General features: G+C 42.6%; 3 protein-coding genes across 4 annotated transcripts; 1 reads left to right on the forward strand and 2 right to left on the reverse strand.

The window, feature by feature from the left end:
• Positions 1 to 3,400: 3,400 nt before the first annotated feature.
• LOC121953103 (transcription factor 19-like) lies at positions 3,401 to 7,801 on the forward strand. 2 transcript variants are annotated; one of them, XM_042500052.1, is made up of 4 exons: positions 3,401 to 3,462; positions 7,253 to 7,370; positions 7,453 to 7,529; positions 7,665 to 7,801. In XM_042500052.1, the coding sequence occupies exons 2-4, from the start codon at positions 7,253 to 7,255 to the stop codon at positions 7,764 to 7,766; spliced, it is 297 nt and encodes a 98-aa protein (XP_042355986.1). In that variant the 5' UTR covers positions 3,401 to 3,462; the 3' UTR covers positions 7,767 to 7,801. The 2 variants fall into 2 exon arrangements, with proteins under 2 accessions (XP_042355986.1, XP_042355987.1); XM_042500053.1 differs by lacking the exon at positions 3,401 to 3,462 and adding an exon at positions 3,910 to 4,268.
• Positions 7,802 to 19,667: 11,866 nt separating this feature from the next.
• On the reverse strand, positions 19,668 to 22,535 carry LOC121952849 (collagenase 3-like). Its single transcript, XM_042499699.1, has 10 exons — positions 22,400 to 22,535; positions 22,030 to 22,277; positions 21,794 to 21,942; positions 21,419 to 21,547; positions 21,161 to 21,322; positions 20,893 to 21,022; positions 20,668 to 20,801; positions 20,418 to 20,577; positions 20,209 to 20,312; positions 19,668 to 20,135 (listed from the first exon to the last, which is right to left on the reverse strand). The coding sequence occupies exons 1-10, from the start codon at positions 22,496 to 22,498 to the stop codon at positions 20,026 to 20,028; spliced, it is 1,425 nt and encodes a 474-aa protein (XP_042355633.1). The 5' UTR covers positions 22,499 to 22,535; the 3' UTR covers positions 19,668 to 20,025.
• A 22,193-nt stretch (positions 22,536 to 44,728) lies between these two features.
• On the reverse strand, positions 44,729 to 58,806 carry acer3 (alkaline ceramidase 3). The gene is made up of 11 exons (XM_042500034.1): positions 58,668 to 58,806; positions 55,482 to 55,592; positions 55,221 to 55,273; positions 54,971 to 55,023; positions 52,202 to 52,283; positions 52,056 to 52,091; positions 50,002 to 50,060; positions 49,793 to 49,894; positions 48,064 to 48,168; positions 47,926 to 47,971; positions 44,729 to 46,996 (listed from the first exon to the last, which is right to left on the reverse strand). The coding sequence occupies exons 1-11, from the start codon at positions 58,768 to 58,770 to the stop codon at positions 46,943 to 46,945; spliced, it is 804 nt and encodes a 267-aa protein (XP_042355968.1). The 5' UTR covers positions 58,771 to 58,806; the 3' UTR covers positions 44,729 to 46,942.
• Between the last annotated feature and the right edge of the window lie 13,283 nt (positions 58,807 to 72,089).

The raw sequence follows: 72,089 nt of genomic DNA on the forward strand, positions 1-72,089 counted from the left end.
GGTCGTAATCTTGAGAATTTACCAGATTAACTTTAAATGTTATGGCTACCTTCCATAAGACCAGCAAAAGTTGTTCAAATGTTGTTTTCATCACACCGTGTGATCTGTATGAGGCATCTAATTTGCATGTTCTGCCATGAACCAGGAACTTTACAGGAGTGGTATGTAACTCTGCTGTTAATGGTCCAATATGACCCAAACTTCACATGTTTGATAGGAGTCCCACCCTGAACACATCTATATGACAACTTTAAGCGATAATGAGAGCGCCACCTATTGGCACAAGAAAGGCAAAGTTTTACAGTAGGATGTCCAGCTCCTAGCAGGTTGACTCAGCTGATCTCAAAATGGTCTCAAAAAATCTTTAAGACGTTGATGATGCTTGAAAATGAATATTGTGAGTTTTCGTTGAAAGGCGTTCCCGCAGTGGGGTGGACAATTTCGATGTTTCGACATGTGATAGGATGATATTCTGTGGTAGAATTGAGGAGCAGAGACAGCAGTTGAAGCTTCAATCAGGAAACGTTTATTACGAGCACTCGGGTAGACACAGGAATGAAGGAAACATGCAAGTGGCCGTTCGACAATGAACAGAGAAAAGTGATAGTGGTATTTATGCAGTTGTCATGATGTAGATGGTTGGGATCAAATTCTAACATGTCAGGAATTAAGGTTCTTCTGAGAAGTGAGGAATGTGTTTGTGTTAATAAATCTGCTGGCACTGGTCCAACTCAAGTATCTATGGTCAATTTACAGGCACTAAGGCTTCATTATATATGGGTAGCTCTTTACTTAAGGTAGACATTGAGTCTTAAACTAACTGTGGAGGATGCATAATCCTAAAATACATACTAACAGTTCCCCCTTTTTCTTTTTATCTTTTTTCCCTATCATGATACTCTATGCTTTTATAACACTTCACACAAACACACTATAATAACTAGCAAATTAAAACATCATGCATAATAACACTCCAAATAGGTAAATATCATCAGGTTTGTCCCATCCTCTCTTAAGGCGCAGTTGGATTTCTTTTCCTCTGCTAAGTTCTGAGGAACAGAGACCCAGTTTAATTTTAAAAAACCCAGACCTCCCTCTTTCACCTATACCTTCCTCAAACTAAAGATGAGGGAATGGGAATTGTTCCTTCAGATTCTTCATATATGGAGCAGCAACCTCCTAAGATAGTCAAAACATAAGATTAGCGATAATCAGACATCATCATGTACTATATGTATGTAACTGATGAATGTTGCTTAGTCCACATCATCAACAAAATTGTCAGAATCGTCAGAAGACAGGGATGTGAACAATCCGGCTCAGGTGGGGGGTATATGTTGATGTTTCTAACCGGATTTTGAATTATGGTCATGTATGTGAGAGAAGAAACAGATTTCAAAATTAGTGCATGGAGAACAGGAAAACAGCAACATACTACTACGGCAACTATTAGAACAATACTTAATATGGGAGCCATAATACTCAAAAGCCATGCGACTGTTGGGTTTCCACTAAAGAATTTAGTAACTGCATCCCATATCTGTGAATTGCTATGACCTGCTGTAGCTCGTGTGTCATTATTACTCCTAATAATTCCTTCCTGTATCTCCTGTAAATTTCTAATTGCAACAGTCAGATTACCTAGACCTTCTGACTCTGAGGGAATATACGTACAACATCCTTCACCTACAATTGCACAAACTCCACCTTAAGAGGCAGTCACAGCATCTAAAGCAATCCTGTTGTCAATAGCATATCTCCAAAGTAAAGATAATTCACTACCAACAGCATGGAAACCCATAAGAGTAGCATTAGTGACTAAAGCTACATCGTTTGTTGTCAACACTATAAAATAATGATTAGCATACTGTAATTCTGTGTTCCAAAAATATAGTTTTGAAAACTAATTGAGAATGGGTGTAAAGCTGATAATAATTTGTCAGTGCGTAATAATGAGTTGCCAACTCCACTGGGTCAGTATTTTTAAGATGTATGTATCCCATGACTTCAGACAGCTCTCTCTTTTATCGTGATGCGTTTTCATGACTGGGCAAAAATTCAACAGGTTCAACTATGTAGGTAATGTCATTTAGAAAACATAACCCACATCGTCCCTTAAATAGCGGAGGTAAGTAATTCCAGACATTCATTCCACAACACCAATAAAAAACTCTCACCAATAAAAAACCTGGTATTATAGCAGTACCTAATTTTTCTAATTGGGCGTAGTCTTCTAAAGAATCAACAGTGTGACGGCATTGAGTTGGCTCCAGGAATCCTAAATTTTGACCTTTTTTTTGCCTCTAATGGCAAACCATTTAAACAAACATCAAAAACAGCTGAGGACTGAAGTGTAGCTGAAGACAAAATATTATCAGTAGCTAGATCGGCTGGTACTTGAAAAATATGTTTCTTATAAAAACTTAGGCAATCCATTAAAAATGAGTAGTGTTCTGGAACCTTGAGTAGCAAAAATTCTATGGGTTTCATGACCATTTTCCTTGCTAATAGTAATATTAGAATAAATTACATATTGAATCATTTTATGCAAAACACCCCCTATTTTAGATACCATGGCCTTAGTTTTCCCAATATGAATATTGTTAGACCAAATTACAGGTCTAATGAAGGATGTATACTCATCAGGTGCTATTGAATCAGGATGAGTTTGAATCACATAGTGATAGGCCATTACACAGAATGAAAGTAATCCTTTTGGACCTTCAAGAGGTATAGCTACCTTTGGAAATAATTCCTGAGTTGATTGTGGGAGTAATGAGCAGGCATAACAAGATTTTTTTGGTCAGTCTTCGTACCTTTGTCATAAGTGAATTATACCATAAATTAGAAATAAAAGAATGATTAGCGTCTAAAGATAAATCAAATTCTTTGTAAACCAAGTCATCATCATTTTCTTTTATTGTCAATTTTGGATCATATCCATCTGGTAATTGAGAAGGCCATTTGATTGTCTGGGGAGGCTCTTCCCGTTCTGTTTGGTTCCCCACAGTTTCAGTTTTAGGATTAAACTCAACAGTCGTCGGATCCAGTATGGGGACCAAACCCCTTGCCAATTTGGTGGGATAAAGGTGTATACTTTGTTGCCACAAAGCCAAATAACATGCTCTAAGGCAGGGAAAGGGTAGTTATGTGATATGCCCAAAAATAGCACGGCCATTTTTGTGTTTATTTAATTTAGGCAGCTGGTAAATAATTTCCTTTGTTATGCAGGGATTAATATTGCCCTTGAAAAGCTTAATGATAGCTATATCATTTTATATTGATTGTTATTTTATAACGCAATAAATGTAAGCAGCATCCAGGTGGAACCTTTGTCACGGGAGCAGTGGCACCCCGGGTTGTTTCAGGTGGAAGCTTCCGCCCACACCTCAGACGCAATCTGGATGAAGAACTGAGTGCTCCGTGTTCTCATTGCTGCTGAAATTTATCTGTATTTTCCAGGTCAGTAGACGGCAAAAATAACCAGTCGTGACCTCTCAAAGCCTTACTGCATGTGGACAAATGTTATGAAGGTGTTTTTATGTCGATTTAAGTATTCGTGTGAACTTTAAAAACTTGTAAGTACCGCTACTTTTTAAGGCGCAGGAACACATGCAGCATCGCGGGTGTGTGGGTTATTTTTCCCTCCGTCAGGTCTCGCAGGCAGGTCGCTAATGTTTATGTACTTTACACAGATTATTACTTGGGCTATCACACATGTAATACCTTACAGCAAACAAGTAATTGGTTGAGTGTATTATATATATAAAATGTTAAGGAGTTAAACTAATTGCTAAGAGATGTTAAGGTGAAATATGAAGTAAGTTAAATGATGAAATGGTTTTTCGTTGAAATTCATATACAACTGAATGTTTTCACCTTTAAAGGGTTTTGTATTTCTCTGTCAGTGAAGGTTTTTGTTTTAAGTGCATTTGTCCAGAGTCGTCGCAGACAAGATGTTGCTGCTCTTCATACAGTTGTGAACTGTTGTAATTTGCATGTTATCATAGTAGCCCTGATTCACTTACATAAAGGTGATAACATGCACTACAAGGTTGCTTTAAAGAGTGCATTCTGTGAGATGAAATGGACTTGTAGGATTCAAGGACATTTATTGCACTTGTTACAGTTGATAAGGATTGAAACAGAGACTGACATTGAAGACATGCTTGTATGTGTTATTGTGGTTTTGAATAGAGACGCAATCTGGATGAAGAACTGAGTGCTCCGTGTCCTCATTGCTGCTGAAATTTATCTGTATTTTCCAGATCTGTATTTTGGTGCTGTGGTACCAATTTGGGACCCGTAACAGTTAGAAAGTATATACAAATCATACGAGCAACCACAAGTATAACCCGTTATGCTGTATAACTCCTGTTTTCAACCTGTAGCATGCACACATACTACAGGTTGCTTCTGTTGGGCAGCTTTAAGTATAACTGGCTAAAAATCTTTATAATCATCTGAATCTAAAAAACAAAAAATCCTAAACAAAAAATTTAGGGGTCAGGTTCCTCTACATGGAATTACAAAAATCGACAGACGGTCTTTCAGATACAGTGCTTAGTACTATAATTTGAGTTGTTAAAATTTCATCTTCTGTAGATTGATAATTTACTCTCACATTTCCATTTCCATTATCAGTCAATACTAATAGGAATACCAGATCTGGGAATCAAATGTTCCATTAAACATTTAACTACATTTTGTGCATTTTCTTTTCTGGTAGGAAAGGCTTCAGGGCATTTTGAAAACCTATCAACAATAACCAAAAGACAAGAAAAACCTTTACATTTTGGCATATGTGTAAAGTCAATCTGTAACGATTGAAAAGGGCCTGTGGGTTTTGGTAAACGGTCATGTTTTGGTGGATTTAAACATGGATTACATCTAGCACAAACTAGCCATCACTGGATAAATTCTTTAGCAACTTTTTCCAAACCTATAGTAAAGAAGATCTTAAAAACATAATTTGTTACTGCTTTATAATTTGCGTGACTCATCCCGTGAACATACGATATTATAGGATTAAAAGCTAATTTTGGCAAAACCACCCGATTATCTGTTGACTTCCATAAATCATCAACATCCTTATAACAACCCTTTGTTTGCCATAGATTTACTTTTTGATCATTTGCCTGTGTTTGAAATTTAGCTTATCCCTTCCAACATTTCTGAAATCTAGCAGCATACTCAGAAATTTGTTCTCCTGGTTTACGTTTACAGTTCAAGATCTGAGTCACATCTCTCTCTTGTGCTGCATTTTTTCTTAAAAACTCAGTAAGCTGTTCAGTGTGTGATTCCTTGTGTTTCCTATATAGCCATGGGAATTTACCATCTAAATATGTTTCCCCATCTACAGGACCATCATTATCATAGTGTAGTGTGTATCACATTCTTCAATCATGGTTTCAAGTTTTATATTAGGCATAAGTGTTGCCAAAATATATCGCACATCCTTACCAGACATCGAACTATACATTAAAGCTGTTGTCCACCAATTAATAAATCCCGTCGAATTAATCAGTGGCTGGGGAGCGTCTTGTGTTATTCGTGAAATCTCTACAAGTGTTAAAGATTTTTCAAGGACTCTATCATCAAATATCATGAATGGTGTCACAAGTTTAGCACTGTCTTCTTCTGTCACAGGGAACTCGTTCTTCCTCTTAAAATCACGCCTTAAGTTTTGAATCATATCATATAATTCCTGTGCATCGGCATCAGAAATACTAGATATAAGATCTGGTGAGTTGTATCGTAATGTTTGTTAAAATTTAAGGTTACATTTTTTTGCTGCTCATAATGTTTACTCACTCTTTTAAAAGTTTTAATCACAGTATCAGATATTATGTTTTTATCAACATCTTGTCCTTGTTGTACTACACGGAGTATTTTCTTGAATTTATTATTTAATTCATTATTATTTAATTCATTATATATTATTGAATTTATTATTTAATTCATTCTATAGTATACCTTATTTGTTCCGCAAAAACACAATCGTTATTATTTCCATATTTTGACGGTAAAGTCAAAAGCTTTCATGCATCTGTTCATCCATGCAAAAATACAATGTTCACGCCAAGTCTTAACTTTTGAGGATACAGCTTCAGCTGGAAATATAATGTTAGGAGTTACCTTCAAGTTGTCTGTAGTTGATTTAGATGTTGTATTTGCGGAAACAAATAGTAATTCATCATCCGAGTCATATGCCGGTGGAGCAATAAGTGTATTAAACCGTGGGTATAAAGATCTATTATTATCTATCTGTTATTATCGTGAGATCCGGGAGGGGCTCGGAGTAGAGCTGCTGCTCCTCCGCGTTGAGAAGAGCCAGATGAGGTGGCTTGGGCATCTGATTAGGATGCCTCCAGGACGCCTCCCTGGTGAGGTGTTCAGGGCACGTCCCACGGGTAGGAGGCCCCGGGGAAGACCCAGGACACGCTGGAGAGACTACGTCTCACAGCTGGCCTGGGAATGCCTCGGGATCCTCCGGGAAGAGCTGGACGAAATGGCCGGGGAGAGGGAAGTCTGGGCTTTCCCTGCTTAGGCTGCTGCCCCCCGCGAAAGAAGCGGAAGAAAATGGATGGATGGATGGATAGATTGTGCTGGTTTTTCTTTTACTCTTTCGGTCTTTGACCACAGTGAAGTTAGTTTTAAGTTGGATATTCGACAGACATTCGCCGCTCCAACACTTCAAGTGCACCCGTATTGCATGCTTGACAGTAAACACACGGAGCAGAGCAGACGGCTGCGGGTGTAGGCTATCTCATGCAGCCTGGGTAATACTGATTTTGAGTCCATTGGTCACATGACCTGGGAGCTATTGAGCTAAAATGCTAATATTTACATATAAAAAAGTAATAAAAATTACAAAAGGTGTAAAATGTAAAAACAAGAGGTGTATCTCATGCAGCCAGTGGAGTACTATCATCCCACACTGATTTTGAGTCCATTGGTCACATGACCTGGGAGCTATTGAGCTGAACTTCTAATGTATTTGGGGGGTGGGGGGGCATTATCCAGTGTTTATATAAATCATCATGCAGCTGTGGTGTCATTGTTGCAAAGGTAAGCCAAAAACATTGGTAGGAATTTTTCTTGTGAGAGATGAATTGATTTGAACCAATATCAGCAAATGAAGCATGAATAGAGTAGATAACATTTTAGCGACAATAGCGCTCATGAGTGTATGTAATTTATTATATGCCCCCCATTATTGTTGTAAGTACCTGCAATATATGTTGTTTAGATGGCAAAAGCCCCCATAAAGGCTTTCCCAGCCATCCCTGACATGAACTTCAGCACATCTAAGAAGGAAATGGCGAAGGAGAGGAGAGATCTGGTGCTCGACATCCTGGAGGCCTCTGGTAAAGGCAAATTAAGCATAATCAAAAATGAGATAGATAGGGATATGGTTAAATAAATGTTTTTGTTTTGTTTTGTTTTTAGTCTTTGATGATCAGGATTGCTGTGCTATGTGTGACACCTTCAAGCCACCAGGACAGGGAACTGCCATTGTACAGTGGGTGAGTGATTGAAAACAGTTAGACACACTGAATTGTTATATAGCCATAAAAACCCATAATAATGTTTAAGTTTCAAATAATAGTAAATAGAAAATTAAAATTAATAAAATATATATTTTATTTTTACCTAAACAGATCCAATGTGATAACTGCGACCGGTGGTTCCATGGCTCATGTCTCTCCATGGACATAGAGGATGCCAAGGACAAAACTTGGAAATGTCCCTTATGCCAATAAAAACAAGGGGCATATGATACAATAAAATAATTGTAGCCCTACTAGTGTTGCATCATGTTATTCAACTGTCTTCATGAGATACACCTCTTGTTTTAACATTTTACACCTTTTATAATTTTTATTAATTTTTTTATATGTAAATATTAGCATTTTAGCTCAATAGCTCCCAGGTCATGTGACCAATGGACTCAAAATCAGTGTGGGATGATAGTACTCCACTGGCTGCATGAGATACACCTCTTGTTTTTACATTTTACACCTTTTGTAATTTTTATTATTTTTTTATATGTAAATATTAGCATTTTAGCTCAATAGCTCCTGTCATGTGACCAATGGACTCAAAATCAGTATTACCTAGGTTGCATGAGATAGCCTACACCCGCAGCCGTCTGCTCTGCTCCGTGTGTTTACTGTCAAGCATGCAATACGGGTGCACTTGAAGTGTTGGAGCGGCGAATGTCTGTCGAATATCCAACTTAAAACTAACTTCACTGCGGTTACTCTTTGTACTTTTTCTGACATTTTTTAAAAAATATTTCCAGGCCACTGTTTGCTCATTAATTACCAGGTTTTAAATACATCAGTCATGTAATCTTTATCCCAATTTGGGTTAGGGACTGCAGTATTATCGATTATATATCCGCGAATAAAATCCAGTTTAGATTTATCAGAACTGCCATCCCTAGGGAATCGTTGATCAGTCCATTCAGAAATGTCTGTTAAAAAAGATTCAACGTCATAAAAACCTAGTTTACTTTGAATCCATTCTCTAGGTGTCATTTGACTCACTGATTTAACAGTGGTATTTTTCACACGAGGGTTCGTTTTGAGCATTTTTTTCATAGCTTTACGTTCTTTTCTAGGTAAATCATGTTCTGATTTATTTTTAATAGTAATTAGCCTTGCAATATCTTACTGGGTTGTGACCCCATGGTTTAACACAACATATTTAGTTTAAAATGTTGTCATGCATAAACAAGATTACAAAACATTGCAAATAAACATATACTTACGAGTCCCGAGAGAAGCTCAATGGGGTGTCTCTTTTTAATTGTTTATTTATTTGTTTATTTCTTAAATTGTTAACTAATTTAATAATGGACTGAATTTACTATGGTTTACTATCTATCAACGCAGTCTGATCAGGACGTAAGCTTAGTTGCCCAAAGTTATTAATGCCTAATCTGTCCGCAACAGGCACTACATCTACAGCAACAAACAACAAAATCAACAACAATTAAAGCGTAGTAACAGAACAGGGGCCGCTCTGCGGTCGACCTTTTCAACGAAGCAGCCCCCGCGGAACGTTTAACCTAGAGCTACGAAACTTGGGTGACATGTGTAACATACCTACAAAGACCTATAAAAAAAATCTCTTGGAGCCATGCCCTAAACCCAACAAATTTTTGCCATTTCTAGTAGAGCCCGACTAATTTTTTAATTCGCTGATATTATCAGCCGATACGAGCCTTTTACAGACATAATGGAGGATTTTGTCATCAGCAACCAAATAATGCAGAAAATGATGGCTGGTGGTTTAGAAATTGTGTCTACAGTTTGTCCAGCAGAGTTCGCTCTTACTCCATTTTTAAACTACTCTCAGCACTCAAGCACCTTGTGACAGAGAGAGTTGCAGAACAGTGGAAGGTGGTGCACTATTAACGTGCCGACATTATGCCTATTTAGCGATTTTTGGGACCCTTTATCTGCGTTGTATTTAAAAAGCATCACGACTTATTTATTTTGTTTATAAGACTTATCTAGATCATCAGAGGACAGGGGGGAAATATACTGTCATTTACTTACTCCATTGTTGAACTACTCTCAGCACAGAGTGCACAGCAGAGCGAAGTGAAGCAGCGTGTTTTCACGCGATACCCACACACACACACACACACACACACACACACACACACACATATATATATACATATATATATATATATATATATATATATTTATTCTGTTCCAAATAAAAAATGTATTTGACTGTACAGGATCATGTTTTATAAAATTATCTCTTTATATATTCTCTCTTATTATTCTCTATTATACAACAGTTAGTTCCAACCAAGCAATTGGATTGGTCGACAAGCATCCCATTAGCGCTGATACAGGAGTACAACATCACTGGGACTGTTAACTTTTAACTCTGCATGTATCACTCCGCTTCACAGTTGTTAAAAATCTGTTAATTAGTGTAAGAGTGAAAGAGGGATATGTTTTGAAAGTTAGACATCTTTATAGTATGGTGTAGACACAGGTTCAAACAGCTAGTCAGCGCTGTTCACTTAGCTGTCACTTGCTCAGGTTGAGGGAGGAGAGAAGAAGAGAGGAGAGAGAGTGGAGTGGGAGGCGAGAAAGCACGGGAATTTTGAAGTGTGTCTTGAGCTGACTTGACATGCATTGGAGTTACTAAAAGTGATGAGGAAGCTGGCAGGCAGCAGGCAGCTGTGACAGAGGAGTTTCGGTAAACTGCCGTTCACTGGGGGTAAACCAGCTGTTACAGATGTTACAAGGATGTGCAGTGAGACAGGGACACATTCGCCTTACGCTAACCACAGCCTGAGAGACACCGACATACACGCATGTGCTGTCTGATAGGGGACTTGAGGTGACGGAGATCACGGCATGGAGCAACAAACTGTCCGATCAGACTTATCTGAATCACTCAGGCCGCCAAAGTGTCTGTTAAAAGACTCTTATTTCACTGAAAACACAAATAAATGTTCATGATACAAAGCAGCTGGTCTGTGAATGACATGTAGGATTGACGATGATTGATTCTTTATTTATGTGTCATGCACACAATGTGGCCAACCCTCATGGGTTTGTAAGACACCAAAAGAAAAACTCCATTGCAGCAGTCCCCAACAATTTATCACATTTCAATTCATTACATTTCATTTCATCATCACAGGGATTTAAGACCTTTTGTCTCACAGCTCAGTCTTAAACAAAATATTCTGCCTTCTTTCCCAAGCTTGAAAAGAAAATTTGCAACAAAAGGTTCCTTTCTTGAAGCATAGCTCAAGTTTTTCATAATCATCCAACCAAATGAAGTCAGCATAAAATGACGACATTTTAGTGAAAAGTATATTTCTTAAGTCATCAGACACGGGGCAACAAAACAAAGAGTGACCCTCATTCTCAATATAGCCCACATCGCTCAACAAACAGTCTGTTCTCCTCAGAGTGGCATTCAATCTGCCGGTCTTCAGAGCTAAGGTCTTTGTCTTTTACTTAAATTTTACTTTACATATAGAGTACTTCACATACTATAACCATTTTTTAAAAGACAATAACTTCTTAATTTTGGCTTATACCATATATCAACGGACCATTTTTCTATGTACATACAAAACATCTTGTTCCTTACCTCCTGAATATCACAGAGTAAACTGTTCTAAAAAATCTAAGACAAATCATTCAAAAAAAAATCAAGATTTCAACTCTTTTGCCCAGGGGTGACAATGTGAAATGTCCCAAATGAATACCTTTGATCAGACATCTTCACAAGTCTGTACCAAAGCTGAAATAATTGACACTGATGTCTGATGTTTTGAGGTTCTCATCCCATATCCCCATTAATGGCTAAAACTGAAGTGAATTTATGAACTCCCAAAAAGACACGGATTGCTCTATAATGCACAATGTTTGAACTTGTATATTCACGGAAACCCCAAACACCAGATGCAGTCATACACTGGACACACACGAGTTGTAGGGTTGTGAATAAGTATGGTAACCTAAACTGTCACAACTCTTAACCTTGTTAAGTACAGATCCCAGTGCTCTACCCGCAGACTGAGCAAGAAAATTAACACCATCTTTAAATGTCATGTGCTCATCCAATGTTAAGCCAAGATATTTGTTCTGATCAGTATAAGACAACACAGTTGAGCCCAAATTGAGACCAACAGAGCTTCTCTCCTGGAATTTTTGTCTAAAATGAGCAATTTGTGTTTTCTCTTGATTTACCACTAGTCTCCATTTCAAGCACCAATCTGTAACAATGTCCAACATAAAAAATCTTTTTTGCAATCAGCAAGTAAAACCACATCGTCAGCATACAATAAAATTTTTACAATTTGATCATCAGTTTTAATTCCAATGGAAGAGGCTTTAACCTGAAGAGCTAAATCATTAACATAAATGGAAAACAAAGTTGGAGACTTTACATTTTTCTATTACATTTTTAACCTCTTCTATAGTAAAGTTTGCATTCAAAAACAAATTCCCACTACTGACCTCAGTTTTCATTTCAGATTCCAGTACTTTTTTTTTTTAAATGAATAGTTTCCTTTTGAAAGACCTCATCAAATGAACTCCTACAGCCAGAAAATAAATCTGCAAAGTCGTCACCCCATTTTTGCAGTACAACCCCCAAATCAGAGAGAAAAGTCATCATTTTCTGGCTCTACCGCCATTGGAATATCTTTAGACCTTCTGGGGCCCAACCTGTTGATTTCATTCCAGAACTGCTGAGGACTGTGAGTTTGTAAGTAATCAATATGTAGTGAAAGACCTCTATTAAAGTTGTGTTTCACAGTACGTAACTTACGTAACAGAACGTAAATTGTTTTTCTGCTGATCTTAAACTATCCCATAAGCTCTGCAGATCTTGATTCCAATATGGTTTATATGATTTTCTTACAGCTTTATGACATTTCAATTCCAAATTAACATGCATGTTCAATGCTGAGTATATACATTTGCACAAATTATCATACCATGTGTCCAACTCCTTTTGGCTATTTTTTATATGCCCTAGTTTAACAATAAAGTTGGACAACATGACATTACATTGACTAGAGGACATAAATGAATCATGGAGTTGCCTGGGCACCACAGATTTTTTAATGCATGGTAGCTGTAAATGCTCTTTAGCAAAAGAGGGTCTTATTTGAACCTTTAGCAGAAGTAAAGAATAATCAGGTAATTTACACCTGCTTCCTAATAATAGGAAACCTTCTTCACCTAATCAATCAATTAACTTTTAATTTAGAGTAAAAACACAGAACCTGACACAATTATTCAAACCCTCATTAGGGACAATGATGTAATCTACTACAGATTTTCCTTTTACTGACACTGAGGTAAAGTTATCTTTGCCCAAAGGTATTCTACCATTAATAACACAACATTTTACATTTCTTAAAAACCCAATTAACATTTCCCCGTAAGTGTTGATAATGCAATCTAAATTTATTCTATCACGAATATTATCCACATCACCTATACAATCTCTATTCTAGATTACCGATCCGACTGTGGGGACTGTATATCCCCGCACACACAGATAGCATCAGACAGGCTAAACATCTGAGCTGTTAAATGTCCAAAGAATACAGACAGCACATCAAGTGTCCCACCAGGGACACAAACATTCTGGACCACTGTTACACAGTTATAAAGGACGCTTATCGCGCTGTCCCCTGTGCAGCTTTAGGTCTCTCTGATCACTGTCTGCTTCATCTCATCCCCACATACAGGCAGAAATTAAAAACTTCCAAGCCTGTGGTGAGGACAGTGAAGAAATGGACAACAGAGTCAAAGCTGGAGTTACAGGCCTGCTTTGACTGCACTGATTGGGGGGTGTTTGAAGCTGCAACCACTGACCTGAACGAACTGACTGACACTGTGACATCATACATCAGTTTTTGTGAGGACATGTGTGTGCAGACCAAGTCCTTCTGCACATACAGTAACAATAAACCATGGTTCACTGCCAACCTCAGGAAGCTGCGTCAGATCAAAGAGGAGGCCTACAGAAGTGGGGACCGGGCCCTGTACAGGCAAGCCAGGAATCAGCTGACCAAGGAGATCAAAGTAGCTAAGAGGAGCTACAGTGAGAGGCTGAAAAATCGCCTCTCAGCCAGCGACTCTGCGTCAGCGTGGAAAAGCTTGCGGCACCTAACAAACTACAGGAGCCCATCCCCCCACCCTGTAGAAACCCCCAGACTGGCCAACGACCTCAACAACTTCTACTGCAGGTTTGAACAGCAACCTTTCACACCTCTCACCCCCACAAAAGGACTACCTGCACCCCCCATCCCCCCTACCTCGAACATCCTGCCTGCATTAACAATCTGGGAGGGGGATGTGCGTCGCCTGTTCCACAAACAGAAGATCAGGAAGGCTCTAGGACCTGACTCTGTGTCTCCCTCCTGCCTGAGAGTCTGTGCTGACCAGCTGGCGCCCACCTTCACCCGGATCTTTAACCGATCCCTGGAGCTGTGTGAAGTGCCCTCCTGCTTCAAACGCTCCATCATCATCCCGGTCCCCAAAAAGCCCTCCATCACAGGATTTAATGACTTCAGGCCCGTCGCTTTGGCATCCGTAGTCATGAAATCCTTTGAGAGACTGGTGTTGAGCCACCTGAAGGACATTACAGGCCCCTTGCTGGATCCCCTGCAGTTTGCCTATCGGGCAAACAGGTCGGCGGATGATGCAGTCAACATGGGACTTCACTACATCCTGCAACACCTCGACACCCCTGGGTCGTATGCAAGGATCCTGTTTGTGGACTTCAGCTCAGCCTTTAACACCATCATCCCCGAAATCCTCCACCACAAGCTCTCCCAGTTCACAGTGCCTGCCTCCACCTGCCAGTGGATCATCAGCTTCCTGACTGAAAGGAGGCAGCAGGTGAGGCTGGGCAGCATCACGTCGAGCACCCGGTCCATCAGCACCGGTGCCCCCCAGGGGTGTGTCCTGTCTCCGCTGCTCTTCTCCCTCTACACTAACGACTGCACCTCAGGGGACCCGTCTGTGAAACTCCTGAAGTTCGCGGACGATACCACCGTCATCGGTCTAATCCGGGATGGTGATGAGTCTGCTTACAGACAGGAGGTGGAGCAGCTGGTCCACTGGTGCAGTCTGAACCACCTGGAGCTGAACCCGCTCAAGACTGTGGAGATGACAGTGGACTTCAGGAGAAACCCACCCACATTCTCCCCCCTCACCATCCTCAATAACACAGTGTCTACTGTGGACACTTTTAAGTTTCTGGGAACCACAATCTCCCGGAACCTGAAGTGGTCCTCCCACATTGACACAGTCCGGAAAAAGGCCCAGCAAAGGTTATACTTCCTGCGACAGCTCAGGAAGTTTAACCTGCCACAGGAACTGCTGATCATCTTTTACACTGCCATCATTCAGTCTGTCCTGTGCACAGCCATCACTGTCTGGTTTGGATCTGCCACCAGACAGGACAGGATTAGACTGCAACGAACAATCAGAACTGCAGAGAGAATCATTGGGGCCGACCTGTCCTCCATCCAGGACCTTTACCGGTCCAGGATCAGGAAATGGGCAGGCACCATCTCTGCAGACCCATCACACCCCGGTCACAAACTGTTCGAACTCCTCCCCTCTGGAAGGCGTTACAGAGCACTGTATGCCAAGACCACCAGACACAAAGACAGTTTCTACCCCCAGGCTGTCTCTGATGAACTGTAAATAGTCAGAGTGTCAGGAGAGAAAAACAAACAAAACAAAACAAAACAAAAACAAGCAAACAAACAAACAAAAAAAAACAAAAAAAAAAAAACAACAAACAACAAATCTATATATATGTATTTATACTACCTCATGCACAGTGTTTTTTGCACTAAACTGTTCATACTGTATATTTTTGAAGTACATTTTGTATATATTCTCTATCTCTTCCTTTTGTGAATACAATTACATGTCTATGTCTGTCTTTTTTTCTATTTTTCTTATCCCTAACTTATTTCCCTCCCCTGTACTGTGAGCATTGCCAACCCGGAAAAAATTCCTTGTTCCTCATTTGTTGAACTTGGCCAATAAACGTGATTCTGAAAAGAAGTTGGAGCTATTAGATCTCATGGATCCTTCTGGAGGTGAATAGCAGGTAAAAATAACAAAATAATACCCTGAGGACCATTTTTAAACTGAAGTGCTAATATCCCTTCTACAGAATCATCCTTTCCTTGTGAAGAACAGTTTGTTCTTCACAAGGAAACTGACTCCCCCAGATCCTTTCACTGCTTAAATGTGCATCGATCGGTTTTGACCTAACCAGGTGTAAGCCTGCAGATGAATGACGTCATAGCCCTTTAAGTGAGTTTCATTTAGTGAGATGACGTCGGAATTGTGATCGAGTAGTATCTTTTTCCCAAGTTCACAGTTCCAAGCTGTCCAGCCATTTATGTTCCAGTCACTATTGTGACATTGTCATTATTTGGCACAGTAAGATTGTCAGCGATAGAGTGGGCAGCTACCATTCAGTTGTGCATGCTTGCTCCCCTCGACCCACAGCTGGCATTGTTCCCTGGGTTCAGCTGATTGCACCTCATCAGTCTCCCACTGCCAGTCAGGAAATACTCCTCCACATCAGCAGCTCACTTAAAGTTTTGAAGTTTATGTTGATTAGTCTCACTAAGTGTGACTTCGCAGAATGGATGAAAACACGACCATAGTTTTCATTGTTCCTCAGACTGTTTACAAACGCAACACAGCCACTTTATCCTGCTGAGTCTGGAGGTCCACCTTGATTACACCAGGCCCTCCTCCTGTTGGCTTCATTTATTCCGCATTTACAATCTCCGGTATGGGATCACACTGTAATCCACCTGACAGCAAAGATTTCCCTCCATCCGAGGGGATTTCTCCTTCAGCAAAGGGAAGCCCCACAATAACAATGGACACATCCTGAAATTTAGGGAACGGGCACTTAATTTCCTCTAGTTTCGCCTCCATCCTATCCATTCTTGCAGAAAGCTGTCCAACATCCAAATAAAGGTTATCTTGGATTTGCCTTACTTTAATGTCGATCTTGGCTTTCAGCTTTTCTCAGTTCTTTGCAATGACTCACTCAAGAGGTTCCACTTTGGAATCCAAAACTTTTGGAAAAAGGCGTGCAACTCATCAATCAATTTGAGTGAGGTGCTCTGAGACTTGAGTGTCTTAAACTCCTCCCGGTGCAGTCTGAGCTCAGCCAATATAATGTTCATATTGCTATTTTGGACTTCTTTCTTGTCCTTATGCCTTGAAGGCCGGTCTCATTTATCACTCATACTTTTCACAAACAGTAAACTGATTTTCCTACAAAAATGTACGGTGTTTACTTGAAAAATAAACCTCCTTTCACCAAGCTTGTTATCAGCTTTTCCTAGACACATGAAAGACTGAACTAACACAAATTAGCAAATGACATTTAGGAAAATGTTTATGTGTTGCTAGGCAACAGTTGTCACATTGTGGAACTATTTGTGTCAGCGGAACCTAGAAAAATCATAATATGAACAAACAAATCATAATCTGTTGTCACTTGTTACTATTAAATGAAAGACGCTTGTAGAAGTGTTGTATAAAAGTAATATCACACTCGAGGTCGTGTACTGTGCTTTATATCATCACGGCTGTGATAATCTTTGACACTCAGCCTGTGGCCTTGTGCCTATGACGGAATCACAGCCGTGATGATAAACGAGCACACAATCACTCCCACTCATGTGATATTGCTTAATTGTTGGAACACTTCAAAGGAGACTCTTCTTGATAAAATATTAGTTCCTCCATGATAAAATTATTAGCCACAGCAGCATGACTTTATGCATGGCTGTGTCTCTGTCAGTAAGCTGGTGGGTCCACTGCTTTAGTCCTAACTAAAAAATCTTTTGGAACACGTATGGCATTTGTAATTGCCTAGATTTGCAAGAACAGCTTTATAACTTAACTTATTTATAATACAGCTTATATGTAGAACTTGTATGTTTGTTAATTGATGGTAAAACTTGCAGATATAGATTTACTGTGCCAGTAGCACAGACTGAGCTCAGTGATAAGGCCGTTGTTTCTTTGAACCTCCAAATATTGTTAATTACTCATGGAAACATTATATTTAGTGCTGCTTTTTAGCGGTGTTACAACTGTAGCCCACGCTGTTACAATTAAGGCCCACGTGTGCTTCATTTGTGACATCAGGCAGCGTCCACTTTAGGTTTAGTTTCCCTCAGTTGTCTCTATCCAAAAAAATTAAAGTTGTTGCTGACAGTGGACACAAGTCACTTGCCTGAAAATATTACATATGTTGGTATAACAGTCTCTCAGTAAAAAAGGGAAAGATTCAAGATTCAAAGAACTTTATCTATTTTGTCTATCACGTATTGACAGAAAATTGCCTTCACTTGAGGGCTCAAACAACATGAAACAACATGAACTCTCTCTCCCCAACATGGTCTCATCAGGATGCATCATCATGATTTTATTTTATTTAACCTTCATTTAACCAGGAATAGTCTCATTAAAATTCAGAATCTCTTTTCCAAGGGAGTCCTGGCCAAGACAGCAGCACACAGAATTTCACATAAAAGATCATGTAGAGTGAAAACACATCAGCAAAATTTCAAACAAACAACATAAAAATTCAATTACAAGGAGCAGTCAACAAACTCAAAGCAAACAGCCAATTAGCTCTGAAACCAAACATGAGCATTCAGTGTTCAAAAGGTCCTTGATCCTGTTTTTAAAATCTTCCACGTTGATAAAAGAGTTCAAGTTAAGGTTACTCTGTAGCTGACACCAAGATGACGGAGCAAAAACACTAAAAGCACTTTCACCGAAGAGAGTGTGGGCTTGAGGAATGATGTACAAAAGTTGTCCATGTGACTGAAGGCTGCTACAACTGACAGCCTTAGGAGTCAGTAGAGAGCATGAATAAGAGGGCAGTTCCTGTAAAATGGCCTTATAAAGGAAAACATACCAGTGTTCCAGTCTTCAGTTGGACAGAGAAGACAAACAAACTTTCTCAAACAAATTGCAGTGGTGTTTACAGAAACCTGTTGCACTAAAAGAGAAAAAGGGTTTGTTTCTGTAATACAAACCTAATTTTACCCTGAGCTTTTTTGCAAGAAACTCAATATGATGTTTAAAAGACAGATTGTCTTCTAAAAAAAAACTGAGGTGTTTATAAAACTTGTTTAATAACCTTATTACTTGAAGTAACAATCTGATTTACATTGTCAGCTGTCTGCTTGGACCTTGAAAAGCACATAATTTTAGTTTTTTCAGGGTTTAGTAGAAGTCCTAATTCACAAAGATTCCTCTGAACCACTTTAAAAAGCAAATTGCAGCTCCTTAACTGCACTCGCTAAAGATGAAGCAGAACTATACAAAATAGTGTCATCCACATACATATTAAAGTTTACATTTCAAACATTGCAGCATAAATTATTTATATAGATCATAAATAAAATTGGACGCAAAATGGACTATTGTGGGATACCATTTTGTAAATTAAGAAAACTAGGAGACACACAATCAGCTTGGACACTTTGCATTCTACCACTCAAGTAGTCTTCAAACCACTGAACCGTTTGGGATGACACCCCAATGTTAATCAACCTCTGCAACAAAACATAATGGTCAACTGTGTCAAAGGCCTTTGTAAGGTCTAAAAATGGGGCAGCACAGTATTCTTTTGAGCCTATCGCATTTGTGATGTCATTTAAAACCTTCATTGTTGCAGTGACTGTGCTGATTTTTTTAAACCAGACGCCATGGCTGGCTAAAAAATCCTCTAATTGATTACATTACATAAGCCATTCCAAGACCTTAGCTAAAACTGAGAGTTTAGATATGGGCCTATAATAGTCAGGATAAGATGAATCTCCACCCTTCAATAATGGGACAACATGTGCTGCCTTGTGCTGATTCTTTCTAAACTGAAATACCTATAATTACTCGATGGATTGCCATGAAATTTTGGACAGATATCCACAATCCACTGAGGCCCACAGCAGGTCAAATATTCGCCTATTTAGTTTAATATCTCAACAACTGTTAGATGGATTGCCATGAAATTTTGCTGAGACATTTGTGTGGTTATGGAGATTTATAATGATGAAAAATTATTCTGCACAACTGTACACATTAATTTAAAATTAAAAATGTTTATTTGCTAATTCACAGTATTAATTTCTTCTCACTTTGTCACATTTGTTTTTTAAAATATTTTCATTAATACATTCATGAATTTTATCTCAGTACTTTTTAAAATTAATTTATGTATTAGCTCCAAAGCTCCATAGGTAATTACATTTACCCCGAAATATAACAGCAATAATAAAATTAGGAATATGACATAAATAAACTAAGATCATGCAGAGTTAAATTAACTAAAAAATAACACAATATTATGACTAAGATATATTATCATGGACATTTGAACTTTTTGCCTTCATTACCATTGAGACTGGTTACATAAACAGATTGGCTAGTAAAAACTGCTCTAGAAATTAGTGCAGCGCAGGAAGTAGTTGTTCCTCAGCATCCGGTACAACCTGCCGCTCCTCAGGCTGTACTCAAACATGTAGGATCCGCTGTAGATGTAAGCGAAACCTGTACAACAGAGATTTCATGTTAGTTTTTTCATTTCAGTTTTGCTAGTTTTGCTACTTTGAATGCTACTCACCTCTGTACTGGAAAGCTGCAGTCACACTGCCGGTCAGGCCGGAGAAGGTCTGATCCACTCGCTTGGGGAATCCCTGGTCCATAGTCTTTCTGGCCTCATCATAGCTTAGGAAATACAGACAGTAATTAGACTGATTCACCTCCTTGTAACCCATCATTATACCTAAATCACTCACCTGATTAATGTCACATTATGTCCTCTGAACTCACCTGTAGTAATTGCTGCCTACAAAGAACAGAGTCTTGCCAGATTCCATGTCATGAAGTGCTGCATCAATTTTCTTTACTTTTTTGGGCAGACCAAAACTGGAGAGTGGTTTAGGATAGCCACGTACAAGATCATAGCCACTGAAAGCCCACACCTTCCGATCTGAATTTAGATTAACAACAACATGTACAAGTAAATAATGTATTCTTGAAAACGGTGTCTGATCTTCCGGTAGATAAAGAGATTGCATACCTTGAAAGATAAAGAGTTTGTCTGAATGTGGGTTTTCATAAGCAGCATTGATGTTGGTGGGAGCATTTGGCCAGAAGTTTTTGATGAGACTTTGCTGAGGTGTACTGCTTTGAGGGTAGCTCCGCCAGAAGAAGCTGAAAACACATCATAAGTTAGTCCATAAATAAGCATGTGTGTGAAGATAGAACGTTTTTTAATGCACATCAGCATTCATCTATTTGTTACCTGTCTTTAAAGAAGAGCATCTCTCCTCTCAGCGTGGCCACAGCATCCAAGGTCATGGTTAAATCACAGGCATCAGGGGTAGTAGGAGGCTGAGGATCTTCTATAGAGGGGTCCTTGTCAGGGTTTGGACCTGGAGGTTAAATGAAACCGAGATGTCATGTCATTACAGCTATGCCATTATCAGAAACTGTGCCATTGGTTGTCAGAGATTTTGGTCAAGTGCTGTTTGTGCAACTAGGCATTATTGTTGTAGGCAGTCAGTACTAACCATAGAGAGACTGGATGCCGTTGACATCATCCCGGGGCAGAACGAAGGTGTCTGGGTTGCTGTATGTGTAAATAGGGTACATGAGAGCACCAGGATCATCAGAGTGAGACAAGCCCAGGGAGTGGCCAAACTCGTGGGCAGCTACCATGAAGAGGACGTAGCCTACAGCAGAAAACATAGAATTAAAGGTACATTAGAGCTCCTCTCCATGATCAGAGCATGTCACTGACAGTAGACAGTGAGGAATAACAAACTGACCTGTGTTTGAGCGGAAAGTGAAGGTCTCATCATCATCAAAATGAGCATCTCCTCCAATACCAGGGGCAGGTGCGAAGGCATGGGCAAGAGTGCCATCTGGGCCATCAAAGGGGTAATAATCACCATGTGCTGTTAACAAGAACATACTCATGTCAAGTCCTGCACAGCAAATACAACAACAAGCCATTAACTGAATTAGTGTTAAAAACAGCAAATCCCAACTTGGTTTTCAAAAAGCATCTTAGTGTTACGATCAGCTGTCCAATGTGATTCAAGACACGGAAAACACATGTAGTTAAAAATGCTTTATGGGACATCAAAACAAATAAACTAAATACAGATAGTAGATAACTGGAAAAGCTATTCTGTACTCACATTGACGGCCAAAGGAGATCATGATGTCAGCAGTGCCGCTGTAGATTCTTGTAAATCTCAGAGGAGTGACTTTGGCCCAAACCTGCAGTGCTTTCTCTATTGAGTCATCGACCTCTGACACAGACATATCAGGTGTGTAGTTCTCAATCCTGTAGGACAGAAAATAGTTAAGAATATTATTAGATAGACGTTCTACAGTTATTCTTTCACATACTCTCGCTCTTTAGATCATTCACCTGTAGGTGAGGCTGTTTTTCTCCCACTTCAGATTGTTTCCAAAAGTGGAGAAGTGAGCAATGTTGCCATCTGGAACCCCACAGCGGGGCTTCTTCATAATCTCCATGGTGTCAGCATCCAGCATCCCAGTGATCTGGAGACCAAAGAACTTCTGCATCTCACTCAGCTTCCTGCTCACTGGGCTGATCCCTCGTCTTATAGTTGGACCTCTCTCCTCTGTTAGGTTAAAGAATTTCTTCAAGTAGTTCTGCAAGAGAGAAGAGGAGTTTGATTCTCTGACATCCAGAATTTCTTAAACAGTGTTTCCACATGCACTTTAATGCAAAATAGTGAAAATGTATGCAGTAAAGACAAAGGAAGAATACATACCTTTGCAAAGTCCTCATCTTGCACAGTAACCTGTTGTACTGGCACACAGTAAGCTGACAGTCCCAGGCTTAGTAGAATGAACAGTTTTAAAGTCTTCATGTTTGGTTAAATTCAACTTGTGTTTCTGTGCTGCAGACAGCTGTTATATAGGCTGAGGACATGGCATGTTGAGCAACTATGCCCTTGAGTCAGTGACTAAATAATCCTTTTAAGGATATGAGAGGAAGTTGTGCTTTGATTACTCAGCCAACAAAAAAGTTTCCCAAAACAAGACACTGTCATTATGATGACATGACACATTTGTCATAACGGATTATGCTTGGGAAAATTTTCCTGAATCATAACAACATTTTAAATGTACCATAGAAAGTATTACTAGTATACAGTATGTTTTATTTTGCAACATTTATCTCTAATTTTCAACAGTTGTATTGCTAATTGCTAAAAATTCCTGAGGTGGTTGTTACTGTTGAGTTATCTAAAAAAATCAGTCTCAGATGAGAATGAAGATGAAGAATGAGTTAGAAAAAGATATAAACATTTTAAATTTGTATCTGGATCCACAACTGTCTCAACTGCAGTAGATCATGTTACATTTGGTCAGAAAAATGCCTTATATTGCAATGCTAAGCAATCCATTCAAAATGCCCATATTCTATCTGCTGAGGACTGAAGCTCAAGAACAGCAGCTAACTGGATCTGATGATAACATTGTTTTGCCAGCCTTGAAAGAAATGTCTGAATCTGCACATTGATCAAGATGCAAGAAACAAACAAACAAAAAAACGCTCCTTGTTTCATCTCCTAATTTTCCACGCAAGGTAGTTTTTAAATGAGATAGAAGAAATGGATAAATACAATGTCAGGAACAATATTATATGCAATATAACCTTAAATAAACATGTAATTAACAACATTTTATTGATATTGATAAGGGATACAATGTAAAATCACTGATATTTAGGGTGCCAACAACTTTTTCTTTATTTGTGCTTTATTTCATTCTCAAAGACATGCAGACACTCTGAGCCTCTGGATTAGTAATTTTTGGAGGGGTGGTTTTGTGAGTGATGATCCTAAGATTTTTCCAAACCTGTCTGTCTTCAATTGTCTGACTTTGAACTCACAAACCCTCTTCTCCTCCCTCATGCTCTTGTTACTTCTGGTGCAAACACAGACATGTTGTGTCATGTCATTATGAACAAAAGTCCAGTTACTTTACAGATAAAATTTAAAGTTCTGACAGCAATACTTTAAGATGCCTTGAGTTGTTTATTATGTATTGCATCTTTATTCAGATATCAGATCAAAAATTCAAACATTGTTTCATTTTGGTTTAATCATCTTTTCTACTGAAGCTTTCATGTGAGTTTAAGTTAATTAAAGTCACATTATTTTTATAGCATATTAACGGGTGTTGTACTGCATAGAACACTTAAAGTTTTTTTTGCCTGATAAATGAACTGTGTGAGTCATCTAATGGTGGTTATTTTCCACCAGATGTGTCTGTAATAATCTACAACCGCATTGTATATTAGTGTTAGTAGAAAGCTACATTTGGTCACTGTTTCATCATTGTGGACTCGCAGAAGCAGTAATGTGTCTTGCAATGTATTGTTTCATAAAGTTGATCTACACCAGTAGATGCACTCGCAGAGAATGACTATGTTGTAATTAAAAAAAAGCAACATTTTCTTTAAAAAATAGATATGTAATAGAATAGTGACACAGTGATGTGGAGATAGAACCAAACAACTACATACACATACACATACACATACACACATTCACATTTGAGTTTTCTTTCAGGAAATGTTAGGGCCATGCATTATTCATGAACATTTTTAAAACAAACACATCTAGCAATAATATTTGAGTAGAACACATACATTCAAAAAACAAAACATAAATTTTAAAATCAAACACAACACAAAAAACTCTACCGTATGCCATTATTACAACATTACAGACGCACTGAGGTAACATTTCTAACCACTTCCTTGGATTATTCTTCACTTCCCGCATTTGCTATTAGGTACATTGTGGTTATTGCTAAAAATAAGAGTTTTGTAATACTTAGTGTATACACACACAGCTGAAACAGCACAATCATCAACAGCCTACACTGAGTGCTGTCCTTATGTGATCTTCTGTCTGTCACTATTTCATTGTCATCCTCCTCACATTCCAGCAGCTCATTAACTGGGCTGGTAGACACTACATATTTGGAGTTGGAGTTAGATTTGTAGTCGATGTTTCCCTCAAAGAAGTGCACAAGTCCTATTAGGATTGAAGATTCATTATTGTGACACATAAAACGTGCATTTTGAGCACAGTACTCAAAATACATGGCTAATAGTTGTCTGTTAATCTGAGAATACCAGTGCCGATATACAGACCTTTTTAAATAGATGAAGTACCAGCCAGACAGAACAACCCACATTAAATACTATTTCAGCAATGATCCTATAAAATTGTAACTGACACAGACATTTCATTTTTAAATATCATAAACTATCTAAATCAAACTACTTAAAAGCCTCCCTCCTACCTCTCAAATAGACAGAGGAGTAGCTCAGGGCTCTGTTGTAGGTTCCCTCCCATAGATAAAGCACTTTGCACCATACACGTCATACAATGCAATTTATCCAGTACAGTTTACATTGCCACTTTTAATGCAAATTGCCCTCTGTATTATGTTAAATTATGTTGTTTTTTCTGCCTTCTATTTGTTTTTTTCCCTCCCTATTTCTTTTATTTGTTACCTGCAAAGGGACTGCGAATATATTAGCAGTCGTGCTAACTCTAGCATATTTACATTTGTATTTTATACTGATGTTCATTAATATGCCGTATCCCTTTTAAATAAATAAATAAATACATTAATGAACTAGAAAATTTCTGCAGAAATTTTGGAAGGTGCCTGCCGCTGAGGTGCCACTAATGTATGTCAGTAGGTGGAGGGGCGTGGCCATACTTGCACACAGGGCCACAAGGGCCAATTAATGCCAGTTAATACTTATTGGCATCTCTAAGTCGCCACAAGGGCCAAATAAGGGCTCCCTCCACCTGACGGGCCACAGGGGCCAATTAATGGCCCACTTGTGGCCCCCCCTTCGGATAGCCCACAAGTGGTCCCTTTCATTACCAACCGGCATCTTCAATTGGACACAAGGGCCAATAAAGGGCCCTATCCACCTGAGGGGCCACAAGGGCCAATGATGGCAATATAAAGGGTCAGTTAACCATTAATTACTAGTGGACAAGTGGACCAGGCATCACTTTACACTGGAAAAGTTACGCACACACCAGGATGGCTCTGTGTGTGTGTGTGTGTGTGTGTGTGTATAAGTGTTCGTTGCCATGGTAATTAATGGCCCAACGGCACCCCTCCTCTCCCCTCTCCTCTTAGTTCAGCTCCACGGAGGCAGTTGAATTCAATGTAAATGTCCCTGTCAAACTGGTCCATTTTACAGCCATACCTTTCACCAAATAGTCAAAATATGACATCGGGGAGAGAGGAGGTCGTAACGAACGCAGCCATATCATTTTTGTCTGGAAAAATATCTGCTACATATCCCAAATCACTGTGTAAAGAAAAATTACAAAAGAAAAAAGGCAGCCAATTTCCAGAAATTTCTCATCTCAATTTGTATTGAAGTAACTGGGGAATTTTTGGGCTCTCCCTTCCTTTTGAGGTCCCATGAGCCAGCTGTGTTGTGTTGTCAGCTTTCAAACCCAATTCAGTCCAACCATCACAAGTTTTCCTACGTTGTGTGAACAAATTGTGTACATTGCTAGCTGTGGCAGTTTGTTCAGAAAATTTTTAGGTTATTTTTCAGCTCCTCCACACTCTACCGACAGAGTGGCTTTGATCTTTGACAAGTTGTGTCCAAATTCAGGGTCTGCATCCTTCGGAGGACACAGCCTACACGGTCTACGGAGGCGACTTCTTTGGAGGATTTGCTGATTGGGTCACTAGATGTTCCCGCCTTTACCCCTACCTCACAAAGAAGTTCTGCTGTCAAGGCTCGCGTGCGCAGGAGAGAGAGAGAAGAGAACAGGCAAAAGACGTTGTCAAACAAAGGAAAGAAAGAAATGATGGAGCGGGAACTCATCGTTTTATTTTTTTAATCTATGTTTTAACGCTAATCTTATAAACTATTGTGATGCCGTATTAGGGTTTTTATGTTTATTTATTAAATAAAGTGGTGAGATGTCAGGCTATAATATTCAAATGTACATTGATGTCCAATATTGTTTAGTTAATGTGCAGTACATTAATTTCTACAATGTATTTTGCTGCATTTTTGTTTCACTTTATTTCTATTAATATATTCCAAATTAATAAAGTGACTGATAACCTGATACTGATCATAAGAAAACCGGTTACTTTGATCAAGTGATCAACTAACTCTCTTTCTCTGTATTTATATAGTTATTCATTTAATAGACTGATGAGTGGATAGACAGAATAAGCATGATCTATCTTAGCTATAAAATTAACTAAAAGGTCTTATTAACTCAAATTAAATAGCTTTTGTTTAAATAACTTTTTTTATCCCCTGTTCTCCTCCTTTCCCAATCCAGACCAGACCCCTGTACTGCAGGATCAACTTGGCCGTTCCTGTGTTGGACAGGTTTTTTGGGCAGGGTGACAGCAGGCAGGACTTCAGGCTGAGCAGAGAGTCTCTGGCAGTCCTGCTGGACCTTCTCCACCAGGAGCGGAGACATGGATGGGGTGCCACAATAGACACCTTGGTGTTCCTCTTGTGGCTGGCAAGTGGGGCGTCATACAGGGTGGTCTCCAGGGTGTTTGGGATGCCTCGCTCCACTGTCCACCGCATCGTCCATCGAGTTAATGAGGAGGTGGTGGCAGTTCGCCACAAAGTCATCTGCCTCCTGAGGACTGCAGAAGACCTGGCGACAGTAACTCATGGATTTGCAGGGCTGGCAAGACACAGAGCTTTTGTAAAAGCTGCTGGAGCAGTCGACAGCTGCAATGTCAGGATCAAGCCACCAAGCGGCCCTGATGGTCACTGTTACAAGAACAGGAAGCTGTTATTATCCTGCAGGCAGTTTGTGACTATCAGGGCCACTTCATTGACACGTACGTGGGCTGGCCGGGGTCGGTGTATGGTTCCAGAGTACTCCGGCACAGCCCACTATACAGGCGGGCCATCTACCCTCCTCCAGGGCAGTTCATCCTCGCAGACGGCGGGTAACCGTGCCTCCAACACCCACTTCCCCTCATCACTCCCTAAAAGTGGCCGGTACAAGGTGAGGGAGCCCAGTGCGCCAACTGCCATCATTCCAGGGCACGCGCTATCATTGAGCGCATTGAAGACCAGGTTTCGCTCCATCTTCTTGCTGGCGCTGGAGGTGCACCACACCTTTGTACCTCAGGTATGTCATCACTCAACAGGATTTCATTTTAATAGTGAAGCAGAGTAAATCAAAATTTATGATTTTTTTTTTTCCATTTCAGGTCATAACAGCATGTGCCGTCCTGCACAACATCTTCCTGGGGGCAGGAGACATCATGGCCCCACAGGATGAGCTGCAGGACGACATGCAGGATGAGGATGAGGGGGAGAACGGGTTGGAGGCCATCAGTGGTGCTCCGTGGCGGGACCAGCTGTCTGCAGAGATGTCTGCCCTAGAGGAGGCTCACCCTGACCACGACTATCTTTAGTCGGCAAGTAAAATAATTTGAAAGCTGTTATTCCCATTTAAAGTGTTTTGTAGAGTATTTTGTTTGTTGAAATAATTTGTGGTGGGATGTCTTTTGTCTTAATAAGGGAGTGGAGTAGTACTTTGTTTGCACTTTGTTTAATTCTCACCTCTATCTTAAAAAATTATTAGTGAAATGGCAGCCGTCGAATGAGTCAGCCCTGCAAATCCAGTTGATGGACGATGTGGTGGACAGTGGAGAAAAGCATCCCCAAACACACTCTGGAGACCACCCCAGATGATGTCCCAAGGACAGACAGAAGACACCAGGGTCTTCATTGTGGCATCCCATCCAGTCCAGCAGCACTGCCAAGGACTCCTGCTCAGCCTATAACTGTAAATAGTTTTATATTTTGATAAGTGTTTGATAATTTTTTTTGTTAAGCAGAAAATTGTACATAATTTGATGACTTAATCTGTAAATAGTAATTTCTGTTGTACTTTTGTAGTTGTAAATTTTAAGACTGCTCCCTTGTAAATAGTTACAAATGTTTCGATTTTTGTAAATAAAAGAAAAAATTCAATCCCTTGTTACCCTGAAAAGTCACACTTGATGCCATTTGCAAACCATAAATGGTTAAGTTGTAAATACTAAATGGAATAGACAACGTGTTACAAAGTAACAATATTTTAACAAATACAACATAAAATTTTAAATGTGACACTGAACTGTACAAAATAATTTCAATCAAAAATATAAACAATATAAAATAGAACTCGAATAATATTAACAAAAAACAGTAAAAAGAAAAAAAAGAAAAAATCACCGCCTGTCCACCATTCTCTCGAGCAGAGAGAAGAGCCTATCCATTCTCTGTCTGCTCTCCTGTGCTCTCCTGTGCTCTCCTCTGCCTCCCTCTGCAGCCTCATATCCTCCTCAATCAAATTAAGGAGCTTGTCCTCTCTCCCTCTTTCTCTTTCTTGATGGCCGTGGCTGGCTCTCCTCCTCCTCCTCATCGTCCTCATCCTCCTGATCAGCCCCACGGCACTTGGCCCTGGTGTGTCCCCTGGTGTGTCCCCAGTGTGTCCCCTGGTGTGTCCCCACGGCACTTGGCCCTGGTGTGTCCCCTTGTGTGTCCCCAGTGTCCTCATGACAGAGGGGGGGGGACACAGAAGGCACAAACTAGGCACAAACTAGGGCACAAACTAGGGCCAAGTTGCAGCAGTGGGCTTCCAGCTGACCCCCTCACCTGTCCCTGGATCTTTGCAATCCTATGGCAAAGGAAATCAATCATGTCAGCAGCATTTTCAGAAGGTCATTTTTATTTAAAAAGGCCATTATCACAAACCACAGTTTGCCTCGGAGGGCTTTACAGCATAACAGAGTATTTATTAAATTGAATGTGTAAAACAAATAATTTAGTTTTGAAATCATCATCCAAACCTGTACATACTTAGCATTTTTTTTCAGATTGTCCCATTTTATAGTATTTATTAAACTGAATGCGTAAAACAAATAATTTAGTTTTGAAATCATCATCCAAACCTGTACATACTTAGCATTTTTTTTTCAGATTGTCCCATTTTTTTTGCCTGTTGGGGCTCGACCTTCCCCCCAGGCCCATTTTTTCCAGGATTGTTCTAAACACAGAGAGAAGAAAGAGAAAAGGCAAACACGTGATCACATCAGGACAGGACATCAGGACAGGTACAAAATCTCTCAATTAAACATTTACATAATGCCATTTGTTCTTTAGATTATCATTTTACTTTGGGCTTTGTACAGGATTTGGGTTAATTTAAGTAACTTTAACATTCAATATTTATATAATACAAAAGGGCTATTTATTATTGCCTTACCTCCAGCCAACAGTGGCGGTGTTTTTGGCCCTGATGAACAGATGGCCATTCTCGCTACGCAGCTTTATAAAAGTTTCAGTTTGCTTCTTGCTCCCTAAAGCAAGATGAAATGTAAAGCATGACAAACATAAATGTTCTTATGTCGCAAAAATAATATTATTTTTCTTATTATTATTAATATAATTTTAATTATATTGTATTAATCTAATATTCAATCCAAACAGTTAACTAGACTCTACAGTTGCACAGTTTAAATACAGCAGGACTCAAAACTTTAATCTTGGTCTATTTATATACCTCGTGTTATGAAGCATAAATAACATCTCCACAGTCACAAGAACATATAAGTCAACCTCTGGACATCTGACATTTGAAACGGGCAGCAGAGCATCGCTCAGCGGGCTGAGCTCTCCTCTGCTACTGGCAGCACAGCGGGGCTACAGCACTGAGCTGGCTCTAAATAACTAGTATACTAGGTGGCCACATGTTAGCATTACTAATGTCGCAAAGTATAACAGAAATTATGAGGTTTTAAGGTCCCTCTAAGTTTAACATATCTGGTGTTTAATTTTCAAATGAGTAAAAACCCAGTACTTACATTTAAAGTGGACCTTTTCATTACCAACCGGCATCTTCAATTGGCCACAAGGGCCAATGATGGCAATATAAAGGGTCAGTTAACCATTAATTACTAGTGGACAAGTGGATCCATGGATGTATTATAAGGAAGTCTGGATACAGCCGTGGGGGCGGGGCCTCATTCATTCAGCAGTAGTGTACAGCAGTAACAGTAACTTTTAGGCAAGTCCAATCACATGGTATGCATCAGTTCGGAGACTGTACTGGGAGAGGATGAGATGAACACAAATGACACAGTTTTTACAGAAGGAACAAGTTTTGCTCTCTAGCTCCACATCCTGCTGTTCCATGGAAGGCTCCTCCTCCCTTCCTTGTGGGATCTCGCTGGCTGTCCTGACAGTGTAACCCTCAAGAGGGGACTTCTTTAGTCTGTCCCACTGGGATGCAAGGCTGCACAGTTTAGTGCACAGCGTGCCAACTGTAGCTGCACTGTCAAACCTTAGCAGGCATTTGCTTATTTCTGTTGTGTTTGTAACTACATAAAGTTAGAGACAGTCACAGAGCTTCAGTTCACATGCCTGTTTACTGCAGGATGGCTGATTACAGAGAGAACACACATGTATCACTGCACGAACATAAACACCTATCAGATGCGGTGTAGAGCATGAGGGGAAATACTATATCACTCCGCAGAGAGGGTAAGTACATATACTACACTAGAAATGTCCTCTTTTTCCATAGCTTTAATGGATTTCTTGAAGGTTTGGACAAACCGTTCAGCTAGCCCATTTGTTGCTGATGGTGAGGCGCTGACTTTAAATGCTTGATATCATTATTCTTCATGAATTGATTGAACTCCTCTGATGTAAACTGTGGCCCATTGTCACTCACAATTTGTTCAGGCAGGCCATTTCTAGCAAAAATGATCCTAAGAGCACTTACAGTCTTTTCTGATGTGGCTGACCTCATTCATATCACTTCTGGCCACTTGGAATGAGTTTCAACAGAGATCAGGAATATGGAGTTCATTAATGGCCCAGCAAAATCAATGTGCACCCTTTGCCATGGTGGTGAGGCCAAGGGTGAAGGGGAGCCTGAAGTGGTGCATTTTGAACTTTATGGCATCCTGAGCAGCCTTTGGTGAGATCCTCGATTTGCTTGTCTATACCCGGCCACCAAACATAGCTCCAAACTAGACTTTTCATCTTTACTGTGCCAAGGTGTCCTTCATGGAGAGTTACTAACACCCTGGCTCGGAGTTTGGATGGAATCACAACACGTGAGCCACACAGCAGAGTCCCCTGACACACAGAGAGCTGGTGTCGTCTAGCTGAAAACTCTGGGAACTTGGGGTCACTGTGAGCTGGCCATCCTTGTGTTGTGATTTCATACACGTTTGACAATGTAGAGTCATTTCTAGTCTGTCTCTGTATTTCAGCATTTGTCACAGGTAGCTGATCCACCACTGCTGTATGAAAAGCCTCTGCCGGGTTTGAGAGGATGACTTTTCTCCTACTGTTGTTGACAGAGGCAGACGTGACAAACCGTCTGTGTTGCTGTGTTGTTTGGTCGCTTTAAATTCAATATGTGTGGAGTCCCAAGAAAAGTCCCCAACATTGTAAGCGGATCACTGTCATCACTGGGATTCCCCTCTGGGGGTTAAAAATTAACAAGAGGGGCTGATGAGCTGTCACGAGAGAGAACCTTTGTCCATAAAAGTCATGGTGAAACTTTTGAATACCCCAAACCAGACCGAGGGCCTTTCTGTCGATCTGCACGTAATCACGTTCTGCGCTTGTCAGTGATCTTGAAGCGAATGCAATGGAACGTTCAGATTCATCTTTCATTATTTGAGACAAGACACAGCTAATTCCCGAAGGACTAGCATCACAGCCCAGTCTGATAGGATGTGTTGGATCATAATGGCTGAGCAGTTCATCTGATCTTCATCTTCTTTATGTTTGTCACCGAACAGAACAGAATCGGTGACAAAGGGCAGCCCTGGTGGAATCCAACCCTCACCAGAAACGAGTCTGGCTTACTGCTGGCAATGCGGACCAACCTCCTGCACTGGTCGTACAGTATCAGGGGGTCTGATACCCCATATTCCCGGAGTACCCCCCACAGGACTCCACGAGGGACATGGTCAAATTCCTTCTCCAAGTCCACCAAGCACATGCGGCAAACCTCCTTGCACCCTCAAGGATCCTGCCAAGGGTCCAGAGCTGGTCCACAGTTCCACGACCAGGACGAAAAATGCATTGCTCCTCCTGAATCTGAGGTTCTACTGTCCAATGGACCCTCCTCTCCAGTACATCTGAATAGACCATACTAGGGAGACTGAAGAGTGTGATCCCCCAGTAGTTGGAGCAAACCCTCCGGTCCCCCTTCTTAAAAAGAGAGACCACCATCCCCGGTCTGCCAGTCCAGAGGCACTCCCCCGATGCCCACACAATGTTGCAGAGTTGTGTCAACCATGACAGCCCCACAACATCCACCTCTGGGTGGATCTCATCCATCCTCGGGGCCCTGCCAACGAGGAGCTTTTTGACCACCTCGGCAACCTCAGCCCGAGAGCCAGAAGAGCCCACCCCCGAGTCCCCAGGCCCTGCTTCCTCATGGGAAGGCGTGTCAGTGGATTGAGGAGGTCTTCGAGGTATTCCTTCCACCGGTCCACAACGTCCCGAGTCGAGGTCAGCAGTGTACCGTCCCCACCATACACAGTGTTGACTGAGTACCGCTTTCCCCTCCTGAGATGCTGGATGGTGGTCCAGAACCTCTTTAAAGCCATCCGGAAGTCGTTCTCCATGGCCTCACCAAACTCCTCCCACGCCCGGGATTTCGCTTCAGTGACCGCCGTAGCTGCGCTCGGCCTGCTGCTACCTGTCTGCTGCCTCGGGAGTCCCACAGGCCAAGAGGCCAGGAGGCACAAAACATGGCCCACTCGGACTTAATGTCCCCTGCCTCCCCTGCCTGGTCCACTTGTCCACCAATAATTAATGGTTAACTGACCCTTTATATTATCATCATTGGCCCTTGTGGCCCCTCAGGTGGAGAGGGTCCTTAACTGGCCCTTGTGGCCACTTAAAAATGCCAGTAAGTAATTTATTGTCATTAATTGGCCCTTGTGACCTTGTGTGCAAGTGTGGCCACCCCCTCCTCCTCACATACATTAGTGACCCCTCAGCGGCAGGCACCCTTCGAAATTTCTGCTGAAATTTTCTATTTTTTTATTAGGGTGCAATGAACCTATTACTATTCTGCGCAACACATACCCCGAAGTGCATACATGCACAAGTACACACTGAATGCGTTACGTAGCCCCAGCCGTCGCTATCTGTTATTTGTCATACTTATTAGTGTGGATGCTTCAGCAGCCAAACTATTGGTCTTCTTTATTAATGTGGATGCTTTAGCAGCCACACTATTGTTCCTCTTTTCTTTATTAGGGTGCCTGCACTGCATACTATTCTGCATCACATACCCCGAAGTATGTACTACTACACACTAAACGCGTATACTAGTACTCCCAGACTGTCCCACTGCAGCTGCCGCTATATGTTATTCATCATACTTCTTTTTATCAGTGCTTATGCATCCACACTATTGTTATCCAAATCTTTATAAGTGTGGATGCTTCAGCAGCCACACTATTGTTCTTCTTTTCTTTTTCAGTGTGGATGCTTGTGCCTCCACACTATTGTTATCCAAATCTTTATTAGTGTGGATGCTTCAGCAGCCACACGATTGTTCTTCAAATCTTTATTAGTGTGGATGCTTATGCATCCACACTAATAAAGGACTAAAGGAACCTAGTACTATTTGTCGCAACACATACCCCGAAGTGCCTAGACTGCGAAGCAGCTATTAGCATCCACACGCATGTTCCGCAGGAAATGCATTTTCTAGTTAGGGTGCCTGCACTGTGTAGCAGTTCAAGGAACCCCCCCGCAGGGGCCACTTGTGCTGCAGTAATCAGCCGTTGCTATCTGTTATTCGTCATACTTATTTTTATTGTTTTTATGAGTGTGGATGCTTCAGCAGCCATGGGGAATGGGGAATTTTTTCAAATTCTCTTTAACCCACTCCACTTTCAAAGTCTACTGCTTCCGCATACTTTCAGCTAGAGACTCCGAGATTGTGTGTAGATAAAGTGAAAAATGCCTGAGAAAATCCAGTTTGGCCCCTGAGGTGGAGGGGGCCCTTAATTGTCCCTTGCAGCCAATTTTTTGTCGTACATGTCGTAATATGTCGTAAATTACAAATGAAATACAATGATGGCAAAAAGGAAAGAGAAAGAGAGAGGGGAGGAGAGAGGCACAGCAATAATGGAAACAGATGCATGTCATATGACAATACCAATAGGTGTGAAATTCTTAATTGCACTCTATGATGACGGTGAGGGTGATGATAAGAGTCTCATGCGTATATTGATAGGGAGGTGTCCAAAGGCAAGATCACAGCATCGGCGCAACCAGGACCAGACCACGATCAGGGCAAGCGGGGGGTACAGTATCAGTACAGCCACAGCACAAGCACAACCAAAGGCTGTAGAGAAACACATGTCTGCATTAACTGCTGCCAGGTCATTAATGACGTCATCATGTGATTATATGACAGCTTCTGAAAGAGTTCTGCACTGATGACAGCAAGACCACTGATTTCTATGTCTCATTGATAAACGTAGGTATGTTTTAATGACCTGAAGTCATTAAAAAAACAAAAACAAAAACATGCTCTGCAGAAGCAACAGACTGTATAGGCCCAAATAATTATAATACTATTAACCAAAAATGGAGCGGGCCCTGCAGCTGCTGTGTTCACTGTTCACGACTGATGATGATATTGAGCTGTTTTGGTGCGCCCTCCAGTACTGGTGCTATATGCACAGAGCGTTATGGTGCGTGCGTAATTGCGTGCCCCAGTAGCGGAGACTTTTGATATAGTTGATGTCACATCTACACCCGCACATAATCTGCACTCTGTATTCATACTGTACTGTGTACTGCTTAGAGTCGCAGAATGCTGTTCATTATTTGCATCTGCAGGCTTTTTATTTATTTTCTGATCGTAAATTCTTTATTTAATAACCCAGAATGTGGTCATGGTGTCTTTTGAACACTGCAAATTATTTATAGGGCTAAACCCCGATGATCAGGTCAGCCTCCCATGTGACTGAATATAAATGAGAATAAAAAGTGCTTTATGCTGACAGACTGACTCTCTCGGACTTTAACTGTCTCCATCATAAAAATAGATGGAGCAAATCGATCATGAAAAAATAAGACAGTTGACAACTGTTTTTGGCCCTTTTGTTGTTCTGTTTATTGGATAGTGAATCAGGAGATAAATGAAATATCAAACTCCAGAGTGATAAATTTGAGTGTAATCTTTGATCTGTCTTCACTCCGGTGTGAAACTGTCAATCAATAACTGATGGGGGCGTGTCGGCCGATAAAAGACTTCCACGAGGACTGCCTTGGAGTCGCTACTCTCATCACTCCTCAGAGGTCCCTCCCCAATTCTCAATCCTTGGCACAAATAAGCGCTTTGGTACGTCCTTCAAGATGGCACATCAACACCGACTTCCAGTCCAAGCGAGGATCGAGGAGCAAGGAAATTAAAAATAAGAGACTTGGGATCCAGCATGCAACAGTGTAGAACAGCACACTAGCAACCGCTGACAGATAAAATAGCTGCAGGAGTTTCTGACCAGTCCAGCTTGTTGTTAAGCTGCAGGCCAAGGTATTTGTATGAATTAACTATCTCTACATTGTTCCCTTCAGTGGAGATGGGACTGTGGGGCAGACTGACGAAAGTCGATCACCTGACCAAGGAGGTTCCTTAAACCGTGTTATCAGAGAACTTCTGTAAATGGCACATGTTGCTGTTGTACTGAAAGTCAGAGGTGTATTGTATAATGTGCACAGGAGAGAGCACCGTCCCCTGTGGAGTACCTGTGTTACTAACCACAGTCTCAGGTAAACAGTTCTCTAACCTGATGTGCTGTGGTCTGTCAGTGAGATAGTCTTTGGTCCAGGACACCTGTCCAGCTTCTCACACAGCATGGAGGGCCTGATGGTATTAAATGCACTGGAGAAATAAAAAAAGTGATTCTCACTGTGCAGCCCCCTGTGTCAAGATGGAGTAGGCCCAGTGCAGTAGGCAAATGACGGCATCCTCAATGCCCACCTTCTCCCGGTAGGCAAACTACAGCGGGTCCTGTGCATGCTGTACCTGGGATCTGAGTATGTGGAGGATCAGCCGCACAAAGGTCTTCATCACATCTGATGTCAGAGCGACTGACCTTAAGTCTCTGAGCCCACTTGGGTTCCCATTCTTGATCTTTGCTACCGGAATGAGGTGGGATGTTTTCCGTAGTGTTGGTACCTTCCAATGTCTCAAGCTAAGGATGAAGATGTGCTGCAGGGGCTCCCCAAGCTCAGCTGCTGCACAGACATTCAGCAGCCTTGGACACACTCTGTCTGGGCCAGCTGCCTTCCTGGGCTTCTGTCTCTTCAGCTCTCTCCTGACCTGATCAGCAGTGATGTAGGGAGGGGGTTGATAGGAGGCTTCTACACTGGTGGTGGTCGCAGCTGCATCAGCCAGGTCAGAGGAGCCCTGAAGAAGCGGCTTTGACAGACTAAGTGGGTGATGGTGTACTCCAATGCCGGTTGTTGTCACAGATGCAGCAGTTACAGTGGCAGCAGCAGTGGTAGTGAGCGTCGCAGTGGCAACAGCAGTGGTGGTCATCCTGGTAGTGGTAATTGTAGCAGCAGCGGTAGAAGTGGTGGTCATTGCAGCAACAGCGGGGGCTGTTGTTGCAGCATAAGTGGTGGTGGTCATCGCAGCAGTTACCACCGCCACAGCAGCAGCTACCACCGCCACAGCAGCAGCAGTGGTGGTCATCATAGTAACAGCAGGGGTAGTTGTTGCAGTATAAGCAGCGGTGGCAGTCGTTGCAGCAGCAGCGGGGGTGGTTGTTGCAGCAGCAGCAGCAGCGTGGTGGTTGCAGCAGCGGTAGTCAGAGCAGCGGTAACGGTGATGGTCAGCACAACAGCAATGGTGGCACTGAGGAGAATCACTTTCTAGAATGTCTCCAGCTTAAATCTTGTATTCAGAAAAACAATTTTAAATTATTGAACTTGAATCTTAGGCAGGGAGTGGACTAAATTAACATTAATAAATAAAAAAAGTTCAACAAGATAATGTCATATCTTCTTTGACTTCATATCCATGATTTTTGTAAAAAGTGTCCTGGAACCTAAAGTTAGAAAGAAGAAACCAAAGAGGAGACACTGAGGCTAAATACACAACTGAAAAACTATAATACCTTCTGTAGGTTATCATTCAGCTGATCAGCCTCTTTGGTAACTTTGGCATTCTCAACATGAATCAGCTCAGTATTAACAAGGTACCACCCACATTAAATCTGTTTGACAGCTTGGGCCCACAACTGAACCAGGACCAAACCCCTCTGCCTGAACACATTCTAATCACAGGTTTCAGTAACTCTGAGTCAAAGGAAGTGGGCACACTGGGAAAACCCTGCTAATGACACTCTTTAGGGCTCTATTACACGCAGCTTGACACTGACTCATACAATCTCCCAGCTGTCCCTTCAGGCAAAGACTGGATTTGATTACGCCTGAACCTGACATGAAACCCTGTTGTTGCACAATACCTGGCGGATGATTTAAATGTCAAAATATTTGTCAATGGGGGCCAGATTAGACTGTGAAAATACCTGCCAGCTGCTTTTTACATTATATATATTTTTTCTTTAAATCCCATAGAAATGAGACAACTGTTTCATCTTTCAGTGAAAACATAGTCGATTTTCAACGCTCCTGAAAGCTGCGGCCCTTGCTGTCGACTTCATGCTTCTTTGTTGTGGCCATGTTTGCTGCCTTGCAGGAAATATTTGTTGTTAGTTTATTAACAGGTTGCCTATTTATCATCTGTTTATGAAAACACATTAGTTCCACCTGCATAGCTCCTTTTTGCTAAATGTCAAGAAACTATATAAAATCTTCCTAATGTGAGGTAAACAGAGAAATATGCAAAGTAAATTTGCTTGAATAACCAAATGTGATGGGCCACATAAGGTATATTTTGAAAGACAAACTAGGGACAATTTAAATTGTTCTGCAGGCCATGATTGGTCCATAGGCTGGACTTTGGACATGCCTATCTTATCCCAAAAGTCTTCTCAGCATGCACACGGTGCAAATTACCTTGCATTTTGCTCTTACTGATCGTCAAGTAAAAAATCCTTATGAAAAGATGTAAAATTTGTCAAACCCTCATTTTGGTAATATAAGAAATGCCAAATTATTTTAAACTAACTATGAAACATTTTAAAAGGTTTACAGCATCAAATTTTTACATCACATTGATGGTTTAAAATCTGAAAAAACTTAAGAGTGGTTTAAATGCCAGGCAACTGTAGGAGGAAGGGGATTTTCACAGACTGGTCACCATATTGAAGAGGTGTTTTCCTCCTTTTCTCAAAAATACAAAGACAAAGAGAGAGATCTGTGTTTTGAGTAATTCCAGTTTATGATCTCTGTTATGTTATACATACCTCCCTCTGCTTCTCTGTTCCCCAGTGTGTGTGTGTGTGTGTGTGTGTGTGTGTGTGTGTGTGTTCTACTGTTTCATACAAAGCCTGATTGATGTGTGTACAGCAAAATGTCATTATCTGGATCAATAAATGACAGTTATTTTTCTGTAGCATTACAAATGTGTTTTCGTACAGGAACTTGCAAGAACATAACCAGACTTATGTAACATTCAGCACTGACTGCCTTTACATAACTATGGTAACATATGATATGCAGAGTGGAATGTGGTGTAGCAGATGGATGTTGTACTTATTCTTTCTCTAAAGTTTTCACAGTACACTGAAAAATGTCAAGAAACCCTTGAAATAATATTAAGTGCATACTGTATGTCCATACACTACTTAACTGACTCATGTACAGTGTAAATCTTGATGAAGACTGTCACGTGCAAGAAAAGGTTGTTTAGGAGATTCTTTAGTGTTTTAACAGCCAGATTAGGATGTGTCTAAGACTCTTCTACATGTTCTTTTTGTAGTGAGTTTGCCAATCCCCAGTTGACAAATCAATATCAATGATCAGAGCGCCACATTACATTGTATTCTAAAACAACCCACACATCACACATTTGTCCAGATACAAGTATTTCCCATAATAAGACAGATTCATTCAGCTATCAAACATGGACAGAGGATATCAAATAACACACAAAATAAAATACTGAATTATGGTGCACACACGATAAAAACACAGTAATGGTAAACATAATAATGGTAAAGGCCACCCCATATCATGACAACATACTGCTGTTTCCCTCATATGCTACAAACTTTGGGGAAAGTTATGAAATACAGATTTAATCTTAGTAGGTAGAGAAGCACTAATATTATTTTGTACTAAGTATTTTCATCTATCTTGTGATATCATTAATTAAAAGGGTTTTTTTATACCTTATTGAAACAAACAGTTTTCAAGTACCTCATGTCATGTGGTAAACTTTTGCAGATTTAGCCCAAAATACTGAAAGGATTTTGATCCAAAGGAGTTACGTCTCTTCATTTTGACTGAATTTTGACTTTGCCTGACTATGGTATCAGACTTATATGTCCCTCAAGGATTTCACAGGCTGTTTTTGTGATTGTTGCTGGCACACCTTTTTCTTATTTCTATTTTTTCAAATTGGGCTGCAAGTTGCAATATCTTTATGTGCCTTTTAATCAAAACAGTTTCTGTTTTTTAAAGTGATGGTGAAAAAAATCATGATATGATGCATTTTAAGAGCCAATAGTAGTGTAAGATAAAATAAAAAATATTGACAACAAATTTCACTGGTCCAAAGCTTTCTTTGTCATATAAGTCAGAGCCTGTCAGGAAGATTTAGAAACAGCGAAGAAACAGAGATTGATTTATGCTGGTCTGTCGTTGGCTCAAACATCTGTAAACAGTCTGGTGCCTGGCTGTCAAAGCATGTATACCTGAATCAGAATGTGCTAAACTTAAATTGACTCTTTTATTGTAACATCATCTGAAATAGGTATATGGCACTAAATCTAAAAATTAAAACCACACCACACTGAGGCCGCACTGAGGCCCTTACTTACAAATAAAATATGCTGGAAACAAAGAGAAGAATATCAAATCAATATCTGATCAGCAAATATCATCACTAGATATTTCAAAAAGTAAACCACAATTTGGGATTGAGAAACTTCAGACAACTTCTCTCCACCTTCAGGGTTATAGTCCTCTCATTATGCTCAGTCCTTGTAACATGGTGAGCTGTCTGTGTACCTACGTGTGGAAATGCATGTACAGCATCACAAATGGCATTTATACACTTTGATAACCTGTGGAACCTGTAGGCCGATCCTTGTGACAAACCCATGTGACTAACGAAGACTAAGTGACTAAATCAAATCAGAACCAAACAGTAAGTGACTCCTTGAATGACGCACATTTTGAGCTGTGTCCAACACAAACTTGTAGTTTAAACGGCAACAAGCTTTCTGCATACTGTGGTGTCTTTGGTTCACAGTGATGCAAAAAATACTTCCTGAAGGCACAGATAGTTCCTCAACTTCTGTAGAGTGGTTTGTGTGGTAATGTCGAATGTCAACAGTGTGAAGTTAGGTCACACTATGACACATGAAGCTCTTTCATGATGCTCCATTTACAAATACAGTACATTTCCTCTTTTCTCAAGGCTAAGTGTAAAATAGTGGGGCAGATATCAGTGTATCATAATAATAGTTCATTTTGTGATGAAAGCACCAAATTTGGCAGATGTGTTGATAGATATTTTGGGAGCAAAATTAGATATTTGGCCATCACAAAATTTCTCAAAATGGCTGCCACCGGTTGGTTAAACTTTCCTATCCCAGTGGACCCACATGCAATAATGGACATAACCTAAATTCTAGTAACTCAGAACTAAATGAAATACTGCCTCACAATTCTATGGACTTTTACAGAGTAATTGGTCATATAACTATATCATAATTATACAATATTGTGCCATAAATCAGTGTGCTATTATTTTGCCAGAAGGTTGATGCTGAGCAAATGTGACACAGAGGATTATATATGTTATTGCTCAGTTATTTATGTGTTATTACGTTTGCACATTATTTTACATGTTTACATCCCCATTCAGTTTCAAGCATTTCGGTTTGAGGTATTAAAGGCAGGAGATCACCCGTGGGTATATAAGCTGTGTGCATGCACTGCATTATTCTTTTGGCAGTTAGCACCTAATACCAGTAACACCACTAAAGACCAGCGAACTCACTGATCGCTTTCCATTTACTCTCTTAGTGCGAGTAAATGTCAGATTGTTGTGCTGAGATTATTTTGCTTTGTTATATTGCTTGAGCAAATGACAGCACTTGGTACTTGGTCCATCAATCAGGGAGTTTGATATGCCACTTTGAAAGGACCATTTCTCATAGTGATGTTGTTTAAATGTCTATAGCCCTAGTGTTGGAAAATGCATGATAGCATTGCAGCAATGGCAGCTTTCCATGTACTTTCATTCATTTCTTTATCCCTCCATCAATACAATTTTTCATGTGTTTTCACCATTTTCTACCTAGAACCAGCAGAAAAGAGGGTTACCCTCACAGAATATAATGAAGTTATATATCATTGTACAGTTTAGACTATAATCTCAATCAGTCACATTTTTCATGGCACTGCCAATTTTCATGGCACTAGGGACAACAGAATTTGACCTTTGACCTCTAATGCTGCAACACAGCAAATTCTGAATGCCGTATGGTTTAGTTATAAGATGGAGACGCAAAAGCAGATCTCGATATACCCAACCGTGTTGGACAAGTATGGACTGGATGCGGTTTTGGATTTGCCTGTATGTGCATGCAGTATGAAATGTGAAGCATGTGCTTGACAAATGACCTTAGCCGAACTGATACGTGAGGACTTAAGGACTGTGAAGACTAGCCTCAAGAGAATGAGAAAATAGTGCAGAATGTCAAACTTGACAACAATAACAATGATGATGATGATAAAACTACTGCTAACAGACATGAACTAATATTTTACCAGAGTAAAAGAAGTAATGAAATTTAAATATAATATATAAAAACAAAAAAGTCACAGATTCAATTTTTTTTTGTCTTTCTTGCTCTTTTTATTATGAATTTCTTAGGTTAGGAGTTGTTTGTATTATTTTGTGTTTCTGCTGCTTAGAAATCTATTTACTACTGCCCTCAGTAACAGAATCCAACAAAAAAGGACATTCTATCAGAAATAAGCTGCACAAAGTTAAGTTTATTCTGATAAGAAATGCAGTATTTGTTGTTATTCATGCAACATAATATTTTAAAGCTCTTTTTGTGCTCTTTATGATGAAACTATCCATAGACAACGCAGATCAATATGGAGTTAGTTATAAGGGTGTTTACTGAGGCATTTGGAATTTGCCCTGTTGCAACATTTAATGTCAAAGGTCAAATGCTGTTGTCCCAGTGTCATGAAAATGAGACTGGTAGTCAGATTATAGTCTAAGCTTTTTGATGATAAATAACTTCATGATATTCTGTAAAGGTTACTCTCTTATATGTAAAATGACACCAAAACATAGTAATGTATAATTGTAATGATGGAGGAATAAAAAAGGCATGTACCAGAGCATTTCTGCTCCCTTGTTTCCTAGCTTTCTTGGATCCTGGCTGCAACCCTGGCTGTGCCTGATCGTGATGATATCTGTGCTGGCGCTGTGACCCTGCCTTTGGTTGTGCTCGTGCTGTGGCTGCACTGATACTGTACCCCCCGCTCGCCCTGATCACGGTCTTGGTCCTGGTTGTGCTGATGCCATTATCATGCCTTTGGACACCTCCTTATCAATATATACATGAGACTCTTATCAACACCCACAATATCATCATAGAGTACATTTGATAATTTCACTCCTATCATTATTGTAATATGACATGTGTCTGTTTTCACTATTGATGTGCCTCTCTCCCCCTCCCCACTCTCTCTTTCTCTTTCTTTTTTGCCACCATTGTATTTCATTTGTTATTTAGGACATCTATTGCACGTCTGTCCGTCCTGGAAGAGGGATCCCTCATCATCCTCTGCCGCTCTTCCTGAGGTTTGTTACTTTTTTTTTCTCCTTTTTTTCAGGAGTTTTTTCTTGGGTGATGTGAGGGTCGAAGGGCAGAGGGATGTTGTACACTGTAAAGTCCTCTGAGGCAAACCATGTTTTGTGATAATGGGCTCTATAAATAAAATTGACTTGACTTGACCATTGCTGCACCCTTTCAAAAATCACTATGAGTAATGGTCCAAAATTGGCACAAAAGCCAAATTTGGGGGTTTTGGCTGATAGACCGACTGTAGAATAGTTTATCATTGCCTTCCATTGTAATAAAACATAATTTTGTTTGAACTTGTATAAAATTTATATATGTGGTGTTGAAAAAAAGGTTAACAGTGGTTTGGGGGAGGCCAAAGTGCTCTATACCAGTAACTGCCATGGTCATCAGAATGCCAATCTGCAATAGCCCAATATCCAGATTTCTCCTAAACATAATAAGCTATATATGTACCAAATTTGATGCTTTGATCACAAAATTAACTAAACTAACCTATGCTGCCCCACTAGAACATTCCTCTGGGAGAAAAGACCTGAATTCACTCTACAAATGCAGAAGAGCAAACCAGCCCTTTCACCAAGACTCAGAGGAGCATTACATACATGGCAGCACCTAGAGTGTGTTCACCATCACACCAACTCAGCGCCACACCTTGCAGTTCCATGACTCAATCCAAACCATTTACTAATCATTACCTGTGATAAGAGATAAGAAGCACCCAAGTGCTGAGTCACAATACACCATAAGTGTAATGCAAATATCCTGTGCAACTATTAACCATGGACATACTGTATAAACTAAAGATATATGGTATATATAGATATATTATTACATTTGTTTTAGACTCAATCGCTCTTCCCCTTTTTTCTTTTTCTGACTCTTGAGCTGCTGTAATGTGTGAATTCCCGTAGTGTGTATCTAATTAAGTCTAATGAATGAATGGCCAAAGAGTCAAGTAGAGACTTTTCATGAAAAGCAGATGTTGTTTGTCCTGAAACTGGTAAAAACAAGTGAAGGACACACACAACACGAAGGACAATTGAATGGTTTGTTTATCAGGGACATCAAGGCAACTTGGATCACTTGGACTTCAAGAATTACAATAAGGCACCCTCTTTAACAGCTGCTCAACTTTACTGATGAGCAGTGATTTCAAGACAATAAAACACATGAAAGATTCTGCACAGACATTTAGACAATGTTATTACTTATCTTTCATACATTGTGCTTATGAATGTTTGTAACACTGGGTTCACACAATCATTATACCCAAGCATATGACACTTAGTGACATAACATGTATGAATAATGAAATATGAATGTATCAACAGCAGTCTAAGAGGCCACACAAATGCACAGATCTCCATACAACAAGCATGTTGAGCATTTTCCAACAGTTACTTCAAGCTCCAAGTTCTATTGTAGTAATCTACAATTACATATCCACTATTTCACAGCAGCAAAAAAAAAAACATTGTAAATTAAAAGCCCTTCATTTCACACCACAGTTGCAAAACATTAAAACTCAGTCAAAGATTCTAAGAGTTCTACAGTAGTCATTTCGTAGTTCCTTCATGCACAATGGCACGTCTGGCAATGTCTAAAATAAGCTGTAAATGTATGCCACTTAGTGGTTATATGATAAAGTGTTTCACAAAGATATTCCCCTACAGGGCTCATGTATGCCATTGGACTCTTCACCTTAATGCAACAGAGTAAATCAATCAAACAAAAAATGTAGTTGCATTTCAGGACACGTTTACGTCCTCAGTACCTGTAGAGAAAGAGATGTCAACTCATGTCTTCAATCAAGACGGGAGGGACCGCAACCATGATTACTGTCCTCTCCCATAACAACAAGTATTTAAGAGTCATGTAGCAGGAGGCAAAAAGTCTCCTCAGAGGTGTCTGTCGCTGGTGACCCAGTTCCTGCGGCTCCCGATGATGCAATGATTCAGACATGTGCCATTCATAAGCTTGGTCTTTTGACTGAATGTTAACAATGAGGCATAGGAAATCATCTTCTGACACAGGTTGTGTTTGTTTGCTGGCTACATTAGCTGGGCTTCACTTATCTGCATTTTAACTCCCACTACACTGCACGTTCAGCCGATGCTTTTCCAGTAATAACTCCAGTAATGTTTCCAGTACATGTCTGTGACCATCAAGATGCTGGTCACACCCCAAAATACAGGTTTCTTAAAATAACAAACCTCAAGAATACAAGCCAACGCTCATCCCCTGTGGGCTTGAGGTTAAAATATTAGTCCTTCCAGAGCACAAAGCTAAGAGCAGTATCACTGCAAGGACTCAAAGTGTTTCTCAAACTGTACAAAGTGGTTCAACTTGCTTTGCATACTGCCTGAAACAAAAATTTGTGTGTTGTTGTACAACAGAACTATGAGCATTGCTTCCTCTTCTTGAATAAAACAAGGCAATACGACAGGTTTCACACATGACATAACTGTTTTAAATTCCACAACAACTTTGGCAATGGAATAAAAGAAGAAATAATCATTCTAGTCTTGGCATGTTTTGAAAGGAAAAAATCAAGTAAAAATAAAGCCTGTGGCCAAGGACATGAAGGAGAATCTCCTGGTTATGACAGCTAAGCTACAAAATCACAGTCGCACTTTCCCTTTCAAGTTGGCAGTTTCTATTCCAAAAACAATACAAAAGTCCTTGAAAAGGGATTTGACGAGACAGTGTCATAAGAAGAGCTCCCTCAGCTGCTTGTAAAACTTCACATAAGCAAAAGTCTTAGTTGTTTTTAATTAAGTTATCTATTGAAATATATTTAGGCAAAGGAGATTCAAATATCTACAGAATCAGTTATTTAACAAAAAATATGCTAACGTGAATTCAGAATAATGACACTTGTTTCCCTTTTCCAAAGGCATTATTAAGACAACAATCATACTCCCTTCAACATTTACCACTACAGAGGATTACACATCATATTTTCATTGAAAATGTATCAGATAAAATGATTACACCTGAATAAGATTAAAGAAAAGCTAGTCTAATAAATAAGGGAAAAAAAGTCAGTGTACTAAAACTGAACTAGGGCTCTACTGTTCTTAGTAAATCTCCACAGTGCAGGAAAGGGTCCTTGGGGTGGTGCCTTGGGGTCTACCTGTCCTCTCGCTGTGGGCTGAGTTCTCAGCAGTGGGCAGTGGAAGGCCCCTCTGCCGATGGCGTCTGGATATGGCAGTCACCATCCTTCAGTTGGTCCCAATCCCTTCATTTCAACTCATCTTCTGTGGCTCAATGTGCAACGTGGGCCAAATGCCACAAAGAAACTGGACAAAGAGAGCAGAAGACAGATAATTCCATGAATGAATATATGAATGAACACAATGATTAATAACTGCAATTAAATAAAAGCTACGATATATACAAAGACTAAGAGCTAGTGATGTTGATAGGTTTTCATTGTGGAGAGTCCCCGGGGCCCACAGCTGATCAGTTCACTGGGTATCAGGAAAACTCAGCGGATCCCCAGAAGCATTTGTTGGTTTTGGCAACCTGAAGTGTTGTTTTTAAGAATTCAACATTTTCAGAAATATGTTTTTTTTTTATTCTGAGAAGAGTTTTTATGTTTTCTTTTGACTCATGGAGAATATTAATAAGGAGAGATCTTGTCTAGCATCAGATTTATGAGTTGACTAGGAGAAAGGTGGCAGCAAATAAAGGTTGTTTTTTTTTTTTCAAAACTGAGCATCACCTGGATAGTAAAGCATCACTGGGTCATCATGGACGTTAGTGAATACAGCATCTGCCATCATAAGCAGACAGTGCGCCATAAGTTTACCAGAATGTCTGTTGAAAGATCCTTAATATTTGTGAATTCCAATACATCTTATAGACCTAAAAATATTTGGGTATAGTCCACCCCGGAGACCTCTCGCTGTGCCGTTGCCACCGAGCTTCAGAGAGCTGGGGATAATGGCAAGCAGGCAGGCAGGTGTCAGATCTGTGCAGAGCACCAGAACACATATTACCATATCACTCAGTGGTTTCTGTGACATTAAGAGTAAGTAAGTAAAGTCACACGACACCACTGTTTCTAGCATTTCAACACATATTTGTTTTTCACAATGTAGAATTATCAGGGAAAATATAGGGAGCACCCGTTGGACATATCAGTAGTGAGTTAACTGTGTCATTTCAGAGTGAATGTGTCAGGGACACAGGACAGTACTTAGATAACTTAACAATACTTACACACCTTTACATTTGGTCGGTGCTTGAGGTAGGTCGACCTGATCTGCAGGCTAAAAGAACATCAACATAAGATTTTAATTCAGATTAACATGACTCACCAGACTAACAATCATTGTGGCTGTCTCCTGAAATGGGACCTTACCTGAGAAGTATGTGAAGGTAGGATCCAAGGCCTGTAAAGATGTGCCACCAGGCATGGAACTGTGTGACTACTCCAACACCAGAGGGGAGTGTTTGTCTGCTGGCTCTGAGAAACCAAAACAGGTTTCACCCAACCGTTTCAATAATTAACAAAGCAAAACATGTATCTCCAACAGTATGTGATTCTACAGGAGATGATGCTAATACATTGTCTTTATGAATGTTTCATTCTATGAATTTTTGTAGTTCTTAAATGTGAATTTAAAACAAATATAGTTGGTTAAGTTTCATGTTTCACAGTAACTAAGATGATACATTTCTAGGCACTGACATCACTGAGTTTCCTGACCTATCCTTGAGAAGAGAAAACATTTTTTTTATTATTGTTGTGATGTCGCAACTGAATGTTTATACAAGTAAGAGCTGTCAAACGATAATTTTTTGTTGTGATTAATCCCTTAATTTTAATAGTTAATTGCAATTATTCACGTTTATAATTCCAATTTCTTTTAAAATTTTTTGGGAGACTTTTGCCTTTAATTGACAGGGCAGGTATAGCGTGGAAGGGAGGCAGAGACAGGATGACACGCAGCAAAGGGCCAAGGTTGGACCTGAACCTGAGGCTGCTGGAGAAAGGATATAGCCTTTAAACATGGGGCGCCTGCTCTACCAGGTGAGCTACCAAGTCGCCGAAAAATTTCAATTTCAATTATTTTATATTTCAATATGGTTTTATAGTCCATATTAACGGGTGAAGCAATACTTATCAATGTCTTGATTGGGAATCAAATTTACTTTATGATCTTGACTTTTAAATGAATTTCCTTCACATCCGAGCTGCACAGCTACAACAGTGTGGTCTGAAACCAGGACTTAGAGGGAGGAGACAAAATAAACTGTTTGTCAACCTGAGGAAGTCACCAGACCAGACTCTTCCAAAATGTTGACTGGTCTGCACTGAGTTGCCACCCATTCAGCAGCACTGTAGTTAACCTCTCTGAAACAATTAAAAAAAGTTAAATTGAATTTCGTCTTCAACGTGGTGATTTGGGGGGAGTTATCTGTCTGTCAGCTTATGCAGGGCGTATGAGGGTGACAGAACACATATTCTTTTCACTAGAATGAGTCTCCTGATTGAATTAGTTTCACCCACAGATCTGTAGTAATTCACACACTGCAGAACAGCGCTTTGCCATCTTCGGCGATGTGGTTGCCCTCCGACTTCAGTCTGATTAGCTGCCTCTGTGTGCTCAGCTAGTAGGTGGGAGCTCAAACTTAAAATAGGTGCAGATTAACTTTGACTCACTGACTGAGCCATCTCAGAGTTTTTACAGTGAAAGGACCCATTTAAGAGCACAGCAGTGACATTATTTTCCATCATTGCTCAGCAAGAAGCCACTGTGGCAATGGCATCATGATTAACGCATTAAAGCTGACAGCCGTAATACAAATATTTTCACACCACTAATGTTTAAAAGGATGATAATTTGTATTACTTTTTACGACTATGTTTTGGTCTTTTATTTGAGAAGGACAGCTAAAGTGTGGCCGCTGCAGTGAGGACATAGGCGTGTGTCCCATGTACAGCATGAGAAACCCACCCTACCAACTAAGTTACTGGGCTCCCCAAAAAAATGATAACTTCAACTATCAACTTTGCTCTTAAAATTCTAAAACTGAGGAAGTTAACACATAACAAGTCTTAGTAATTTTCCACAGCAAATACTCACCTTAAAATGTCACAGAAGATATTGTCAATGTTCCACAGCAGGAACCCCAACATGAAGACTCCTAAGGAGGTGTAGCACAGTGGTCTAAGCCACGGGTACACCCTAAAACCAACAAAGGAAAGACTTTAGCAGGTCATTACTTGACATTGAGTCACTGAGTATTGACAACAACTGATATGCTAATGTAACGGTCCTCTTGGCAAACTTACCATGTAACAATGAAGATAGATCGCATCACGAGACAAGCCACCAGAGCACCATACATGACCTGAAAGAAGACAGTTACTTATTTGACTGGTGACACATTTTCATCAACACTTAAGACTTGGGTTATTACATTGTTGAGTTCCATGCAGCCTAAAGCTGTACTTTCTGATACTGTTAACACTCTGCTAGCATAGCCTTTCCAATCCCTGCAAACTTTGTCACTAAAGTTTTTCCATCCAACATTTTTTTTCTTTGAGAGTAAAGAGTATTTAAACTTGGGTGAGAACTCTCACAATTGGAGCTGTACAACTTTCACAGGGTAGATGACTTTAACAATCTTTTACTATTATTATTATTTTATCATTTAATTTTTACCTCACTAGGTTTAATAATCCTTACAATGAGGCAATCAGAGAAAAAACAAAAACACTGGTTGATTCACACACAACTAATGTGCACAAACTTAAAGAAAACTTGAAATCACTGTTTGAACCACAATCTCTGAACTTGCTCATTGCACTCCAAAAAGGACAATATCAGTTTTGCTCTGAACCACCACAGAGCAGTGTGATCAGTAAACAGTCAGCTCCAAAGAGTAAACAGAGGCAGCTTTGTCACACTAGGCCTGTTTCAATAACACAGAGTTTTTAGTTCCAGAGCAGCTGATCAGAGTCACTTCAATCAACTCTGAGTGTGTTCGTGCTAAGTTAAGCTGGGTTGAATTTGAGCTCTAATACTACAATTCACGATGACAACAGGACAGTAATAAAATGTTTAAGCTGTCTCGCCTCTGAGAAAGGACAGGAGGTAGTAACAGAAACAAGGTCTACCATGAGAGATTTACAAAGCAGCTGTTAGCATAGCTGCTAATTCTAAGAGGAAGAACAGTGGTCATAAATGTCTAAAAACAAAGAGATTTGGGAGCTCCTTATCCTCCGAACAAAGGACGAGATCAGCTGTCATATTACAGAGAATGTATATGATTGTGATTGACACATTAATGTCTTTGTTAATGTTTATAAAGTGCTACCAACACGTATGCTATATGTCACCTTTGAGGCAGACACTTGTGTATTAAACTTCACGCCGGTCCTGCTTGTAATGATAGCAGGATGCTTTGATGCAGTGAATAATCACATACAGGGGCCGTATGAAGGGGGGACTTGCGGTCCTACAGTGCCATCTCTGTAAAAGCAGCTTATGAGACTGTGAAAGCACTTTTTGAGATCACACCTCTGCACATTTGCATTTTTCCAATTGCTAAATATTTTAGCTTTGTGATCACTTTATTTCTGGCATCATACAGTTACTGTGCTGGGTGGGGAATGTGTAAGTGTCCCTAGTAAGACTGACCACAAACATTCTCCCTGGTCCATCTGATCTGTAGTATGTCATTTCTTTACTCTCATTCAGTATATTTCTCCTGACACTTTGTCTTTCTGCAGTTTTCTCCTCTGCTTAAGAAACTCTTAAGCCTCTTAAAAGTCCTCCTCCCAAACCGTTTTTCACCTTAGGACTTTTATCTTTACTAGGACTTTCTCTTAACTTTAAGGGGAAATTCTTAGAAAACGACATAATTCTCATAAGTTTCTAAGAATTACTTTACAAGGAGCAACTCTTAGTACTAGGAAGTTTTGTGAATATGGCCCCAGGTCATTGCCTGTTTATTGAGTTCTGACCTCCCCTGCACCCAGGAACATCCTGAACACAGCAAAAAGAAGTAAATAAGAAAATCTGAGCAGAGGACAGAGTCTCTGAAAAAAACATACATGGGCACACACTAAGAGAAGGTCATGATCACTGAGAGGAGTCACTTTGCATGAGTCTATAGATTGTTTTTTTGGAAAATCCTGCATAGATTTTTGCATTTTGCATTTTTGCTTTGGTATGAAATGCAATATATGTTTAGCAAACAGCTCACCAAAGTGAGAGCTGTATGCTCTTTTGGCAAGCCCAATGTTTACACAAGGTAAGAATGACGTTAGCCACGCTGAGCTTTAATAGCAAACAAAGAGCAACATGAGCCAGCTGAGACTGATGCAGAGTACTCCCTTACCTGGTGAAATACCGGCTCCTTCCACTGTAAGTATACCTGCAAAAACAAATACACAAACTACTCAAGAGAATATAATGCAGGGTATGATTTCTCTGCATTATCATTCAAATGAAAGGTCACTATTAAAAGTGAAAGTGGATACTCACCACAGTGACTGAGATACTGAAGATTAATAATATTGCAAAAGGAAATAAGCTGATGCCGTTCTCTTGTTTGAAACACTCATATCTGCAAAAACAAAAAAACAAATGTGAGGTTTAATGTGTAACCAAGTAGAGAGACTATCTCTCCACCCAACATATAATCCATGCAAGGAGACTAAAACAGCTTACAAACTTAGTGCAAGAGCTATATGCATATTTTAATCAAAACAGCCACAGTTACTCTTTAACTGTTACTGTGTGCCTTGGACAGCTCAACGATTACTCGAGGCCCTCCTCTAATGTACACACCCATTCAGCTGAACTGTTTTAAGGGGCTTGAATGGCCCATCCTGCACAGGTGACAACAGCACCTCCGAATCCCATGGAGGCCTTTTTGGTAGGGAGTAACCTTTGAGAAACTAAATATATATATTTTTTCTCTTTCTTTTTCTATCACTGCTCTCTGGCATTCATATTTAAGTCATAATTGCTGATCAGTGACCCTAGAATCCTCATTGAGTGCTTATCCTTTTCTGGAGCACAAATTTCTTGTGTTTTAGTTGAATGTTACAACAGTCAGTTTCAGGGGCCCAACATGAGCTGCCTTTATGGTCTCCCCCAACTTTGAGGGGGATGGTCAAAGTTGAGAGACTTGCCCACTGACAACATTTCCAGGAGGCACAGGAGGATGTCATAGGCTGTGCAGGGGAGGGGCTCAAGGCATTATGTCTGAAACACTCCCCAACAAGAGAAATATGCTGACCTAGTTGATGGAGCCAGGTTTCCTGCAGAGTGCTAACCACAGCCTGAGATTCAAATTCCCGAAGCAGTATACAAGCCATTCACCACTGATGTCACATGTATGGCTCCTGAGCCTACCCTGGAAGGCATCAGGTGACACCACCTGAAGACACATTATGTTAGCTGGCTACTTCCACAAACAGAGAGCCACAGACAGCCTGTGTGCTCCACACACTCTGATGTGCACTGTGGCTGCCATCTACCTGAAAAGATGGAGGAACAGTCTCCTGGGTCCCCTGGCCCTTATGACAAAATGGGACAGGAAAACCCATAGGAGTAAACGGAAATGTGCCAGTACTTGATTATTCTGCTGGGGTTAGAAATACACTATATGGACAAAAGTATTGGGCCACACCTCTTAATCACTGAATTCAGGTGTTTCATTAAGTCCCATTGCAACAGGCGTATAACATCTGGATGAATGGACAAAAATTCCCACAGACACACAAGCCTTCCCATCAGGAAGCTGTTATAGCTGCAAAGGGTGACTCAACTCCATATTAATGCCGGTGGATTTAGTATTGGATGTCATAAAAGCTCCTGTAGGTGTAATGTGTAAATGGCCCAATACTTTTGTCCATATAGTGTGTGAATCTGTGCTAAAGAGGACAATAACTACGCAAATATGCACCATAGTTAGCTGAGGGACATGGGAGTTAAGAGAAAGAGAGAGAGGGTTATTGAAATACATGAATAGCTCAGTTGTAGAATCAGTTACTTAACTTTTTTTTTATACATATTTTTCCCTGTTATAGGGATTTTTTTTGGAGTTTTTCCTTAATCGATGTGAGGGTCTAAGGACAGACGGATGTCGTATGCTGTAAAGCCCTCTGAGGCAAATTGTAATTTGTTTAATGGGCTTTATAAATAAAACTGACTTGACTTGAAATTGATTAACATCAATGAAAGTAGGTTGACGAGGCAAAATATTTATCAGAGAAGAAATAATTATTGGTTCTTGGTCTCAAGATATATGCCCATTGTAAGCAACTCTGAGTTCATGACATTTTTTTAATTAAAAAAAAAAAGTCAGTATTGTTTTGTTTTTAAATCAATTCTGTGTTTACCTTGGACAAAAGAAAAGTGGGCTAACTATATATGGACTAAAACAAAGCTGCTTACTTTTTTTTTGAATATGATATGGATAATTATGATGTATATAACTTGTTTGTGCTGAGCTGAGATCTGGTAACATGGATATCAATTTTGTAAATATGAAAGACTGAGATAGATGTTCACATATTAAACCTAAATATTGAATAAATAATCCTGCATGAAGGGAAATAAATGTATTAAGCAGTTGATATCCAAAAAAGCAGCTGAGGTAAAGCAGGCATGAGAGGACCTGGCGGTGCAGGTTCCATTATTTTTTGGAGCCTCCAGAACGGCTTTACAATGCAGAAAAGTGTACAGTGATGTGAGGAGGGGTAGAAAAACCTTGCCACTCAGCGTAAAAGTCTATCAGAAACCGGATTAGCCAGCTAATTAGCTGGCATATTTGGGTTAACTGGCATTGACATCCAAGAGACATCCATAATGCACATCAGTGTTGTGCAACACACAACATGCCACAAAGAATGCTGGGACTTTGAGGCGCCTTTTGCTATCTGAATAACCGCCCTTGAAATAGCAGGAAACAGACTGCGACTTTGACTGCAGACCAGCTTTTATTCGGTCAATGGCACATTCGCTTTCTGTCGTCTCAAAATAGCAATAAGCCAACAGTGCGCCTGACCACACCTCACCTGAAGACCGACACGCCCAGGGACACACAGATGGGCACAAGTACATTTGTAATTTAAAGGACGTGGGCGCCAGGCATGAAAATGACAACTGCGCCGCTCTGACACTAGCAATAACACTAGCGCTGCACTATGCGCCGCCTTGCACAAGATAGAGCCCTGAATGTGCTCTCAGTGACTGTCAGTCATTGCTTCAGCAACAATAGATCCACAAGGTTGAGCCACTTACAGACAGTAGACAAAGACACATGTGCTGTAGATCATTGGCAACTCATCCAATAACTGCAAAGAGAATACAAAGAAAAAACAAAAAAACAAATGTTTGACATCATGAATCCATATGGCAATAATGAGTTTGACGTATGCAGTTTCAGCAAGATATTGATTTTCAAAAAAAGATATCTCTCATCACCCTGTCATAATTCTGCAGGGTATTGTAGGCCGACATGTTAAGATTTTCCTGTAACACTGTAGCTCACCTGCATCTCATATAGCAGCGTCATGTGGAAGCACCAGGAACCAACACCAACAGCTGGGGACAAACAGGCAAACCCCAAAACATTCGAATTCACAGTCAGGACATTCTCAAGTGAATGCAATACAACTGATGTCATCAGCAGTAAATACTGTACAGCGGGAAAGTCTTTTGTAAACAACTACAATGTGTAAACAAGAGCTGTTTTTGCTTCAGTGTTGTCACGAATAAAGAGCAGACTCGTTTGTGGTTTCATCACACTAACCTGCCAGTCCGAGGAAGGAGCATATGTAGCGAAGCTCAAGGCCGTCTCGAAACGTCTGTATGGCCCCATAAATAGGAGGAAGAATCATAATCAGGTTGCTGACAGTGTTCCCTGTTCAAAAAGACAACAGGGAAGAAACTAAAATATTTGCTTTTTCTGAAGACAATGTGTATGAGAGCTGGAAGCTGTTCACTGCTGCTGCATTGCTTCCAGCTGTGGCTGCCGCCAGCTGCATGCTGCTGCCGCAAGCTGCCACGTTAAGGTGAGATTGTATTAAATACTACAGACTTGTTCAGTGTCATCATCTGTAAAACTTAGCTGCTGCCATGAATTCAGATGAAGATTCAAGCAAGGCATGATGGGGGCTAGGAATAGGGAAGATAAAAATGAGCAAAGCAGCCATCACTAATGTACCTTTAAGTCTTTCTCTTTGAATTGGCCCGTCATGCTCACTGCTGTGGGTGTGTGCTTTGTGCTGATGTCGCTGATATCAGCCACTGAATGACAGGCTGTCACCGCACAGTGGCTCTCTTTGCCTGGTGCGCACTGTGTGCTTTGCAACCAAGCAACCTGCAGGTTATCTGAGGATCTTATGTTTCTGGTCTTGAAATGGGTTACTGACCATCTTGCATCAAGCTACTTTAACGTGGTGTGCCTCCCAACCTGTCTTGCTGGAACACAGTGTTGTGGTTTGGAGGTGGGAGGAGCAGACAGCACGTTGTCTGTTCCGTCCTGTGTGTGCTGCCTTCAGGCTGCATTTTTGAGGGCAGTGGCACTAAGGACATTGTATTACACACAGTTTATGCTGGATATTTTATCTTCCAAATATAATAAGACAGTTCAACATATTGTTCAGTTCGTAATGCGTACCAGTCTAGAAGCCCTGTACCACATGGATCATTACAAACATGTGTAATGTTACACCCCACCACCCAGTTGCTTTTATTTTTTTTTAATTCAGCTTTCTCTGGGCCTCCTCAATAAAGCAATGTTACTATCTGGGGGCATTTATTTTGAAAATCCAGCCCTGTCCAGGACTCCTCTTATGAAATTCCTGCCAAATTGCAACCTCATCGTCCAGAGCCACAAATGCGGGCCCCTGTTACCTGGTTACTGCATTACCAAAATAAGCTCAGAGCTGGTGGACACTGCTAGAAAAGCTGAGAGCTGAACTGCTTTACAACATGTTGCTGCACTGTTTTTAGTGCACTGTTTGTAGTGATGTTCTTTTCATTCATTTGTAAGAGATTTGTGTATTAATTCTATCCTTTAGTAAAGAAGCTGAACCAAACAATAGTGTGATAACAGCATTGCTGGTTTGAAACCTGACAACAGCTGAGAGAGCCTGGGTGGGGAAGAGAAATAAAGGCTTCTACAGCATTTCAGCCTTATCTGCAGAAGTGGCTGGTCAGGTGATAGGGTTTGTGTATGTAAAGGTCCCTGCCCTGGGCCACTTCAGTGTATTTACTGGACTGTTGGTTTATCATCAGGCCCACAGATAAAATAGAGGTCGACATTGACCCTCACATTGCTCTTTCTAGGTGTGGTGAAAAAATGTAGGTGTGGAAAACAATCAGGATTACATTCAGTAGTGTGAAAACTTTCACTTTATCTGCAGGTGTGTAATAAAAGCCAAAGCCATTTCTATGAGTCTTCTGGCTGGCCATTTAAAATGTGTGTACTTTGGCTGCTGATAATAAATGCACACACGCAAAGACCATGTTTTTTTGTTTTTCACATTTCAGTAAAATATCTCAATGTGCTGAGACCCCTGTCCCCTGTCTGTGACTACTTATGGCCTCCTTCTGTGTCTGCATTCTCCCATCACTATGTGTTGATGTTTTAAAAGGAGAGATAACAAACAAAGCCACACAACAAATATAGATTCAGATCATGCTGGTGTGTCTTCTCCACATGAACAATGCCACATCCCAGCCATTGCAACCTGAATCACAGTTAAATGCCAAACTTCTGAGGCAGAAAACAACTTGCTAGCTCGGCAAGCATGTGTCACTGTGCAGACAAAAGTTTTAACCGTGTATCCTTAACGTAATATAATCATATAAACAATAGGACAGTGGTGGAATTTAACAAAGTAATAATACTTTGTGACAGTACTTTTTTCTGGAGTATTTGTACTATCCTTGAGTTTTTTTTATTTCTATCAACTTTCCCTTTTACTCACTTTTTCACTTTAGTTAGTTTTAAATTATATGACATCAAGGACATTCTAAGCCAGCCAGGATGGGGAGGGGAGGTTTACATTTTTCTTTTGAAGTGTTAAAGGGCAAAAAAAAGGATACAAATTCACTCTGACCCACTTGGCTTCAATTTACCTTTGACTAACTGTTGCATCACTCCCACAGCTACTGGAAGATATTTAAGGGACTGTGAAGTATATGAACTCTGCACACTACAGGAGAGTATAGAATTTATGCTGAATGACATGTTAGTGTGGCAGTTATTACTACAGACGACTGGAGTAGATATTTTAAATGGATTCTCTGGTTGACTTCCACCAGCTACCAGTGCCTGCACAATAATGGGTAACTTTGGTCTATGGAGTCTGCACGGCCGTTTTTTTTTGTTTTTTTTTTACAGTTTAACGCTAACAATGTCTCAAATCGCAGATAATGGTTCCTGATGAACCAGTTTTTTTTTTTATCGTTGGACAAAACAATGAGACGGTATGAAGGAAATGTTTCATCATTTTCCAAGTGAATGGCATTAATGCACCCTGTGGACGGACACATTCAACACCATATTCCATAGTCGACTTGACATTGGTAAGTGTCGGTGTGGATTAAAGTGTATGTGTGATAACATTAGCTAACACAGTGTGCAAGGCGGAACAGGAACACACAGTAAAGCTATGCAAAACAGCTCGACTGGAGCGTTAGCTGCACACAGCTTTCCCTTTTGCTTTCTACAGCTCGAGGTGAACACATTTAATGCCGTATGACCCAGCTAACCTTCGGCATACACTGACACACCGAAAATTCATTTCGCCGAGCTAACATAATAACATAAATCCACTAGATTGTTCCAGCCGCTGCTCCACGTCATGTTTACATTCTTCAGGGGCGACTGTACGTCCACAGTATGGCTGTCCTCCCCTACAGTCTGATCAAACCAAACACAAAATCCTCACTTTTCAGCATAAATCATCACATTTGATATACTTACAAAATTCCGCGATGTAAACAGAGACGAAATAATTTTCTTCACACCAGTCGAGCGTGGAGGTGGGCCGCCCCCAGTATCCTTGCCTTTCTGCGGAGGGAGCCATGATGGAAGAGGAGGAGGCGGTGTGGCTGCTAACGGATTTGTAGTCCCATCACAGCACGATCCCTCCTCGAGCCCTCCTCCTCACGAGCGATGGCAGAGCAGATAACAACGTCCTCTAACTGTTGACAGGGGCGATTCTAGGGCTTCGGGACGTCAGGGGGGCGAAGCCTGGAGCTGTATATGCGGGGCCTGGGGGGGGATGACCCCCTGGAATTTATTTTTTATTTTTTTGAACAAGCTCTATTTTAATCTATCTTTGTTTTATGCACTTTGCACGATCTCATTTACCTTTAAAACTGTGTTTTTATGTATTTTCCAGATAATTAATTGTGATGTTCAGAAATACACAGAATACTCAGCAACTGCTATCATTAAAATTTAGAGAATTTTGAAGGTCTTGCCTACTGAAGTATATTTCATGCTTTATACTTCTACTTCACTACATTTCAGAGGGAAATATTGTACATTTTACTTCACTGCACTTATTTGTCTGCTTTAGTAATTAAGACTTATTAATAATTCATACAAATATGTTTTTATTGTGTCTTTTTGTCTTCGATGTGTTTTGATATGAAGCAATTGGTGCATGTAATTTCTTTCTTGTAAGGCATGTTGGGCTGCATTTCTTGTATGAAGGGTGCTAAAGTTTATTATTATTATCATTAATAATAATAATAATAATACAAAATAGAATCAACTGATAATGATGATGATGTATTATTAAAGATTAAACTACCCAGTGTGGTGGGGTTGATGGTCCCACTTGCCATTGCTTGCCAATGGTTGTCATTACCAAAGGTTATATCATTTTTTTCAATACTGTGCAATGCTGTTTTTATTTAGCGTTGGTTTTCCACTGGGACTGGTGCTAGGTTTTAGGTGGGACTGTTGGGGTGTGGCCCCTCGAGTCAGCCCCTGTGGACTTGGGCACCCGGCTTTGTTGTTGCCAGTTTGCTGTACACCGTACCTGTGATAAGAGACATATCTGGTAAGCTCTCTGTAAATTCTTATGCAACACTTTGTTTTGTTGAGTTGTAAAATGTCATTCTTTTATGTCACCATATTAAAAATCACTGCTTTTATTAAATATCAGGTGTTTTGGTGCTGGCATTGTTTTGCTGTGAAGTCACTTGTCATCTCACCACATTTCCACTTTGCTAGCTTTAATGTAAACTCAAAAGAAATCTCCGGTGTAACCTGCTTACCATCAGTTAGCTGAATGATTTCTTTGAACTGTGTTTTAGCCATTTATGGAGCTTATGACGACGAGGGCTACTGTGAGATCTAATGTTATTCTGTTGTCATCAGTCAGCAAAATATGTAAACAAACTACACAGCATCCCCATAGTGAGAGAGCCAATCAGAGTGTGTGGCACATTACAGGACACCACCACGTCACCAATGACATCAGTGAATTCACAGTCTGGTTGACTTAATCTGTAAAACAACAGTAAGCAACTATACCCAAAACTACAGTTAAATCATCCCACAACCAGAGACCATAGATCACCAGAGGCATCCAGGATGCCATCAACACACACACTACAGCCAAGAACGAAGTAAAGTACATGAGTTGGAGGAGTTAGGGGGACTGCATTTCACTGGTGTTTTACCTTGTATGATTCCATGTTTGATTTTTTAAAAATGTGTTTTCGTGTCTATACATTCCTCACAAACCATCATTTGAATAAACAAACAATTCATCAAATACACACTGAGAGTATAAATGAAAAACTTTGGCTTTATGTGTGGGTTTTGCTTTTCCTGTTTGCAGGGCTCAGCATTTTGCAGTATAATAAAGTTGTCATACATGTAGTAAACACAAATACACACAAGTATTGAAATGAGTAGTTTCAATATATATTCTGACGATCCCCACAATTAAGGGAGTTTTTTTTCCCCTCAAACAACAAAAGTGCAGTAGAAAAAAAAAGAAAAAAAAAAACATTTGTAAGAAAAAAATGTGGTGATCCTCACCTTCTGTGGGCCTGGCCAGAAGACTTTCACTACATTAGATGTGTCTTTAGCTGGGCAGCACAATGTGGAAAGGCTATCGGCAAAATAAGTGTAACAATGTAGAGACCAATGTTTACAGTTTTGCAGCGTTATTTAATCACAAAGTGTGTGTAAAGCAGTGAGCTGTATTTACCATTTTGTACAAAGTGTGTTTTAAAATTACACACTGAGTGTAGAATGTGTGTCAGTTTGGCACACTTGGTAAATGCTTTGGCTACAAGTGTATATAAAGCTGCAAGCAGCGATGAACGGGCCCTCGCACCTCCACGAACAAAAGGGGTACTGGTATGAATCCGACTGATGCGGTTTTTTATTTCTGTGAAAGTCGGGTAGTGCACGCAGCGATTTTGGACTCTTGCGTGAGTACTCTGGTGTACATCATTTATAGGACAAACGAATTCCATTTAAATCATATGATAATTGTGTTACAAGGCTTACTTCACGTTGCAAGTAGGTGGAGCAGTGAGTATGACAGGTAATTGACATGTTGATCCCTTAAGGCCTGCTGCCTGATCACAGTTTAGGGCCAATCGTTCATTGCAAAAACAATGTACGGACTGTTATCCAACATGCCAAGTTCGGGGTAGATTGGACAATTTACCTCTGAGTTATAAACCACTTCCTGTTTACTTACTGGTTCATGGCAGGACATGGAAGTTTTAGGCCTTGCCATGCACACAAGGTGTGACAAAAATTTAAGCTTTTGATAACTTTACATGTCCCAGGCCTTGCGATGAGACTCAGAAAAAAAAACCTGCTGTTGGTGCTCGAGCCCTAAATAGCTTCAGTGATAGGGAAGAAGAATCACTCTTGGTGTGCAAACATTGCAAAAAAACATTATTTTTTTATGGACTAAAGGTGTTGTAACCTCTAAAATACCTATTGTTTCTAAGGGACGCTGCGTCGCTGCGTCGCTGCTGCGTCACTGTCCACTATCAGTACTGTATTTTCTGATTTATAAGCACAATTTCCACTCATTTATGAAGTTGTGCAAGCTCCTGCACAGCCGACAACCTGGTCCTGTAAATGTTTCAAAATGAAATGCATTGTATCAACAACTGATGGGATTCTGTCCACAGAGACACTGTCAGAGGACTTTTGTTTTGAAAGGGAAGCAGGGAAGTTGGAGTAAAACAGACGTCTTTGTATTTCCTCATCTCTGTGACAGAGAGAGACTTTAAACTGCAGTAAAAAGTGGTACAGAGTCAATCTAATCATCAAAACACCATATTCATTGTCTATTCCTCCTGACAAGCACGTGTGTCACGTGTAAAAAAACGGCGAGCCACCGTTTTTCTGGATGTGCTGTAGCTGACACGCAGCTGAGATGCGCCTGACAAGCGCTGCTCAAGTGAGCAGTGTGCACGCTCTAACTTGATAACATGGGTGTTGAAATGAAAAACGACACGCTCACTGCTGCTCACGCAATCCTGACACGAGCTCCTGGCAAGTGTGGTGTAAAACTGGCCTAAGTGTCACAACAACGAAGTGTCACGTCACATAAGTTTCACATTTGTTCTCTAAATACAAGGTAGGTGACGATCGACACGTTGCTCTGCTCACTTAGCAAAGAGTTGGTACTATCCCCCCCCACCCCCCCCCCCCCGCGTGTGACACACGCGTTTGTTAGCAGAAATATACAGTGAAATGGTGTTTAGATGATTACATTGACTCTATACCACTTTTTACTGCAGTTTAAAAGTCTCTCCCTGTTACAGAGATGAGGAAATACAAAGACGGCTGTTTTATTACAACTTCCGCTTCCCTTTCAAAATAAAAGCCCTCTGACAGAGTCTCTTTTGACAGAATCCCATCAGTTGCTGATAATGACAATGCATTTTTTTTAACATTCACAGGACCGTGTTGTCGACAATGCAGGAGCTTGTGTGACTTCATAAATGAGTGAAACTGCCTACTAACCACAGACTGAAAAAACGTATTCTTCTCTTATTGTGTACATTACAGTAGGCACCATAGCAAGCCATAGCAACTTAAAGCCATAATCAAGCAATTTCAGTTCAGAAACTTTCTTGACTGTGATGAAACTTTCTTTCAAAGAAATTAAGCATTATGAATTACAAGAAAAGTACCTGAAATTTAGAAGAAAATAAAAGTTTAAAAAACAAAAGCAAAATAATAAATAAGTATAATAAAGTAGAGATAATAATAATAATAATGATAATAATAATAATGAATATCGTTTCTGGACAGTTTTCCCCATCTTTTAAATTATTACATTGTAAATAATACATATGCCTTTCTCTCTCTCTCTCTCTCTCTCTCTCTCTCTCTCTCTTAAAACTAATTTTTGGGTCATTTTCTTTTTCTAATTTTCTTCGCAATTTGTAGGACATTTCTTGCCAAGTTTCTCATTGCTTTTCTAGCTATGTTTACAAAGGAAATCAAACCAATTTGGTTTCAAAGGTTTAAATGCATGTGAAAGGCATATGAACGCAGCACAGGAAACTGATGTGTCAGGTTTCAAAGGGTTAAACAGTATTTCAGCATCCACTGGTCTTTTGAGTCTCTCTTCAAATACTGCAGCTCAAGTAAACTGTCATGATGACCAGGTCTCAGATGGTGATGCCATAATATTAACAGCATCATTTCTCACTGACTTTTATCACATAAAGGACTCAACCATGTGCCACTGAACAATGCAATAAGACCATTTCAAGTTATTGAAAGCACTCACTTGAAGCCTAGAAATTAGTTATATTATTTCAAATTCCTGTCAATAAAGACATTTCTAACAAATACATCAGAAATAAATGCTAAGAAAAAATATTGGTGAGCCATTTGCCTACTGTATAGGATTTTACCAACATTAGATCTGTAAACCCATGAGTTATGGTGTTATTAACTTGTTTAATCTTTGATTTATTATGGGTCAGAATGTTAGATCTTTCAATAGCTTTTGTTTTTTAAGATAAAGGCCAACATGTCTAAACTTTGTCTCTTTACCCCTTTTAAGTTTTATAATTAATTATAAGTATTTAGATTGCACATTTTAAAGCAGTATTTCAATAAATGTCTAATGATAGCGTATTTTATGCCATATTTCCACTGGGCTTCATGAGAACTAAACCTTGTTGTGTCATATTCCTGTTGTCCTCCAGGGGGTGTGATGCACTCAGAAAAGCTCCCAGAATGCACACTCAAAATAATTATCCACAACCCTCTCGTGTTTACCGAAGCTGTATCATTGTGTTCTAGGATCTGTTGGCTCTGTTGACTGCTTTTCTAGCTTTCATTGTGAACCTGATGCAAACATTCAGGTTAGCATGATGATGTGGCTTTGCAAGTGCTGTGCTCATTGGAGGGGCTGCAGAAGCATCTGGATGTACCTAAATATTTTGTTTTGTCTAAATATTTATAGCCATATACTAGTTTCTGTCATTTGCTTAAACACATTTAATCATTTAAGTTGCATTTTTAAAACAGTTCAGACTGGTCTAAACTAGTTTCCATCATCCAACACAACTAGTGGTGAATATATTTGTTCAATCAATCATCCCACAATGGAAAACAAAATATGTAATTCAGCCATCAACATGAACGGGTTCAGCATTAGTTTGTGATGTATGCCGGTGCCATTTGTAAATACTGTGTGCCAAAAAAGGCAAGCAGGCATGAGTCAAAGCATGAATTGTGCTCTTCTCTGATGATCTTCTCTGAAAGTGATTTTTCTTGGAGATAATAGTTGTTGTTTTTTTTTATAATCATCTTCTCAGCACAGCAGAGATCTTCTCTTGCAAATGTGCTGACAGTTTTTCATTGGTTTCACACATTTTCTACACCTTTTTGAAAAACTTTGTAAAACACTGATGTCTTAAAAAGACTCCAAACTCTTTAGGTTTACCTGTTAAACAAAATCAAAACATCTGATTGAAAGTACTTGTATATTTATGAAGCTTTAAAGCACCTGTGCGAAACTCTTCTGCACAATTCATCAATCATCAATCAGTCGTCATCCATCCATAAAAGATGCAGCTCTGCATTGCTGTTTCCACAAATGGACCAAAGAGGAAAAAGGCAAGTAAACAGAGGAGGAGGAGACAATTATTCAGCTTCTGAGTTTGAAAACTATGAAAAAAAGATGAGGTCAAACCATATATTGCTGCTGCTGTGATCCAGCCAAAGAGAGTGACATGGAAAAATGAAATAGAGTACAGCACTGTAAAGACATTGTTTGTATTTCTGAGTTTGGGAGACATTCTTTATTGGTTCTTTAGTAAATAAAAAATGCAGAAAAAAAGTTGTCCCATAATAAATGTTTCAATTTGTCCAGCCCAGGTGTTTACCTTGTCCTACGCACATGTCAGCAACAGACAAAGGGCACAGAAAGACCTGAAACACATTTCATTTATTTATTCACACCAATAAAAACAGTAACAGGTCAAAAAGAATACAGAAACAAACAAACAAACAAACAAAAAAATAGAATAGAAAATAGAAATACCTCACCAAAGGTAATACAATAAATTACAAGTAATACAATAAATTTCAATACTTTACTGCAAGCAACATACATTAATAAACTGAACAAAGAAAACTTTCTTCGAATTTCCCTCCTTCTTCCTTTCTTTAGTTATTTAGTTATAACAATATTTTGACAGGATATCTCAAAAAGTGTAAAAAGTTCAGGTCTTGAGTGCAGCAGGGTTTATTTTTTTCTAGTAAAATCGTCTTTGGAAAAAAGAATACAGCTCCTAATGTGATATGCTTGTTTCTGTTTTTTTTTTTAGCACATAGGCAGCTATAACTATGTACAGTATCAATAAATGGCACAGACATGAAGCCTAAATTATTGCAAGGTTGAAGGAGTTCATATGGATAACTTTATTTTTTATTTTGTTGTCCACTGTGTGATGACTGATTGAAGGAATTTACTCTTTTGACCACTAGTTGTGTTGGTTGATGGTAATATTTGCTTTTGTTGCATGCATTAAATGTTTTGTGAGTATGGGAACATTTTGCAAACAAAATGTGTCATGTTATCCGGAGAATTTCAGACTAGAACTGTGTGTGAACTGTTTTGAAAATGTAAATTCTGAATGCAAGCAATTACGAAAAACTGTAAAATGAGCAGAATTTTACTGATTATTAGTTCACTGGTTTTGTTTACTGCTCTCTTTTGGCCAGTGTTTAAACCTCACAGCAGGCCTGCTCTGTGCATGTTAAAAGATTCATTTTGCATTCTGTCCGTGACTACACCTGTAACTTTTCAAGCTTTCATTCAAAACACAGGGAAAGGGAGACAAGTATCCAACAGCACAGAGGACACAGGTGCCCTCTGCTGGCTCAACACCATCTCAGATGAGTAGAGGGCTTCTTTCTGTAGCCACTAGAGGTCGACAAAGAGTTAATCATAAAAACAGGATACATGATGGCATTCTCCTGTGGCGAGTTAAAGGAACACCACCTCCACTTTTATCATCATCAGAACTGATTTACATAAAGCAGTGAAATGATTCTGAAGACTTGAATTTCAAGTACAAATACTAGCATATAAAGCAGATTTAGAGAGACCTTATAAGGTTGCATTAAAATCCCTCTCCAGACATGTTTCCACATTTTCCACTACTGACATTTGTCTTTTCTCGCACCAGAGCAGCATGCATTTCATCTGGAAGCTGGCTTCCACTTGAGGGACCTTCACGGCCACTGCTTAACTGTTTGGGATTAAGGAGATCTGACGTAATTACCGAAGGTCAAGGGTTAATCTCTGACTGCTGGGCCAGGAATAGATCTCTAACAAGACGTTACTCATCTTCTCTGCCTCTTAGCCAGGTGTTGGTAATGCGAGGCCTGGTACAACTGTGTGTTAATTATTACAACAATCAGTTCAAATGTACAAATAGGGGGGTAAAGCATGGTCATGTTCAAATACCAGAAGGCTTGAAAAAATTGGGATGTCATGCTTTTCTTTTTATTGACAGCTTTTCTGACCACTTAGATACATGAAAACCCTTCAGAGCTCATGTTTCGTTGTGGAAACTATTGGACACAATGTTTGTCACGGTGTCTGTCACAGAGTGGGACTCCAGAAATCCATCCTACCTCCTCCATGTAGTTCTGTTCACAAAATTCCAGAAAACATGAATATTTCTTAGAGATGGGGCTGTTGCTAACCCTCTTATCCCAGTTTGATCTCCACCACCAGACATCTCCACCCACACCTCAACCAGCAAGCAGCAACATACTCGATTATTTGATTTAATCCTCAAAATGGAACAAACAAGGCTGGAGAAAGGTGAAAATCTCAGATGGCTCCAGATTACATCTCATATGTGATGTCATTGTCTGTCCTGTCTTGTTTAAAGAAGCAAATTAAGCTGCGTTGAAAACTAATTTGCAATGTTTTAACTTGAATTCTTCTTTTTTCAGAAAAATATTGATTGAAAAGCAAATGAGACATTTGAATTGTTTTTGCAGTGCAGTAATTTAAAATGAATCTAACTTAAATCATCTAACTTAAAATAAAATGACAAAAGATATATATAAAAAACATGGTACCATCTATAAAAGAGTTTTGAATTGTAACTTTGGAACCTGAGTACACTGGCCTGGTTTCTTTCAAAAACATTGGAAGAAGACTATGCACAGTGAAAGCAGAAATGACCCAAACATTTTCAGACAAAGAAAGTTACAAGAAATAAATGACCTGAAAAAGGTGCTTGAAAATATATAAGAATTCTAAGACATAATCTAAAAATATATAATAATCATAACTATGAAGTCATTTTTTCACTACCTTTGTTCTTTTTTCCCTATACATTTTTCTTTAGCTTTTCAAAAATATTTTCCTAAATCTACCATTTTATTTGCAATTCATGAAACATTTCTTTATGATGTTGCACATTTTCTGTTTGTCATGCATGTTTTTGAAAGAAGTTGCACCATTGTGCTTAAAGGTCAAAAGTTAATAAATGCTCAGTCAGTAATAAACAGATGCAGCTCTCCTTCAGAGGTAAGCATCTGTAACTCAGATCTAAAACCCTTTCTTGGAAAATTACAGCCTGCTAAAATGTTTTGGGGGAATGCTCATTTGTTGCTGAAAGACTGCAAACATGTTTATCATCATTTCATGTCCACCAGTATTCAAACAGCAGTGTTGCTGCTCAGGTCTATTTACCTGACACAGACACTTCTTATACACTGCACACTATAAAAAAGTTTCCATTCTAACACGAGTGTTTGGTTCATGTAATAACCCCTCAGATGGAATATTTTTTGCAGTGTGCTTCAAAGCTCCACCCACACCGTGCTGGACGGATTACAGACAGGTTAGAACTCTTCTACGAACACCCAAGGAGGTCTAGTTCAAGGAGAAACTCTGATTTACTAAATCAGTCATTGTTTGAAACGTTACATGGTGTGTTGCATCCAGAGGCCGATGTGTGTCACTGCTCTGTCTCACGCGGCTGCTGGTTGGAACCTCAAAGATTTCTATGAATCCGTCAAGTCCAACAATGAAGAGAAGACATTCAACAGCCACTGGGATCACTGATTAACCGAAAACTCGTGACGTTCCAGCACTGTCCTGGATAAAAAGGAAGTGAAAGGTACGTGTTTGTGCGCACTTTATCCGATTGTCTTCATATCTGAGGACCTGTCACCTGTCGCTGTGTGTGTTTGTGATCAGTTGATGGAACTGAATTATGATCTGTCCTCACTGGGAGTTTTTATTTTTTATTTGTCTCAGTGCATAGTTGTTATTAGTATTATTATTATCATTATTATTATTGTTCAGTATCAATTTCTGACCATGGAATTAGGAGTATTACCAGGACTGGTATTATTTCCATGCATATTAAACATTTCAGTACTCTGGGAACATCTTAGAAATGGTGAAAAAATCATACTGATAAAATGTCTCACCAAATATATAATTGACTAACAATAAAATATACGGCATTAACAACAGTGAGTATTCATTTTTTTTTATTTCAAAAGAAATGCAAAATTATTATTATTATTATTATCACAACCTTAACCATAGAAGGTCAACTCAGCTGTTTGGTAAAACATGGTTTCAAACAGGAAAAGAATAATTCTTTTTAATTTTTTAAAAAATTATTTTAATTTTCCCCCCCCCCCCCCCCCCCCCCCCCCCCCCCCCCCCCCCCCCCCCCCCCCCCCCCCCCCCCCCCCCCCCCCCCCCCCCCCCCCCCCCCCCCCCCCCCCCCCCCCCCCCCCCCCCCCCCCCCCCCCCCCCCCCCCCCCCCCCCCCCCCCCCCCCCCACCCCCCCCCCCCCCCCCCCCCCCCCCCCCCCCCCCCCCCCCCCCCCCCCCCCCCCCCCCCCCCCCCCCCCCCCCCCCCCCCCCCCCCCCCCCCCCCCCCCCCCCCCCCCCCCCCCCCCCCCCCCCCCCCCCCCCCCCCCCCCCCCCCCCCCCCCCCCCCCCCCCCCCCCCCCCCCCCCCCCCCCCCCCCCCCCCCCCCCCCCCCCCCCCCCCCCCCCCCCCCCCCCCCCCCCCCCCCCCCCCCCCCCCCCCCCCCCCCCCCCCCCCCCCCCCCCCCCCCCCCCCCCCCCCCCCCCCCCCCCCCCCCCCCCCCCCCCCCCCCCCCCCCCCCCCCCCCCCCCCCCCCCCCCCCCCCCCCCCCCCCCCCCCCCCCCCCCCCCCCCCCCCCCCCCCCCCCCCCCCCCCCCCCCCCCCCCCCCCCCCCCCCCCCCCCCCCCCCCCCCCCCCCCCCCCCCCCCCCCCCCCCCCCCCCCCCCCCCCCCCCCCCCCCCCCCCCCCCCCCCCCCCCCCCCCCCCCCCCCCCCCCCCCCCCCCCCCCCCCCCCCCCCCCCCCCCCCCCCCCCCCCCCCCCCCCCCCCCCCCCCCCCCCCCCCCCCCCCCCCCCCCCCCCCCCCCCCCCCCCCCCCCCCCCCCCCCCCCCCCCCCCCCCCCCCCCCCCCCCCCCCCCCCCCCCCCCCCCCCCCCCCCCCCCCCCCCCCCCCCCCCCCCCCCCCCCCCCCCCCCCCCCCCCCCCCCCCCCCCCCCCCCCCCCCCCCCCCCCCCCCCCCCCCCCCCCCCCCCCCCCCCCCCCCCCCCCCCCCCCCCCCCCCCCCCCCCCCCCCCCCCCCCCCCCCCCCCCCCCCCCCCCCCCCCCCCCCCCCCCCCCCCCCCCCCCCCCCCCCCCCCCCCCCCCCCCCCCCCCCCCCCCCCCCCCCCCCCCCCCCCCCCCCCCCCCCCCCCCCCCCCCCCCCCCCCCCCCCCCCCCCCCCCCCCCCCCCCCCCCCCCCCCCCCCCCCCCCCCCCCCCCCCCCCCCCCCCCCCCCCCCCCCCCCCCCCCCCCCCCCCCCCCCCCCCCCCCCCCCCCCCCCCCCCCCCCCCCCCCCCCCCCCCCCCCCCCCCCCCCCCCCCCCCCCCCCCCCCCCCCCCCCCCCCCCCCCCCCCCCCCCCCCCCCCCCCCCCCCCCCCCCCCCCCCCCCCCCCCCCCCCCCCCCCCCCCCCCCCCCCCCCCCCCCCCCCCCCCCCCCCCCCCCCCCCCCCCCCCCCCCCCCCCCCCCCCCCCCCCCCCCCCCCCCCCCCCCCCCCCCCCCCCCCCCCCCCCCCCCCCCCCCCCCCCCCCCCCCCCCCCCCCCCCCCCCCCCCCCCCCCCCCCCCCCCCCCCCCCCCCCCCCCCCCCCCCCCCCCCCCCCCCCCCCCCCCCCCCCCCCCCCCCCCCCCCCCCCCCCCCCCCCCCCCCCCCCCCCCCCCCCCCCCCCCCCCCCCCCCCCCCCCCCCCCCCCCCCCCCCCCCCCCCCCCCCCCCCCCCCCCCCCCCCCCCCCCCCCCCCCCCCCCCCCCCCCCCCCCCCCCCCCCCCCCCCCCCCCCCCCCCCCCCCCCCCCCCCCCCCCCCCCCCCCCCCCCCCCCCCCCCCCCCCCCCCCCCCCCCCCCCCCCCCCCCCCCCCCCCCCCCCCCCCCCCCCCCCCCCCCCCCCCCCCCCCCCCCCCCCCCCCCCCCCCCCCCCCCCCCCCCCCCCCCCCCCCCCCCCCCCCCCCCCCCCCCCCCCCCCCCCCCCCCCCCCCCCCCCCCCCCCCCCCCCCCCCCCCCCCCCCCCCCCCCCCCCCCCCCCCCCCCCCCCCCCCCCCCCCCCCCCCCCCCCCCCCCCCCCCCCCCCCCCCCCCCCCCCCCCCCCCCCCCCCCCCCCCCCCCCCCCCCCCCCCCCCCCCCCCCCCCCCCCCCCCCCCCCCCCCCCCCCCCCCCCCCCCCCCCCCCCCCCCCCCCCCCCCCCCCCCCCCCCCCCCCCCCCCCCCCCCCCCCCCCCCCCCCCCCCCCCCCCCCCCCCCCCCCCCCCCCCCCCCCCCCCCCCCCCCCCCCCCCCCCCCCCCCCCCCCCCCCCCCCCCCCCCCCCCCCCCCCCCCCCCCCCCCCCCCCCCCCCCCCCCCCCCCCCCCCCCCCCCCCCCCCCCCCCCCCCCCCCCCCCCCCCCCCCCCCCCCCCCCCCCCCCCCCCCCCCCCCCCCCCCCCCCCCCCCCCCCCCCCCCCCCCCCCCCCCCCCCCCCCCCCCCCCCCCCCCCCCCCCCCCCCCCCCCCCCCCCCCCCCCCCCCCCCCCCCCCCCCCCCCCCCCCCCCCCCCCCCCCCCCCCCCCCCCCCCCCCCCCCCCCCCCCCCCCCCCCCCCCCCCCCCCCCCCCCCCCCCCCCCCCCCCCCCCCCCCCCCCCCCCCCCCCCCCCCCCCCCCCCCCCCCCCCCCCCCCCCCCCCCCCCCCCCCCCCCCCCCCCCCCCCCCCCCCCCCCCCCCCCCCCCCCCCCCCCCCCCCCCCCCCCCCCCCCCCCCCCCCCCCCCCCCCCCCCCCCCCCCCCCCCCCCCCCCCCCCCCCCCCCCCCCCCCCCCCCCCCCCCCCCCCCCCCCCCCCCCCCCCCCCCCCCCCCCCCCCCCCCCCCCCCCCCCCCCCCCCCCCCCCCCCCCCCCCCCCCCCCCCCCCCCCCCCCCCCCCCCCCCCCCCCCCCCCCCCCCCCCCCCCCCCCCCCCCCCCCCCCCCCCCCCCCCCCCCCCCCCCCCCCCCCCCCCCCCCCCCCCCCCCCCCCCCCCCCCCCCCCCCCCCCCCCCCCCCCCCCCCCCCCCCCCCCCCCCCCCCCCCCCCCCCCCCCCCCCCCCCCCCCCCCCCCCCCCCCCCCCCCCCCCCCCCCCCCCCCCCCCCCCCCCCCCCCCCCCCCCCCCCCCCCCCCCCCCCCCCCCCCCCCCCCCCCCCCCCCCCCCCCCCCCCCCCCCCCCCCCCCCCCCCCCCCCCCCCCCCCCCCCCCCCCCCCCCCCCCCCCCCCCCCCCCCCCCCCCCCCCCCCCCCCCCCCCCCCCCCCCCCCCCCCCCCCCCCCCCCCCCCCCCCCCCC

Source organism: Plectropomus leopardus, chromosome 13 (assembly GCF_008729295.1).
Source record: "Plectropomus leopardus isolate mb chromosome 13, YSFRI_Pleo_2.0, whole genome shotgun sequence".
In the NCBI taxonomy this organism is placed as follows: Eukaryota; Metazoa; Chordata; class Actinopteri; order Perciformes; family Serranidae; genus Plectropomus; species Plectropomus leopardus.

Coding starts and splice junctions, on each gene's coding strand:
- acer3 (XM_042500034.1), bottom strand. CDS start 58,770: ATGGCTCCCTCCGCAGAAAGGCAAGGATACTGGGGGCGGCCCACCTCC. Junction 52,284..54,970: donor TGTGTCTTTGTCTACTGTCT/GTAAGTGGCTCA, acceptor TTGTTTTTGCAG/ATATGAGTGTTTCAAACAAG. Junction 47,972..48,063: donor TACCTTCACATACTTCTCAG/GTAAGGTCCCAT, acceptor ATGTTCTTTTAG/CCTGCAGATCAGGTCGACCT.
- LOC121953103 (XM_042500052.1), top strand. CDS start 7,253: ATGGCAAAAGCCCCCATAAAGGCTTTCCCAGCCATCCCTGACATGAAC. Junction 7,371..7,452: donor CGACATCCTGGAGGCCTCTG/GTAAAGGCAAAT, acceptor TTTTGTTTTTAG/TCTTTGATGATCAGGATTGC. Junction 7,530..7,664: donor GAACTGCCATTGTACAGTGG/GTGAGTGATTGA, acceptor TTACCTAAACAG/ATCCAATGTGATAACTGCGA.
- LOC121952849 (XM_042499699.1), bottom strand. CDS start 22,498: ATGAAGACTTTAAAACTGTTCATTCTACTAAGCCTGGGACTGTCAGCT. Junction 21,548..21,793: donor GATCTCCTTTGGCCGTCAAT/GTGAGTACAGAA, acceptor TCTTGTTAACAG/CACATGGTGATTATTACCCC. Junction 21,023..21,160: donor CGGCATCCAGTCTCTCTATG/GTTAGTACTGAC, acceptor TTTAACCTCCAG/GTCCAAACCCTGACAAGGAC.